Source organism: Lepidothrix coronata, unplaced genomic scaffold (assembly GCF_001604755.1).
Source record: "Lepidothrix coronata isolate B3197 unplaced genomic scaffold, Lepidothrix_coronata-1.0 Scaffold2, whole genome shotgun sequence".
NCBI classification, from domain to species: domain Eukaryota; kingdom Metazoa; phylum Chordata; class Aves; order Passeriformes; family Pipridae; genus Lepidothrix; species Lepidothrix coronata.
In genome coordinates this window covers 5,306,096-5,377,094 of record NW_016690182.1, presented here as the reverse complement: position 1 = coordinate 5,377,094, position 70,999 = coordinate 5,306,096, and the positions used below count along the sequence as shown (strand labels likewise).

The following is a 70,999-nucleotide window of genomic DNA, read 5'->3' as shown; positions in this document are numbered from 1 at the left end:
TTATTGGGTTTGGGGTTTTTTTTCTCAGAAGAAAAGTTTCTTTTCCTGGCATTAGTCTGGCAAGAATTTGTGTTTCATAGGGCATGAGGAGATGACCTTTGTACTGCTCTCTACCTGCTGAGCCTGTGAAGTGCCATAATATATCCAAACTACATCTCTGAGCTTCAGAAAGATCAGTGTCTTTTTTTCTGCCTTTTCCTGTTGAATTTCTTCTCTATGACTGCCTAAACCTTGTTTTATTTTTTTCCCGTAACTTTAAATGATTTAGGGTGTTAGAAATTTTTAGTTGCTCTAGTTCACTATTGTTTCTTTCCCTCATCTCCAGCAGGCTTTTGCTTTTGTATTAATTTTCTAAGCACGGAAATTTTATTCTAAATTTCTCTCTTTCAGGAATCTCATTTGTTTTACTACTTGTGTTCATTAAAGTAGATTCAGGACTTTCAGCAGAAATGTTTGTCACGACAATATTACAGCCCACCTCTGACTGCAACCATTCAATCTGAGATGGGGATAAGCTGTTTCTCTTGGCTGTCTTCTGAAGGTAAAAACTGTTTGAGCAAAAGGGCCATATGGAGTAAAGCCTGAGTCCTTGCTTCAGCCTAGATTTCCATCCTCTTCATTTCACATGAAAAAAGAAAAAACTTGTTCTCCTTATAGGCAGGATGCTGGACTAGAGGTACTTTCCAGCCTCAGTTGTTCTGTTATTGAGCCCATTGTCATACAAATGCTCAAGTTAAGTTGAAAGAAAAAAAAAGTCAATTACAAAAAAAATTAAAAGATATTTTGAAAAGAAAAGGTAAAAAATTATGTTACAGTATTATCCCCCTTTTTATATTTCTTCAGTGTCTGAGCTTTTTTGTTGAATTTGAGATGAGTTAGTCCTTTGGAAATCAGTCCTAATCAATATGCTATTTAACAAAGTCACCTCCAGTGACTTCCCTTTTAGATACTTTTCTCTTTATAAAACAGACTAATATTATCTAATCTTCTGCAAATACAGTTATGCTTGTTTTGTCTTCAGTGGGAAACTACCTTCAAACATTAACCAAAGAAAAGTCTTAATAAATAAATATAATAAACTGATAAAAACTTTAGAATTACTGGGTCTGCTCCATCACTCTGCTAGGATCAACAGCTTCTCAAATGACTGGAGAATGTGCCTCTTCTGTTTGGGTTTTCATGTAAACATGATGCTTAGGTTGTCTTCAAAGGTTGCATTCTTGTCCTCCCCACTCTTTGTCTCTGCCTGTGGTTACCCATGTTCAAAAAAGCTTACTCCTGGAAGAAGTGCAGAGAAGGGATGCCAGAATGACTAGAGGAACTGAAATGTGACTAAAGGAATTTGGTTTATTTACCTTGGAAATACCAAAGAGTGAGAGGAGATATAATGAATCTCAACAGAAAAGGGCAAAAGGAAAGATGGGAGGAAAGCGGGGAAGGGAGTGGAACTGCAAAGGAGGAAAAGAAAGCTAATTAAGCACAAATACAGTTGTTAAAAAAAGGTACATTTGATCTTCAGAGATGTCAGATTGCAGAAATGCTCTATCTGGTGTAGCAGGCAGAAAACCTTAACTGGTTAAATTGAGGATTGATTATTTTGAGAGGGGAATAGAATGACACTACTGTCCATAATACACTGGATTGCACAATCTAGATCTGCCCTTCCTGCAACTCACACTTTGTGCCTCCTGACACCACAGTAACCCTTCCTACTAAAGAAGCCAACTAGGATAAACCCTGGTAGATCATCCATTCTAACAGATCTTTATAGAAATATTTACTTTTATTTCCCTGACCCTGTAATAGGAATGCTTGATACCCTTTTTCAGTAAAGAAGAAGATCCAGGTGCCAAGTCAGCAAATATCCATACTATTTTGGAGCAAAGCTAGCAAGTTACCTATTTGCAGTCTGTTTTATCATTTCTGACCTTAGTGTGCCTGTGAATCCCCTGACCTTGTTTGAGTGCCACGTGGTGATTGTATTCTTGTGTTTGCAATCTTTATCTTTCTAAGTGAAAGGCCTAAAATAGATGCCCATGTCATTAAATATTGTGCTTGAAATATTCAGACTAGTGGAGATGTTATCTGGCCTTGATTTAGGCAAATAAGGAAGGACCTGACCTCGATCTTTATATAAACATCCAGCAGCATAGCAGTAAATCTGTTTGCCAGCGTGGCAGATGGAACGCTTCTCTAGGGTTCTGTTTCCTCTCCACCATCCACCCCCACTTCATCAGCCAAGGCATTCGCATAGAGAAAGCATATTCATTGTCAAGTGAGCCAGTGAACCCCAGAAAGCCTTAGGAAACAGTCAAGATAAACATACCAGGATTTCTGATTGAATTGGTATCACCAATACTCTTCTAGTCTTTGATGGGAAAATGTTTCTTTTACAGCACCATCAACACCCTTGTAATCTTGTTGAGGTTAACAAATGAAACATTTATTTATCTAGTGTCAGCCAATTAATTCACACGAACACAGAATAAGCCACGAGTGCATGTCATTTGAATACAAAGGAAAAAACGTGATTGTCTTTGCACCAGTTGAGCAGGCGGATAAACACAGCCCTCTTTGTTTGGCTTTACTTTCTACCACGATGTTTCCTCCCCCACTTAAACATTCACTTGGCTAGGAAGGACACTGGTAAAAGACATTTGGACACAAAATTGTGTAATTCAGCCTGTAATGCCACACTGTACATGGGCAAAAGCCAAGAAATGGGAAGCACTGAAACATCTGAAAGACAGACAGTATTAACCCCTTGCTGGAAGGATTCATGTCCATGTGTTCCTTCTACTACCAGTGCCTCAGTTAATGTCAATGTCATCTTAATGCTGCAGACAAACCTTCCTCAGTGTCCCAGTAAAAGAAGGCAGCCATGACTTACCACCCTGGAAGATTCAGGTAACATCTTGTTCGACTTCCGCGCACGTGTATCGAAATAGAGGTGACCAAGTTACATGCTGAACAATTCCTTCAAAATTCCAACATGAAAGTTCATTTTCCAGGGAGCAAATTAAAAAATAACAGCAGCAAAAGAACCTCTTATTCCAAAGCTAAAGGAATTTTTCATGTAACTAACAAAGATCTACCTCACAGGAGTGTTTCCTAACCACAGAATCTTGTATAAGCAAGACTGGCATGTCTTCCCAAAACTGAACTTGCTGGCACCACAAGCACCACTGGAAACAATGCTGTAAGGTTACCTTTTGGTTAATATCTACCACTAGAATGTCCTAAATGAAATGTTACCTTGAAACATCTGTTGAAGGAAGTGACGTGTTTAGTTAATGAAATTCTGCAAAGCAATGATCAATAAATGTACAATCTTACAGCTTGGACATGAATTATCAATTTTTAAATTAAAATTAAAGCTCAAAAATTATTGTTTTGAATGAATCTAATTTCTCCATGCTGCAGCAGCTCTGGAGTGTTTGTACTAAGTCTTAGAATATCAACTTGAATGTGCTTGGCATGGGATGGAATAATGGACGGAAGGTTCCTGGGATGTTTTCCAGATCTCCTGGTACTGCACTATGCAGTTGGGAAAATTTTCATGTTACATGATGTCAGTAGGACAGGATCTGCACTGATTATATCATCTAATCACATTACTTGATTAGATTCTTTAATCAAGGTGGGTCCTTTCCATTCAGTAGCCTGAAAATATAACATGTTTTAACTGCATGCCTCAGGCTGCTATAATAGGACAAATATTCCCACGTATGCTGATGTGGGAGGTATGGCTACAAAGTGTGTATCTGGACAGGCAAACAAATATAATCTCTGAGCACATTTCTTGGGTTTGAAGTAGCTGTTCTATGTAAACTCTGGGGCTTGTTATTATTTTTAACTTCCTACTGGCCACCATGACTCAGCAATAAGTTTGTAGAGCCTCTTTACGTGGTTTATTCTCTGTCCTGCGTGGAACAGTCCTGGAGAGTTCCCTATCAGAGGCAGAAAATCTGGTTCTCTCCTTCACCTTTTACAACTGCTTGTAAAAAAAAAAAACAAACAGAAAGAAGATGAGCCTTTGCGGGTAAGAAGATGAACATTGTAAAGACATCACAGCCAGACTGTCACTATAAACTGGAGCTTTCCTCACAGCTAGTCCTCTGTGGATCAGTATTTGCTGTGCATCACAATTTATATGGTAACTTTCCAAGGACTGCTCATTCCACTTTTTTTAGTAGTCACTGCTGCTGTGGCGTGTCCTGGTGTTCCCTGCCAGGTGCATAAACACAGGTTCTTGTGTCTTGCTTCATCTCTCGGAAAGGACGTCAGTGCAGTTCCTTACTTTGCCTTCCTGCATTCCTCTTCAAACTGTACTCCCTTGTTTGCCGGTCATGGAGAAGTTTGTAATGAAGAGTGCAGGAGATTATGGGATTGCCAGACCAAGATTATGCAAAGAAAAAAAGTTTGCGAAGCTTTACAATCCATAGGTGTCCGGATGAGTGCCAGAGGTTGGTGTGCCAGGTGATGTTGGTAATTGCCTCAGCTTGAAAGAAAAAACCTTGTCTTCATAACACTTTTTTCACTTGAACATTAAAACTAGATACAGAAAATACAAGTTCTTTGAGAATAAAAAAATAACAGTGTAAAACACATGTTATTCTTCAGCTTTGAGGAAAGTGGAGTGTATTTTTATTTTATCCCATGGAGTAAAACACTTGTAGAAGTGGGCATTCTTTGCACTGCTGAGCAGCTGCAACCTGGTGGAAGCAGGTTGTTTCCATTGGGCATACTAATACTTTCAGCAATTCAGCAGAGCAGAAAGTGACAGCATTCTTGTAAACTTTCCCAAAATTTGGGAAACATAGATGTACATTTTCCTGCTAATGTGGCAGAACTCTTTCAATCTCTTCTTATAGCTGCACTAAAAAAGAAAAAAACCCCAGCCTTCTCTGTTCATTGTGTATGACAGTTGCCATGGAGGGAGAAGAGATAAAACTGTTCTGTCTGGAGCCCTGATCCCACATATATCATGGACACTAAAACGCTGAAATGAGATGTAAATTAGTTGAGCTGCCAGGAAAGACAAATTTTTACTTCACATAACTAATAGAAAAGTATCCTGTGAGAAATTCCTTTCAGATGTACATCTGCATGGAAACATCTCATCAGGACTGTACTCGGTCCCTTAACTTTCTGTACTGAGATTCCTTGAAATCTGATAGAAACTTTGGCCCTTCCCCAAAAAAAATTACCACTGCAGAGTGGCAATTAGGTGGAACTGTAATCCAAAACTGTAATCCTAGAAGCCTCGTGCTAAGATGCTGCCTAACCCTGACATGTTCAAAAGCTGTGGACCCTGAGTTTAGGCACAGGAAATCAAGCAGCCAGGAGGATCCTGGGGTTCCTCAGTGTTGGCAATTCTAAATGGCTTGATTAAAATCAATGTTTCATTAGAAAAAGGCATCTCCTTGGCTGTTAGGCCAGGTGCTCTGAGAGTGTGCTAAGAGGATGCACCTCCAAGCAGGTGTTGCCAGTGTTGCCTTGCTAATGGCAGGGCCATGGGAAGCAGGGAGTTGCCTTCACACCCCTTCCACTCAGCCAAGGCTCTGGCCCTTTCACTGGGATTTTGGGGTCAGATATGGCTGTTCCTGAGACTGCAGTAGAAGAGGAAGGGCTGTGCTGTGAGGATGGGCTGCTCAGAAGAGCCTGAGCTAGAGGGAGAGAGCCTGGGGGCCTGGAAAGGAATGTCAGGGGAGTGACCAGGTTTGTGGCAAGCAGGGTGAGTGTTGTGGGTATTAAAATAACTCATGGTGTTTCTAGTTAAAGCTTTTTTCCAGTCAATTATGGATTATCTGGTGGTGGTCAGCTTTCTTCCCTGCTGAAGGGGAATACAAATGCTCTCCCTGATTTTAGAGGGGAGGTGGTCCTGTGGTGGGGATAAAGGAAATTATGGAGTTTGTTGCTCTTGTCCACTGCAGTTCACGTGTTTTCTACTGAGCAGGTGCTGTATAAAATACATGAGCAATCCTCCTTCTGCTATCCTCCTTGTAAAAAAGACCAATTTCTCTTAGAAGGGATTTCTAAGTCTAGTGATGGAAAGAATTGTAGAAAAACTAGATAGAAGGAATAATACTAATATCTCTAGCATTAAAATTCTTTTGAAGGCCTTTTATTTTTTTATTCTGAAGATGTTCAGCTAAATAATTGTTCTAGTGTCCCTGTAAATCTTGCTTTTTCGTTTTAAACTTAGAATTGTGTTATTACAACAGGTGATTTTATGATGTTACTACTTGTTATGAGGGTGTTTGTTTCTTACCTGAGAAGCCCCACTTACTGGGATGAGCCATTTCTGAGAGTAATTGCTAACCTGCAGGAACAGGTATCACACAAAGTAAAGTGTTGATGGAGGTATTTCCATTTCAAAGATATCAAGCACAGCTAACAACCTGGCTTTTGTCCTTTTGTGAAGGAGGACAATCACAAAGATAATTCTCTTGGTGATCACATATCAGGACTGCATGTTAATATGTAAAATTACCTCAAGGAAAGATGGACTGAGCTGAAAGGTCTACTTTTTGCTATGTGGTAGTCAATGCCTGTATTTCAAAGACTTACTGTTAGTCAAAAGCTTCTCAAGACTATGCATTTATGTTATCTTCTGTGAAAAGCTGTTTTTTTGTGTAACTAGCAAGAAGGTATAGAACTGGGAGGGCTGGGGAAGAAAACTGAAACCACCTGCCAGCATCTCCTAGCTTTGCTGAACTCCAGAAATATTGGTACTTGATACTGGGGAAGAATTTAAAAATTTAACTGTTAATGAGATTGATGAACTCAGTATAGCATATCTGAAAATAAGTATTATACTCACTCCTAGGCTTTATTTTGCTTAATTAAAAATGACTCCTTAGTTTCTACTGGCCCCACCTCTGAAATATTTCCCAATAGGCAAGTCATTATATTCTGACACCTGTGTTCTCCCCGATCATTAAGTTTTGATAATTGCACGCTCCCAGCTTTTTGTTTTCCCCTACTTTATCTCTTCCCTTATATTTGTTGTATCGGTTGTTACGTCTTCCATGATACAATACAGGATGGTTTTGCATTTACACAGTGTTGCAGTTGCTCAAAGACAAGTTGAACGTGTTTAGAGCATGCCTCTAGGACAGTCAGGGAAGAGGCAGGTGGAGTGAGACTTGGATATTTTTTTGGCACAAGGCTGCATGATTCAGGGAAAACTGAGATGCTCTGTATCACAAGCGGAAGCAAAACTGGGGGAACTGGGAGCCCTGGGCCACAAATGCAGTTGTTCTTTGCACTTTGGTAACTCCAATTCAAGGCAGTATTTCAGCTGAGATTTTCAGAGGGTTCTGCAGTTGATACAAACACCTAGCCTCTATGTAATCCTACTTGAACATCTTAGTCCCTTTCTGGTTTCTTTGTTCCTTATTCTAGAGGGAGCTCTGTGACTGAGAAGTGTCATATATTCCCATACAGCAACTTTAGTAATCTCTGACAGATTGATGAGCTCTCAGGGACTGGAGAGAGACAGTGTTACAAGAAAGGCCATGTTGTCCTGGGAAGAGTTTTGGTCTGAGAGAGTGAAGTGTTTGAGGAGCACATTCCATCTAACAATTCTTGAAGAGGCTTGAGTCTCCTCTCAGGTTCTTTTCAATTAAAACTTAAAAATAATAAAATCAACTAGAATGGAGATCAATGTACCATAGATACAAAACTGTCAATCTTGCCAAGAGTCTTGAAAACACCTTGGTAAGTTTTGTGGGTGGAGACTTGTGGCTTCCTCTTGAGTGGCTGGAACAGCAAAATCTTCTTCCAGGCTCAGTGTAGTAGAAGAGCAGTGCTGTAGAACTTTTAGTGTTACTGATATATTTGAGTGAGTTTATTTCTGCCTAATAATTTTTTCCCACATGCATATGTAAAAATTCCCCGTCACTAACTTGATTAGTGTGTATTATAGTAACAATTTTCAGGTTGCAACCTGTTAAAAATGCCTGAAGGCAAATTTGCTTTCCATGTAGTTTCAAGTCTCCACCCATCCTAGGAGCACGACTTTGAAGGCTTAAGCATTTTGCATTTATGGCACTTTTGCGACTGTTCTGTTTCAAGGGGATAAATGAGTGAGCAAGCTTTCAGCTACGTCTTTTGACTTATGATAACAGACTGTCCATAGAGGCAAGTAGGACTGACCTTGCTGCACTTCTCGCCTCTGAGACGGCTGCAGAGAAGAATCCAGAAGTCCTGAAGTAGGGGGAAAAATCTAATAAAGCACCGGTCCTTGAGATTAGGCCAATACAGGTCTTTAGTATGATTGCATAGTGCATAATAGAGTGTATTATTTAGTATTATGTTAGTGAACCAAACCTATCATGCATTACTGAAAACTTTCAATGTCGCCTTTCTAAGTTTCTGAATAAAACTTTTTTAGAATTTCCATTTAATAAAAATGAACTCGTGGGCTGAGATCCAAATTGAGTAAATGAGTGTGTCCTGATGGCCTGTTGAACAGCAGCAATGAACATCCTGGTTATGCAGAGAAGCACAAAACTGATAAAGAACTAAAACAGATCAAGGAAGGATATAAAATATCTCATCTCCTTTTCCCATGAGCAAAACTTCACCCCTTACCCTGAGGGGATCAGCAGGGTTGGAAGCACAATCTGCTTCATACCTCAGTTGTCAAAGTTGCACGAACTGTTGGATGGAGACCATTAGAACTAGGCAAGCCAGTCCTGGCATGAGGCCTCATCAGTAAGTAATTTCCACACTCTTTGTGTTTTGCTGTAAACCCTGACAGTGTGCTTCCACAAGTGCCTCTCTGGAGCCACAGATGGCCACTGCAGAAACCATTGCCTTTGTCTCTGTAATTTGTCTGTGTCCTTGACAATACCATCATTGCCTCTCATAGCAAGGAGGGCCACTTCTTGCTATGCCTTCCTTCTAGGTACACTTACACCTTGCTTACAGCTGGCTCACAGTGAAATAAGACATTTCTCACCAGATGGAGAATGATGCCTAGCTTTCAGGGTTTACTAGACCAATGATTGAATTTTTTTTACATTAGTGGCAAAGGTTTAGCCTAAATCACCTGTAGTTCAGTTCACCACCAAAGACATTGTCTCATTCATTATGACTTTGTCTTTAAATCAAGATTGATGCTTTCTTAAGCATAAAGTATTAATTTAAATGTTAACTGTAGGGCTTGATCCTGTTCACCGGTAGAGGAGAGGATAATTCCTGCAGCTGAAGGAGCCAACAGCTTAAATTTTCTGCCTTGCTTCATCTGTCCATTTATAACAGTCCTGTCTGGCTTTCTGAACCTCCCTCCTAAAGAGTGCAATGTTGCTGTGGAATTGTGGATGAGAGTAATTATATGCTATTGACAGATGGTTAGATGGTTAAAGTCATCTTCCTAAGATCCTGAAGACCAACATGGTATGATGATTTTGGCTTTTTTGGTTTGTTGGGTTTCTTTGGTTGGTTTTCTGGTGGGATTTTTTTTTTGTTATTGTTTGGTGGGGCTTTTTTGGTATTCAGGTTGTTTAGCGTTTTATTTACTCCTAGTTGCTGTGTTTACTGCCATTTGGTTACCTGATGTTTGTCTGTAGCAGTAGGGAAGCTGCTGTTCTGATGCTGGAATAAAATGCGAGGAGGTTGTTTCAGCAAATACAGTGTAGTCCCTCACTGCCATCTTTGGCTTTGAGGGAAGGTACCAACACCCTTGTCATGACCATCTAATGCACACTTGGCACATACCTTGTCATTCTGAGGTGTGGAGCAGGTAACACCGTGCTGGGTACCATGGAGCAGGTGTCATGGAGCTGCCCTCACAGGCATTCCACAATGGCAGATGTGGGCCATTTCATTCCTGTGGCAGGGATCTACACAGATTAAATGTAGTGATCAGCAGGCAGTCAAACCCAGCTTTGTCAGCTTTTCATGTAGCATCCTTGTGTGCTGCTGGTGGGTCTGACTGTTAGCCTTGCAGAACACCAGTAATTATTCCTGCACTTTGGCTTTTGCTTATTTTGGGGTCTCAGCTAGGGCAGGTGTTATTTTTAACTATATGGTTCTCTTCTGGTAGGTGGAAACTTCTACATGCAGCTGCCACTGTGGCTTGATCTTCTCTGGCTGAAAGAAAACCCGATTTGTTTGGAGATTCATTACTGTTTTCCGGGAGTTGTGCACATCAGAGATGACAAGGCTGCAGGCATCTCTTGTATTCATTCTTGCTCTTCTTTTGGATCGTTTTATCCTAGAGAGAGCTGCCTCTCTTGTAGACACACCAGCAACTTCCTTTTATCACTGATGCCAAGATTAGTGCCTTCTAAATCCATTGCTACTACTTGCAAAGTGGGTTTTCTGGTCTCCTGCCAGTCGGGAATGGTAGAGGTAAAGGAGCCCCAACTTTGTCGGCTGAATCAGTTTTGGATTTGTGGGCCAGGTGCCAATATTAGTATCACAGAAGTTATGGGTTAAGAACAGAATTTACTCATCGTATTCTTAAATAAGCACATCAAACACATCTACTGCATCACCAGAGCTGTTTGTGTTAGCTAATGGCAATACCCAACATCTGATAATAGCACTAGTGCAACCAAATGGAAAACACAGGTATCTCGCTGCTCCTAGGAAATATATCAAAATTGTTTGCTGTGTTGTCAGCTTGTTAAGATTATCATTAGTGGTAATTTTTCTCCTTTTTTTTATTTTTTTCCCCTCCCCATTAGATTAACAGAATTTTCAGTAATTGATAGTAATCCAGGACTGCTTTCCGAATGAAAAATATGACCTCAGTTAGGCTGTTGGTCAGGAGACAGGATATCTTGTCTACAGCAGAGCCAAGCTGGCTCTGGTTTGCTGGTTGATGTTTCTGTATTTCTAACTAAGACATTCCACGTGTACCTGGCTAGTGGGTTGCTTGGTCAGTGGATGGCTATGCCAGCTGTGAGGAGCTAGCCTTCAGGGATCAATCTGATGAACTCTGCCTCCAGTGAATGCAAAAGGAACTGCTGTGCTGTTCAGGCGCATAGGTAACAGAGGCAAAACACAACCCTGCTTCAGGCACAATCCTCTCCGCCATGATACTCATCTCTCTGCTGCTCATCCCCAGAATTATCACCATGCTATGATTTTTACTTTTTCCCATAGAGAAAATGAATTACAAATGAAACTTTCACATGGTCAGAAACGTATCAGAGAAGTGGTACCTCCAGTATAGTTTTACTTGTAGTCATCTTCAGTTCCACAGAGAGAATGACACAGCCAGTGACTATGCAGCATTACCACATTCACTTAATCCTAGTATGGAAGGAGAGGCTGTGGCTAACAGGTTGTTTTAAACGTCATTTCATTTCTAAACAAGATGATAACCAGTTCTGAATCATGAGTTTGGAAGAGAACCTGGAGCTCTTGTTAGGCCCAGCATTGTTTACAGGTAAGGTTTTTTTTTCCCCCCCTGGAGAGATAGTGACCCACAGATACTGGAGTTACACAGAACCTAACATAAAATCATGTTATTTTATTTCAAATTCTTAACTCTGATCAGGATTGTCAAAAAGGTGCCTTTGGTTTATATAGAGTTCAGACAGGGTTTGGAAGAATATGGACTGATTTCTCAGTGTATCCTTGGTCCAGGTGGGTTTTGTATCATTCCATGAAGAACTAGCCTGAAGGTCTCTATTTGATGTTGTGTCTTTGTCACTTGAATGCTGAATTCACAGGCAACCTGTAAAGGAGTGTTTGGTTTGATTTTTATATATTGTTTTCTCTCAAAGCCTGTGTCCTGTCAGGACGTTACACCTGTACATGCTTTTTTTTCCAAAGCCAAGATTATTCTGGTTTCTTTCCAGCATCTAAAATAGAAGTCTTCTAGAGAACCTGCTGCATAGGGTGATAAAATATCCCACCTTCAGATGATGTCCCACACACTTCTCACTCCTGGTATACCTTTTAGTTGTGGCTAGATTGAGAGATGTTGGGTAACACTTTGCTCAACAAAAAGCCCAAATAATTGAGGACAGAAAGTGTGTTTGTCACGGTGTGGATCTGAAAGAGCCATGGAAAAGACAATTTAGAAATAGGGGATTTCTTAATGGCAGTTAAGTGACCAGTCAATCGATGTCTTCTTGTGCCTGTACATGGAGTGTGCTTTGAGCAGTATCCTCCTGCGTGACCTTATGGAACGCTTGGGGAAGGTCACTGTGACATCCCTTCCCCTTAAGGGTGAGATGTCACAGTCACTTTGGTGGGTGAAGCAGGGGAGTTTGGAAAAGGTCCTTAAGTACTTTCTGCTCAAATTCCTCCAATGGAGATGGCTTTGCTTTTATGACCTGTCATGTGTACCTGAAAGGTGTGTTTAGAGGCTGAAATTTCTGTTTAACCCCCTTGTGCCCTGCATCTCCTGAGCCTGCACTCCAGCACGGAGCAGGCTAAGAAAGAATGAGAGAGAGGCAGGCGGGGTCTCTGGGTGAGTGACCGTAGGTGAGGCAGTGGCTCTGTGGGGAGGCGCAGGGAGGTACCGATGTCAGATGGGCACATGGTCCTCAGGAGGCGGTCAGTGCATGATGGGGAGCTGGCAGCCTGTAGGTAGAAGACAAGGGGGTGGGTGTGCAGGTAGAGGAGGGAGAAGGGCAAGGAGTAGGGGGCATGCTAGAAGGGAAGGTGAGTGACAGAGAGGCAAGCAGGAAGGCGTGCAAGGACGGCTGAAGAGCCCAGACTGGGGGAGCGAGCCCAGGCGGGTTCTCGGGCAGGGGAAGTGGGTAAGGCGAGGAGCGGAGGGTGTGTGGAGGGCAGGGGGTGTTTAGGAGGGGAAGTGGGCAGGTGGCCGGGCAGGGTTCGGCAGGTGAGTGTCCCGAGGAAGTGGGCGCGGGGCCGGAGGAGGGTCAGCGGGCGGGGTTCGGCGGGGAAGCGGGCACGGGGCTGGGCGTGAGGCGGGAGCCGAGGGGCTGCCCCGCGGCCCGGGCGGGGCCACCTCCCGCCCCCGGGGCAGCCCAGGGGCCGCGGTTCCCGGCTGGGCGGCGAGGGGCGGGCGGGAGCTGGCCCCGATAAAGGGCCGGGCGGCGCCCGGCGCAGGCAGAGCGGAGCGGCGGCGGCAGAGATGGGGATGCTCAGCCTGCCCGGCTTTCTGTCCTGCGGGAAGAAGAAGGTGAGAGGCGAGGGGTGGCTGGTAGGAGGCACCCAGGCAGGTGTGGGAGAATGCAGACAGGTGTGGGTGCACCTGAACAGGTGGAGTATGGAGGCTGCAGGTACGTGGGCAGCTATGGGAGCGCTGGCAGGTATGAAGTTGTCTGGGCAGGTGAGATCTAGATAGATGTGGGAATATAGGGGCACAGTGGTAGGTAATGTGAGATGAGCTAGGATGAGCACCTAGGAGTTTGTGAAATGTGCTAGGACAGGAGTTTTTTAAAGTGGATGTACAAGTATGTACTGTTGTGAATATCTGAACAGATATGTGGGCATCTGGCCCTGTGGTGGTGGAACAGAGTATTTTAACTCCCTGGAGGTGCTGCCCCTACGAGCATCCAGCAAGGAGTATTAAGGTAGGAGGACTAGGGCAAAACTCACCGTGAAGGTTTTTGGGCTCTCTGGTGGGACCCTCACTCACAGGTCTATGCTGACCTGCCAGGGATTGGCTGGACTGGCAGCCCACCTGGCTCTGCCCTCCCTGTCTAGCTGCCCTGCCCAGCGATGCCAAGGTGCTGCTCTGGACAGGGAAATGTGGATACAATTGTCCTGCTTGCCCGTGGGGTGATCACAAACCTTCCCTCTTCTCTTCCAAGGACTTCAGTTTGTCACATGGAAAAGATTCCCGCTCCAGTGATGGAAGTGATGGTGATGAGAACAAGGAGCGTGGCAACTGGTCAAGCAAAGGCGACTACCTGCTCTCCATGGTGGGCTATGCCGTGGGCCTGGGCAACGTCTGGCGCTTTCCCTACCTCACCTACCAGAACGGCGGAGGTACTTGTGCTGAATGGCAATGTCGGGTGGGCACACCTTGCTGTCCCCAGGGGAGAGGAGGACAAGCTCCAAGGGCCAGCCCTGAGGCTGGAAACGTTTCTCAAAGCTGGATGTGAGAATCACCCTGGGAACTGGGATAGTGTCTGCTATTGGAAAGGGAAAAGGAGCAAGAGACATCTATGTGTTTTTTGGGCACTAGCTGAGGAGAGAAATAGTATTTAGTTTTAAATGCTTGTTTCCACCAGAGAGTTCCAGAACTCTTCTGATTTACTCACAACCAATATGGACCTTTTTGTCAATGTGCCAATATCCTCTGCTTACCTAAATAGCTCTTCGCCCTCCCCAGTGCTTACCTCCCTGGTATGTTATAGAGAACAGTTGAATCCTTTCTGCACCTTTGTTTTGCCATGCAAACAAGCTAAACTGGAATTATTATCTAAGCTCAATAATTATCCCATTCAGAAGTATGAGACAGAGAGAGCCTCTATCTTACAAAATGAAATAGTGGCAAAACCAAATGGAGGCACTGGCTTCCCTGGCTGATATTCCAGAGCTTTATCTACTTGCTAGGCTACCACTGGTAATTAAAGAGAGCATAAATGCTAAGTAACTGCAGAGAACTTACTTGTGTGTACCTATTTGCTCTGTTTAACAGTTGCTGAAGTCAAATTCTGGACTGTAAACAGCACAGCCCATAGAGCTGTGCTTGTGGAACAAAAGGAGGCAGTCTTAGTACAGAAGTTTTATTGGAGTGAGCTTGTCCAGGTTGCATTTTGTTGAAGAAAATTGTGAAAACAAAATAAGTTGTGACATCAGCCTTGTACTAGATCTTTTTCCTTATCTGCTGCAGCAGAAAACTTTGCATTTAAAGCATATTTGTGCTGCTGCTTGCATCCTTCTCTGTGCTCCTTGCCTGTGATTGATAAAGACAACTATTACATCCTTGTTTTGAAACACAGGAGTAATCCAGTTAGTTCTGTGGGACGGTTTACTTCCCAAAATTACATCAGGTATTTGCAGTTCCTTGCAGAACTGGGTCCTTGGCTGCTTTAAATTCACTGAGAGTGAATTTTAAATTTTTTTTAAGTTCACTGAGAGTGACAGATTTCTGCAGGGATATCGGGTTTTGTTTATGCAACTTGTGCTCTCACTTTTCTCATCTTCTGTGAACACACAAAGAAGTGCCAGTCCCTTTCACAGAACAGGACGCTCAATGATATCAGGTTAACCTACACTTCAAAATGGACTTGAACAAGAGCCACACTGAGATGCTGTTTGACACAGGACTCGGCCAACCATAGAAAATAACTTTCATGCTTTGATCTCCAGTAGTGGCTCGAACAGGGCAGTTGCAAATCACAGCTAAGTACATAAAGGAATGGTTCTCTTCCTTTTTAAAAGCTGGAAGAGTAAATAGAAATAGAGAAGGCTGATAGTGCCTACAGCTGAGCAGTGTTCCTGTTTGTATAAGAGTGCTATGTCTTCAGTAGTTTTTGTAAAATTCTTTTATTTCTACAAGGGAAACCTTCCTTTTTAAATCATCAGTTCTCCTGACTATCTGTGTCTCTTCATTGCAGGTGGTACTTAGTCTTGTAGAAAATGCGATTTAGAAACAAATCTCTCTATCCTGAAAAAAAAAACCCTATAGTGGGATATTTGAGGAGGTGAAAAAGGGGGAGTATAAAATGTGATAAAACTGTGGTGAATACTGAAAAATTGTTTTCTCTGTGTGTGTGATTGTGGTTTTTCCCCCTTCTCTCCCCTCAGGTGCTTTTCTGATCCCCTACACCCTGATGTTGGCATTAGCTGGCTTGCCCCTATTTTTCATGGAATGTTCCCTTGGGCAGTTTGCCAGTCAAGGGCCCATTTACGTCTGGAGAATACTACCATTGTTTCAAGGTTGGTTTTGTTATGCTTCCTTAGCTAATTTTTATTCTAGTAATAAGATGATGTGAATTAATGATTTCCTCACAAAGTTACTAATTCTGAGATGCCGATTTTCCTGTAGCGACTATTCCCAGTGCTACAAGGTCAGTGTTATATTCCCAGGTACATAATTCCTTATTATTCAGTTGATAACCAGACGTTGATAAGGGATTTCCCTGAAAAGGTTGTAATTTGTGAGAGGTTTTGTCAATTATTCTCCTGGTGTTAAGCAGCACGTCACCCTCACTGCAGCCAGAAGAAGATGACCCTGTTTGCCATCTGAGGGAAAACCTCAGTAAAACAACTGGTACTGTGTGCAACAGATCGAAAATAATTTTTAGGAGTTGAATTTATCACTGGTTTTTTATGCTTCGTGTCCAGTGTAGCTTGCAAGGCAGTTCTGTGTTGGATGGACTCATTCTGTGTTTGGCTGCCAGTGTCGGCACAGGCACGTCAGCCTGGTCTGTATGCAATGCTGTGCACATAGTCATCCAGCAACTGCCTTGGGAGTCATCTGCTGGTGTGATTAAATAGCCTAGACTCTGGCTTTGTAAGGTGAGGTGCCCCTTGAGATAAGAGAAATCCTTGCAGTCTGTAGTGGTGGTTAGCCTGTCTCTGAGAGGGTTTGCATTTCACAGGGAAATTTGTTTGGAAACAACTAACCATGTGCTTTACTCACTCCTATCCATCCCAGTCCTGTACCACGGGTGTAAAGGACTATGCAACTGGTCTTGTTTATCCTCTTTGTCTACCAGATGAATTAGTGTAGGAACAAGGAAGTTTCTTTCTGATGCAATAAGATTTTTGCTTACTACCTTCCATAGAAACTGGTTGCCACAACGTTTATTCTTTTGGTCAGTCTGTGTTCTGCAGCACAAGCAACCTTTCATGAGAGCAGTGTGTTTAAGGCAAAAGTTTTTAAAGCAAGTCTTTTTTATGTCTGTAAAGATAAAAACTTAAATATAGTGTCTAAGATGATTGGAACAGTTTGTCAGGCTTTCCCAAACTAGCAGAACAAAACTCATTTTAGCAAAGGGAGAGAACAGTAGTATTAGCACAGATTTACTGTTCTGTGTTGCTGCTCATTCATTGTCAAAAGCCTTTATTACAGTGGAATCTTCAAAATGGCTTGAGTAGTCCCAGTACAGTTTCTTTTATTTTACTAAGCTTCTCTCTAAACTGAGAGAGAACAAAATACTGAATTTCTCCTTTAGACTTGGACTTAGAAACTAGTCCAATTTTTCTATGGGCTTGATTCAAAATCTCTGCCAAAGCCATTTTTGAGATGGTCAATTTGGATCCTATCCATCATTTTATGGCTTTACCCTTTCGCTGTTTCCTCTTAAAAATAATTTAAAAACCAAACAAAAAAATACCCTCAGCTTTTACCCAGGTAGCCTTTTAAAAGTCAAGTAAAGGCCATTTGATTTGGGGTTGTTAGTGTGATTTGGGGTTGTTAGTTTGGGTTTGTTTGTTTTTGTTATTTTAAACTGGGTTTGAGGTACTTAAGACATTAAGCTTTTCTCTTTCCTAGGAGTGGGCTTCACTATGGTCATCATCTCAGCATTTGTGTCAGTCTACTACAACGTTATCATTGCTTATGCAATCTACTACTTATTTGCCTCATTTCAAAAAGTGCTACCATGGTCAGAATGCTTTTCCTGGGCAGATGAATTCTGCAGCAAGACACAAATAGGTATTGTACTCAAGAGATAAAATTTAATATTACTGTTTTGGGAAATTGTACTGTTTTCTGGGAGAAATTATAGAAGCAAGACAGCTAACCATGGCTTGAAAAGTCCTTCCTGGATTTTGTCTCTCAACACACAGCAGTGATGCTTATCTTCTTCCCTGACACCAGTTCTGGGTACATGGGAAATCTACAGAGAACTGGGCTGAAACCACCTCGTTGGATCCTTTTTTCTCCTTTAAAACCTCAGTTTATTTCTAGTACATACTGCATTTCCATTTCATCAGGCTTTATGACAAACAAATACCCTCCTTCCATGAGACAAGTGTTACTACTGTAGTTTCTATCAGGTTTTTTCTCGTTGCCCCTTGCCTCCCCTGTGGCTATGGTAATCCTGAGCACCAGTGAGGCACTGGTTTCACACTTCATTAAGTCTTTAGAACTTATCTCCACACTATTGTTCTTGATGTTTGGCAGCAGATGTAGGGCTAAACACTTGTTATTTCACCAGTTTCTGTATCAGACCAGTTTAAGGCAAAAGGTGAAGTTGGTGAGGTAATTAGTAGTTAGCACCTGGAAATGTCTTGCCAGGTAACCTCTGAGATTATTAAAATAACAAGGACAGGATCAGGATAGTTTATATTGTTTACAGCATTTATGTATATGTAACTCAGCCATATATCTGAAAATCTCTTATAAGATTCGTAGGTTTCATAAAATGAAGTTGAGGTTCTTTATGTAACAAAAAGTTGATGCTTGCTTATGGGCAAAACAAAAAATATTTCAGTATAAAATTTGTGGTGGAGAAATATAAAATTGAATTGAAGAAGCTGTCCTGAAATAGAATTCAACAAGACTTTTCCAGTAAATGCTGATACGAATGCTGATAAAATGTTCATTAGTGTATGTGCTGGCAAAAAATTCCCAGAGCCAAACAGTGCCCATTCCTCTCACATCCTTCCAAGGAAAATAATTTAAGAACTCTAATAAGCCCTCTGTGGCAATAAGATGAAGTTGCTAGCAGATGATCTGTGTGTAATCTTGGTTTGGGACAAAGGTCTTCATAAAGTAACCAAGGCTACAGTCTTAACTATCCTCAGTTCTGATTTTTGCAAGTACTCTTGAGGATAAGTGAAACGTGGTGAGCATACCAGATTCTTGGTGTTTTTGATTTACAGTGAAGTAACAAAGTCACAGCAGCAAATGATAGTTCAGGTTTGTTTTTAAATGTGGTTAGTAGGCAAACTGAAGCTGTAACTTTAGAAAATGTATTTGTTATGATAGTCATCACAGTGTTAAGTGATTCCTTTTTCTTGCTTTCAGTAAATGACTGCAATACAACCTTACATGGAGAAATCATTCATGCAAACTACACGTTTGTCACAAGCAACAATCTCACTTGTATAAACGGCACCATAAACTACAAACCAGTGCAATTTCCTAGTGAGCAATACTGGAAGTAAGTAAATGTTTTAAAGAAATTGTTAAAAAAACTTTATTATGCATTGTGGCTTTGGATGTACCTTTTATTTTTGTCTTATTTTGGTGCCCAGAAAAAAATCTACTCAAGGGTTGTGGGCATGTAAATTGGTAGAGAGGAGATTTAAAACTTAATTGATAAATCTGGCCCTTATGAAAAAAAAAATATATGTAGAAAGAGAAGCGAGTCAAGCTGTTGCAAACTGAAAAATATTCCAGTTTAAAGAAGTCCTTTCCCCTGAAGTCCTGGTAGGGACTACTTAGCGTCTTTATATATAGTATATACTTTTTTTTCCTAGGAGTTACAGTGCAAAATATATTCACCTTATTCTGAATCTGGGCCTGTTGTGAAATTGCCATTTCTTTAGCCCCATGGTTTCAATTTGTCTCATGTTCCCTGGGTTCCTGGAAACTGATTCCTACGGGCTCTTCTTTTGCTGTCAGAAGAGCTGTTAACACAGAAGAGCTGAGGTGGGCCTTATGAGTGATGCATGGAGAGCTGAGAGCTGGTAAAGGGGAAGAACACAGTTAAATATTCAGTTTTTCAATGCCAATCATGCAGTTCTAGCTGCACGCTCCTGAAAAAGGATGCAGAGTCTTGTAACACCAGCAGACACCAGCACCAGCTCACCTTCTTCCAAGAAGTAGCTGAAAAGGAGGTGTGTGTGCTGCTGTCACCCTCTTCTCATGGGAGCACTCTGTGCTTTCAGTAAAGTGGCTCTTCAGCGCTCGAGTGGGCTGGATGAGACTGGCAACGTCGTGTGGTACCTGGCTCTCTGCCTCCTCCTGGCCTGGATGATTGTTGCAGCTGCCTTGTTTAAAGGAATAAAATCTTCTGGAAAGGTATGTTAGGAAGAGCAAGGAGCAGACTTTTTGCCTGATCCTGCCCTTCCAATGTCAGTTGGACTCAGGGAAGGTTAGCACAAGGCAGGATGCAGTCCTAACCCACCACCCTCTGCTGGACTCAGCTTTTCTCCTGCTCCTTGACTTCATAACTGTTACATAAAATATGAGCAAGGTACTGATTACACGGCCACTACTTAACACATGGGCCTCAACTCCGGCAGGGCTGTCCTGTATTTTGGGATGTCGCTGTCATGCCAGTGATTCCAGCTGAGTTTTGGCAGTCACCTGGGCTGTGTGAAGGATGTGTGCATGTGACGGCACACGCGGGCACACGCCCTGGGAACACCTGGTGATTATTTGCACCTCCGGTGTAGTTGAGATGTTTGGACAATACAGGTCAGGTCCTGCTAACACATGTGCATGTGCAGGTTCCTACCAGGTTGTGAAACGTTGTTTGTTCTCAAAAACTGAAGCTGTTTTTAGGGACCAGGTTCATTGATGTTTGTTTTCAGACTCTGGCTCTGCTGAGTTCCCATCCCCACATGCTGGAGCATGGCTGCCTGGTCTTTTCCTTGGGCTAGGTTTACTTCAGGCAGGCTGAATTTCATTCTTCCCTGCCTGAGGCCCTTTTCCTGGTTTACTTCCTTCCTTCCCACACATTTCTCTCACCTCCATGTTGCATCTCCCTCATCTACTTCTTCATTCTCAATTGACTTCATTCTTTCTTTCACCTTTTCTGCACTGACCTTTTTTCTGTTTTCTTCTGTCATTGTGCCTTTCCATGGTTCCTTGCTGCCTGCCTTTCTCTCCTCAGGCTGATGTTTCCTCCTGTCTTTATATTTGGAGCTTTCTACCCTCTGTCTCAGCACTTTGGGGTGGAGTATCTTTTGGCCACATGGCTCCTCTTAATCTCACACTCTTTGGGTGCCTAGTTGGCTATTCCTCTTGTCACTTCTCCTCTGGCACAAAAGTAAACCTCTCTGGGGAGCAAGCTAAGACTCAGAAGAATCTAGATGGGCAGGAGCAAGGCAAAGATGAAAAGCAGAAAGAATTGTCTGTTCTAGGCAAACATGAAGGAGTTCTTCAGAAATGGCAGACTCACCACATGATGGTGCAATGCTATAGCTTGGTGTAACCAGCAGTACCGGGTCAATTATCTATCTGCGTAACACTGAAACTAAGACCCAAGAAACAAGAGTATTGTTGAATGTAGCCTGTGTGACAATAGCCCTGCTGCTGGCCTGGATCCCATTGCTCTAGACAAACAACAGAATAGATCTGTGTCTGAAAGAACCTGAAAGTACTTTGTTCTCAGTAAAGAAAGCATCCAGAATGGTGCTTTTTTTTTTTTTTTTTTTTTTTTTTTTTTTTTTTTTTTTGGGCGAGGGNTTATTTTTATTTTTTTTTTTTTTTTTTTTTTTTTTTGGGCGAGGGAGAGACGGGGGAGTAGGTTTTAGTCTCATCAGGAGATAATTCCACACTGGTCACCTGATTTTAACTAGCTTTCAGTTTGCTCTTGCTGGAAGCATTACTTAGCAAGAGACCTCTGGGGTAGTTGAGTCCCGACTTTGCTACAGCAGTAAATCATGTCAGAAAAACACATTTCTGAAACTGGTTAAGTGCTATCTGAAAAGTGGATATGTGGCTTGGGCCTTCTGCTTCTGCTGGAATGCAGCTCAAGAACCGGCAAAGCCAGATGGTTTGGTGGTTGGCATGTGTTCACTTCCGTGGTTGCCTGTTTTTCTTTTGTACCAGCAGACCTTAGCTTAAAGCCTGTCCATTCCTCCTCCACAGAGGTCAATGCATCCCCTCATTCCTAAGGTGTGTCCCTGCCCATCTTTCTGCAGGTCGTCTACTTTACTGCACTCTTCCCATATGTCATCCTGCTCATCTTGCTGGTGAGAGGTGCCACTCTGGAAGGTGCTATGGATGGCATTCAGTACTACATTGGGAGACAGTCTAACTTCACCAAGCTGATGGAGGCAGAGGTGAGAGCTAGCGTCAGCCCCAGAAGTGTGACACATTTCCGTGGTTCTGTGGGCTTGCTGCTTGCAGAGCAACTTCTTTTCTATCCAGTCAGGTGCTTCTTTGTGTCCTGCCCTGTATTTTGTATAGGATAAGGAGTCCAAGCTCCTCTATTCTAGCTACTCTCAATTTAAAAAATAGTCACCCTCTGCCCCCTCCCTGCTGCACCAGACAGTTAAAACAACTGTGCTATTGCCTCTGATGAGCTCTTGGCAGTCATGCTGGAGTTTCATATCAGCAAGGCCTGCTGAGAAAGTCCTTGCTGATAATTTTAAGGGACTTTATCAGAAGGCTGAAGGGATCCCTGAGTTTGAAATTCAGGCTGTGCCTTGCCCAAGAAATTAGCTTGGGTAACTAGGTGCACCAGGAAGGGTACCTTGTGCAATGAAAGCCTGGACTTCTTTTGTTCTGGCTTATGCCAATATTTATTATTTCAGTTTTATCAAAAGCAGGCGCTAAGTGTGGTGTTTATTTGTGGTATTTATTTGTGGCTTGGCGCTAACTAAGGGGCTGCAGCAGAGGCAGAAGTGGTTTGTTTGGGTCACAGTGGAGGAACATGAGTGGGAGAGTACAGGGAAGTTCTCACTCCTGCAGGGCAGTCCTGGTTTTCCTTATTTGTTGGCACTGTGACAGGATTCATATCTCAACAACCCACAGATGTGAACAAATTGAATCTCTTCTTTAGCGTTAGCCAGCCCAATAAGATTTAAGTATTTGGCAACATACTTGGGATGTGACCTTTGGAGACAAGAGAAGGTATTGTTTGTGCTTGAGACTGCAAGGTCACCAGCATACTATATCCCACATACCCTAAAATTCATATGAAATAGAATTAGATATTCAGGCTAAATGAAAAAAAAAATACCCTTGAGCTTCAACAGAGGCCAGACTTAAATGTTTATGGTAAGTACACTTCACTATGGAATAATTCTCCTGTTCTTATTTTTGGTAGGTTTGGAAAGATGCAGCCACCCAGATATTTTACTCCCTGTCTGTGGCATGGGGCGGGCTTGTTGCATTGTCTTCGTACAATAGGTTCAACAACAACTGCTACTCGGATGCCATTACAGTTTGTGTAGTCAACTGCGTCACCAGCGTATTTGCTGGGTTTGCAGTGTTCTCCATCTTGGGACACATGGCATTCGTGTCTCAGAGACCCGTCTCCGAGGTCGTGAACTCAGGTAGGCTGACTGTCACACTGTTGGTATTGGGACTTGCACTGACCAAGGCATGGCAATAACATCCTTCTTTCCACTACTTTCCAGGATTTAATCTTGCATTTGTAGCCTACCCAGAGGCCCTCTCCAAGTTACCAGTTTCTCCTCTGTGGTCCTTCTTGTTTTTCTTCATGCTGCTGCTCTTGGGCCTTGACTCCCAGTTTGCCAGCATAGGTGAGTGGTGTTTTAAGTGACTCATGGCTTTTCAAATGACCATTGCCTTTGTTAATTATGCTGCTCAAACTCCCCACTTCTTCCTTTGCAGAAACACTTACAACCACCATTCAAGATTTTTTTCCCAGAGTGATGAAAAAATTAAGAATCCCTGTAACCATGGGCCTGTGCACAGTGCTCTTTCTTCTTGGGCTTATCTGTGTTACTGAGGTAAGACATTAAATTATTTTTTGGTAGTGAGTTTAGTTATGCTGCCAGTGATGAACTCAAATCAAAATACCCTTTCCAACTGTTCCTGCCTGCGTGGGTCAATCTTGGAGACTCAAATTCTGCCGGTGTGCCTGGGCGCACAAATAAGGAATTTCCAGAGGGAAGCTTGGAGAACCTAAGGTTTTCTGTGATTATTGAACTGAGACGTGCTTTTGAATAGAAGGCCTTTACAGAGCCCGTGAACCATCAGCCTGATTTATCGTTCCTCAGTTCAGGAGTTTGTGTAATCACGGGTATATGCACACAGCGTGTCTGCAGCACTGTGGGTACTGCTGATAAATGTCAATGGGATCTTTTTGTTCAGAACTGACTACCAACCAGGACAGAAATTGAGAAATAGCCTATTCGTGTCATAAAAACCCATTAGCTCACAAGCATCTGTAGATTGCATGGTTACTTCTCCTGCGTGTGTGTACATATATAAATACACATACGGAAAAAGAATTTTAAATATAGTGTGTAAAATTTCTTGAGGTAATTGCTTTTAAGGCTACAAGGGTTCACTGTAATTATTCCATCTAGAAATGCAGATTTATGTGTGTAATTAGACTGACAATGTGAAGAAGATAATTGTGGTAAATAGTCACTTGTATGGTCAAGCCAAGTATGTAAGTCATAGAACCTGGTGGCAGGGAAGCTTGCAAGGGACTTAGTACTCAAGAGTGTGAAATGACTTAAAGCTTGTTTCCTTTGCTGTGATCCTGTTATTGCACACTGGTGTTTAAAGCTGTGTTTAACCCACATGGAGAACTTGTGCATGTGGGAATATAGAAGCCCCTCAGAACTGATAATTGGTACAGCTATTGCTGTGGCTCAGTATTAAAACTTCAGCCCCAGCTTTATTACTGTAAGCTCCAAGTTTAAATCTTGCTTTCAGCTCTTTACATATACTCTGCATACATATATATGTCTTGGTTTTGGTATTGTGTCAGATGTGCTTTTCAACTTTACATAGAAGTATTCAAACAAAATAATATTCACAAATATATATTTAACCTGAAGTACTGGGAATTTAAAAAACTCAGAGTGGTGATCAGTTAAACTGCCTTGAACAAATACAACTTATTTTATTTGCACAAATGTGTTACTATTCAAATTTTAACCTCTAATGTTTGTTTTACAGGCAGGAATTTACTGGGTTAACCTAATAGATCATTTTTGTGCTGGATGGGGAATCCTTTTTTCAGCTGTCCTGGAGGTAGCAGGCGTCGTCTACATTTATGGTAAATTATTTGCATTGAAAATCCGTAATTTGTCTAAGCAATCCCAGGCACAGTGTATATCATAGAACCACAACATGGCTTGGGTTGGAAGGGACCTTAAAGATCATCTTGTTCCAATCCCCCTGCCACAGGCAGGTACACCTTCAACTAGACCAGGTTGCTCAAAGCTCCATCCAACTTGGCCTTGAACAGTGCCAGGAATAATAAATGGTAATTACTGCAATAAAGAATTTATAACTTAACTGTCAGAAAAGCTTTAATAATTACCACTAAAGTGGAGAAACTGTCCTTGATCATTGTCTTTTTTCCGTAAAGGGAGTCACCCGTTTTACAATGTGCCCTATGATTGTCTTTCAACAGGAGGAAACAGGTTCATTCAAGACATTGAAATGATGATTGGACACAAGAGCCGTTTATTTTGGCTCTGGTGGAGAATCTGCTGGTTTTTCGTTACTCCTGCGCTGTTAATGGTGAGTGCAGATGACTGGATTGTGTTAGTGTGACAGAACTTGGTAATTTGATATTGAAGAGGTTTCCATGTGAAGATTCAGGGCTGAATGCCCAGGCTCTGTGTATAAAGACGGGGTATGGCCGTGTCAGTGAAGGAAATACTGTCTCTGCTTTCTGATACATTCCCCCCTCCTCGGATCCTCTTAGGAGAGGCTGGAGGTTTAGATCAGTTGCTAGTGAGCTGGATCTACACTCCCAAGGACTAAGAGAGCAACCAGATCGTTTGTCTTGGCAGATAGATTATCTTCATTTTAGACTGAGAAAACGTTTTGAAAACTTGGATTTTTCCCTTTTGAGGGAAGTCCCATTTTTGGAATGGATTCCTGGCTTGGATCTTTGGATGTCCAGTTGTTCTCCTGTCTCACTGAGACCTGTTTATGTCCTGTCACATGTCTCAGTTTTTCATTACTGTTGTACTTCTAATTGTGGTGTAGATGGTGGATTATGTTAGTATGAGAGAATTTATTAATATCCCAAATCCAGGAAGAGTGGTAAGTTACTCTGGCCAGCACATTACCTTTAATATGTCCAGACAACAATTTAGAAAATGCTGCTTAAAAATATCTAATTTCTGCAGCAATATTTGCCAACTTCTAATCTTAGATTCTTTCCTGTATTCCCAGAAATAACTGAACATGGGAACACACAAAACATATAGAGAAAGGTACTGGGCTCATCCAACAGTAGATGTATTATCTAATGCAGGATTTCAAGAGAACCCAGAGATGAAGTTGTGTTTAAACACAGATGTACTTAGTGTTAGGGTGTACATCAGTATCATTGTTCAGTCCTGCCCTTTGCTCTTGCTATTTGGCTGTGACTGAACACCAAATCCTGCACAACCGTTCTCACGCTTGGAAAGCAAAATTGAACTGTGCAGAACTTGTAGACAGTACTTTTGTTAAATCAACTTAGATTCGAAGATTGCAAGTTCAAGGTTTCTGGAAATCTGCTTTTCTCTCTTATTCTTTTCATCCTTTTTTATAGGCTATTTTGCTCTGGTCTTTGGCCACATTTTCACCTCCTTCTTATGGCTCAGTGCAATATCCAACCTGGGGAAGTGCTGTTGGCTGGTGCATGATCATCTTCTGCGTCATCTGGATTCCCATTGTTGCTATTGTAAAAATAGTTAAAGCTGAAGGAACCCTTTTTGAGGTAAGGGCGCAAAAAAAGCTTTCATAGCCTCAAATCTTAATTTCTTTGGCATTATCAGGACTACCTGCACTTTTTTTCTCAAACACGTTTGATATGTCCGTTAATTGGATTTTTAGACCAAAACACATCTCTGGCAGTTGCATCAGAGGCAAATTTAAAGTGTTCTGATAAGAAGATAAAGTCTGATTTTCTGGGAGTGCACACACACGTTCAAGAGTGATTTTCATGGGCTCTGTGTTATTTCAGCTGCTTTAAATTCTTTGGAGAATTTTTATTGCTTTATATCCCTATATAATTCGCTGGAGTTTTACATCCCATTCCTCACAGAAACAAGCAAGTGCCAGATCTGAGGTATGCTGCACTTGCCAAGCTTTGCCAAACAGTCCTGTTGGTCACACTTTCTCTGTTTTTTCACTTCAGTATCCAGAATCCACTGACCCCGAAGATATTTGGAAGGATTCTAAACAACTTTAGTGATTTGCCATTTGTTGAGTTACAGCTTTGCTGAATTTCAATAGTAGCCTGGACTAAAGTTGTGCTTGGTTTTACTTTCCAGCGCATTGCGAGCTGCTGCCAGCCTGCAGCAAACTGGGGCCCCTACCTGGAACGCCACCGAGGAGAACGATACAGTCATATGGTAGATCCCAAAAAGGAAAAGGAACACGAGATTCCTACTGTGTTCGGCCTCATATACACGCAATAATGAGATAGCTGTTCGGATGACAATTTTTTAACAAATATGCGTGTTTTGTCTTTTAATATTAGAAAGGGACAATGCAAAGAAAAAAAGAATAAAAAAGAAAAAAAGCAAATCAACCCCCTGCCCTTCAAAATCCAATCCCCAAACGAAAGCTAGCCATATTATTTATTTTTAGAGCTTTAGTTGTTGGGGAAGAACAGATAAATTAGGCACTGAGATCTCACCAGATATCTAGGTTGAGAGGGCAGGATAATACATTGCAGGCTCCCCAGGCTGCTGGACTGGGCAGGCTTAACCCCACCCAACTGGTATCCAGCTGGACTGCAGATACGGGTGTGGAAGCAAGTAAAGACACATTCAGGTACTCCTCAGCTACAGGAATTTGAACCCAAAGGTGCTGTGCATGTGTGCCCTGATGTGCAGTTACTGCCTTCTGCTTTGCTCTGCCATCCACAGTGGTGTGTGGTCAGCAGAGGTGAACTGGTGTGCTGCTGCCTGGCACTGCAGCTCAGGGAACAGAAATAATTTTTCTCTAAGCCTTGCTCAGTGTGCTGTGGGGCTGCTCTGGATTTATGTTGAGTACTATGTGTGTCTGTGTGTGTGCGTGTGTGTATTGTCTAAAGAAATATAAATATTGAGCGGCAAAAAATTTCCACCACAGGAAATAAGACTTCAACGTAGTGAAAAGCAGGCTGCTTTCTGTCTCTCATTATTTCCCTTGGGATCCCCAAAGAGCCATCTTTTGTGTCATGCCCTGTGCTTAGCATTCATTTGTCTGTAAAAAAAAAAATCCCGTGTTTTCATATTCTGTCAGTAGGATCTGCAGAATGAAAGAGTAACCATTGAGTTCTGGTGTGTCTGCTCTCCTACTCTCACCAAAGCTTTACCTATCAGTTTGTTTTCTGCATCTTTCACTCAGATTTGGGGTTTCCCTTGCAAAGGAGACCCAAAGTGCTTTTTTAAAGATTCAAACAGTGTTATCAGTGTTGTGGTAGGGACAAAAGAAGCAGAACTTTACTTACAGTGAAGGTTATAACTGCATTGTAGTGCTATTACTCCAGAATTTGCTAAAATCATGAGATTAATAAAAAGTTATGAAGTTTCTAATGCAGTTAGGAAAGCAGACTTGGGCATCTACCTAGGCAGGAGGGTGCTGGGTTAAGAGAACCTGATTTCACTTGTAATACAAGTGAATTCCTGATAAAGGGAAAAAAACCCCTACAGATAGACTAAATACATTTGGTGTGCTGAGGAACATCTCTTACTGTGATAATGGTTCCTTGGGAACAATGCAGCAGGGTATGTAGCTGTCACTTCCTCTCAGGGCTTTGTCACTTTTTCTGGACATGAAGGAGTGTGAATAGTGGCTTGTTGCCCAAGCTGCATTACCTTGGTGCACGTTTTATACTGGTACTTTTTGTGATAAATCAACACTTTATGGCAAATAAAATGTGATTTCCTGTTTTTAATCATTTTGGAGCTGGCAAATAAAATGTGATTTTCTGTTTTTAATGAGTTTGGACCCGGATACTTCTAGCATTTTGTGTGGAGTTGGTGGGGAGCCATTGGGAAGAAGGGAACTGCCATGAGTGCTTTTGTGATCCTAAGCCTTTGAGAGCTTGAACTGGAAAGATTCAATCTTCTTTTCTTATAGAATTCAAGATTCTTTTCTTATAGAAGTGCAGTAGTCCTGTTTTGGAGTGGGCTAAGAAAATACGGAAGATAATTGAGTGGGAATTTTTAAAAAGGACTGTGGTATTAGTGCCATGGGAGTAGAAGCTGGTGAAGAGGACCCTTTTCCTGCACTCCAGCTGCTCTAGGATCATGGTTTAGCCACAAACCAGTAGAAAAGGGTGTTGTCACTAGCCTGGAGAGGCTGGGAGTAGGAGGGAGGCTGCAAAGCTGTAGTACTCATCCTCCAATGCACCATCCACTGGTGCTGATGCAGTGAGAACAGCTCATACCTGGGAAGGGACAGACTCAGGGAAGGAGAGGGAAGTTAGTTAAATAATGAGTGAGAGCACTGAGGTGGTGGGGAAGCAGACTGAATAAATCATCTTGAGAAAGAATTCAGGAAAAGTTTTGCAAAAGAGATGCTGAAAGCTAATACCAGCCATCTACTGCCCTGCAAGAAGCCCCTGTTGCTACACGCAGGGCTCCCATGAGGCTGCTTCTGCTCTGGACTTGTCTCGTGGGCTTCTGGGAGCTGTTTTCCTGATGCTGCCCTACCAAAACCTCCCAGAGGAGAGACAGATGGCAATTTCTCAAAGGCCAGAGCTCCCGTTTTGGTGCTTCCTCCTTCCTCCAAGGTAAGAAAATACCCCAGTTCTGAAGGCAAGGTTCACTCTCCTGGCGGAGCTGGGATCCTTCTCTGTGTGTGCATATCTGACATGTTCCTGATTATATCCAGCTTCTGTTGCTCTCTTTGTGTGAGCTGATTCACTCCTTATGTTGCTGATTGCTGACATCTGCTGAAGAGTCTCAGAGAGTATTTCAGTCCTGGCATTAGTGTTCTTCACCCATCATGGCTCTGGCCCAGCACCTAGGGTTGTTCAGTAGCCCCTGATGGTTACAGAAGTGGCGTCCCTCGGTGCTTCTGTGAACCCAGCAGACCTGGCTATTCCTCACCCACCCAGACTGGTGGTACTCAATGCTCTGGTGTTTGTTGGATTGAAACATCAGCAGTGTCACCCAGTGCAGCATTCCTGCTAAGGGAGGGTTTTCTGTGCTGAGCAGGTGATTGAAATGCCTGGAATTTGTTTTTTATTACTTTGAGAGGAAAAAAGCAAATGGTTCCACTTTGGATCCAACTAAGCAGGAATGAAAGGAAAACTCATGGAAAGAGAATAGTAGAAGTGCGGGAGTAGTACATCTGCTTTGGATTGACTCAAAATGCAAGTCTGTTTTCAGTCAGGAATGAGCACACACACGTTTGTAGTTAAAATAAGGCACATCTATAGCATGGAAGTATCTAAGAACAGATATTTCAACTGGAGTTTTTATAAGTACGTAAAGCGATTAGTTAGGGGCCAGGATTGAGAAAGCAAATTGAAAACCCCGGAGTTGTTCCCCTTGCAGAGAGCGTTTATAGGCATGAAGTGAAATGGGGGGGGAAAAAAAAAAAAAGGTATTTAATTTCCCGTGTCCCCCGTCGCCTCGGTGCCGCGGGCGGGTTCCCAGCCGGGGCTGCGCGGCGGGCGCTGCCCAGCAGAGAGCAGCGTGTGCCCGTGGCTGCGGCTCCGCTCCCGGCGCGGCGGCTGCGAGCGGCCGGGAGACCCCCGCCCCTCTCCTCGCTGCTCCGTGGCTGCACTGTAAAGCAGCGGGGTCGCTGGCGTTCGATCCTGCCCTGCTGGCAGCTGTTGAACGGTGTGAGCTCTAAGTCAGACTGGCCGCATGGGAAGGTCCCGGTTATGCGGTTCCAAATGCGTGATGAAGAAAGCTGGAGCACCCGTTGGAGGTCTGCGGGGCTCCAAGCCAAGCGTTCAGGTACGAATAGAGCTGCCCTGTTAAAGCCATTCTGGCCTCTGGAGCCTGGAAGTGACCATAGGTTATCTTGGCAGGCCAGTTGTCCCAGCAGGTGGACTTTTCCAGCCTCAATCATAGTTTTGTGACAATTTGTACACCTCCACTCCCAAGTCCCCAGAGTTCAGCTGAGACTCAACTCACTTTGTGACTTTGCTCTGGACTCGTTCCATCAGGTCCAGGTCCTTCTTGTGTTGGTGACCCCAGAGCTGAATGCAGAACTCCATGTGGGGTCCCATCAGAGTAGAGCAGAGAGACAGACTCCCCTGCTGGTCACACTTCCTTTGATGCAGCCCGGGATACATTTGGCATTCTGGGCTGTGAGTGCATATTGCTGGCTCATGTCCAGCTTTTCATACACCAGCACTCCCAGGTCCTTCTCCTCAGGGCTGCTCTCAATTCAATCTCTACCACGCTCTGTAGGCTTCCTTTTCGTGTTTGAGTTTGTCCAGGAGCCCCTTGTTCATCCACAAAGGCCTCCTGGTGTTAATGTTAGTAACATACTACTAGCACGAAGACAGGTAGAATTTCCCTAGGAGTTATGTGACCAGAACGATTAAACTCAAGCAAATGACCACCAGGAATTTTGGTCTTTAGTTTTACTTTGCTTAATATTGTTCAATCACTTCGAAAACAAAGGAGGAAACTCCAAGTAAGAGCCAAAAGGACCAAACACTGGTCATATGCACAGGACAGATTGGGAAGGCAGACAGCAATGTGGGAAGGAGTAATATAGTGGTGTTACTGATGTAGCTGATCAGATAAAGGAGAATGCTTAGGGGGAAATCTAGAAATATGTAGATTACTGTGAATTAATAACAGTCATTTGACAAATACTAAAATAATGAGAGAAATTTGCCATATTCCACCTGTTCAGATAGAGCTACTGGGCTGTGAAATGACAGATCATATTAAAGCGCCAGGCAAAAAGGCTTAATGAGGGATTTTGATTGCTGAGACATGAGCCAAACTCTGGAGTTGGTGACCTGGTTGAAGCTAGTGGGAGGGTGAGTCGCTGGAGGGATCCTGGGTTCAGCTGGAGGGTCTGAGGCTGGACAGTCCTGAGTGCACTGCTTCTTTTGTGATCTTAGAAAGGATGACTTGGGATTGATGTTTCCAATGAAATCAGTTTGGAAGGATCGTTTTGAAAAATTTCATCTAGGAAACTAGGTAGCAATTAGACATGGAATTAATTTCAGGTTTTCAGGTTTTTTTCAACAAAACCATTAAAAATATTCCAATAAGCATTTCTGTGTAGGCCAAAAATGTTTCTGACAAGTCCCCCTTAGGTGGGGACACAAGAGTCTGGGTTTATAGTGTGGAGCTCATGGGCCAGGCAACATCTAGCCTTGTTTCCATCACCTCCTTTCCAGGCTGGACAGAGCTTGTGGCTGTGCGGTGCCTGTGGCCAGCATCAGGCTTTGGCTGGGTGAGAGCTGACCATGCTGCTGTGGGAGAATAGAAATCATGCAGCTGATATCCAAACCCTGTGGTTGATTGTAGACCCCTGCCCCAAGTTGCCAGAGAGTCAGTTTGTTGTCACCAGATGAGACCCATCTGCTTGTGCTGGGATGATGCTCCAGCCATTGAGGTGTCGGAAAACTGTACATTCAACTTTGGAGGTGCAGACTGATTAAATCCAGGATTTACAAAATAAAATCAAAAGTAATGAAAGTTAAGAGGGAAAGACAATCAAGGAGAAATGTCAGTAATCTGGGAACTAGCAGAACTAAAAGACACAGCCCTTGGTAAAGAAGCATCTCCATCTGAGAGCTGTACTGCTCTGGAGCTCTACAAGTGCTAACAGGTAAGTGCTGGGATCTGCACTTTCACCAGCCACAGTACTTTCTGAAGACCTGGGCTGGCCAGCAGCATTGTCTCACAGGAGGTTTGATAGATGCTTTTCTGCACCCCAAACCCATACAGAACTGGCTACTGCTATACTTTATCTACTACATGTATTTTTCCAACTTCAAAGCTTCTACTTTTATGAAATATGAATGCATGTTCATTTTCTCCTTCATTTCACCTTCCTGAGGGCCACTGATAGTGCTTAAAATGTGCCTCCCCTCTGACTGTATCTGTGTGTTTATGAGAGATAGATGGATTTTTACCAGTGTGGATGAAAGAGGCACACCAGCCTTGTTCTCTGTGCTTTCTCTATCAGGCTGGGCTGCAGGCATCAGATCCCCAAATCCCTGCCCGGTGCACTAGTGTGCAAATTACTGCAGCAGCAGGGTTTGCTCTGCTCTTGCTGACTTCCAGTTCTGACACAGTATTTCCGCTCTCCTGGCATTAGAAATTATTTTTTTTTCTTTGTTAGGTTTTAGTTTTTTAAAGAATCTATTAGCCATTTTCTTCTTTTTTTGCCAAGACACCATCTTCAATGTAGAGAATGAGAAATGTCTACATTTAAACTCTGTTGCAGCAACATGGTTATACTGACTCCAGTTACCAGCAGCAGCATCGCTTAATGGCTCCAGTCCACACACAGACATTGAATCTGGTTGCAACACTAGAGTCACCTTTTCATTCTGGAAGTGATGAATGCTTTAGGCATAGTAGGTAGGAAAATAGAACCTGTCACCAGAAGACAGATGAGGGCAGCATTTCCCTGTAATGTCAGGACACGTGTGTTCCTCTCTAAATAGGTTTTCATCTTATGTTAGCTCTTACTGTCTAAGCTCCTTCCAGAACAGCCTTGCCAAATGTTCTGGTTCTTCATATAAAATTCATATAAAATTTGTGAGCCATGTTGCTTGTGACACATGCAGAAAGTATAGAAAAAGCAGAGGTTGTCTTCACAACTCTGGAACTTGTTTATGTTCAAGAGGTTTGATCCCCATTTCTGATGGTTTCTTTAGCATTGCTTTTTGTTTGTTTGTGTATTGGGTTTTTTGTTTTGTGGTGTGTTTTTTTAAAATAATTTTCTATACTGAGTGGTATATTTCCTGTTTCCCTAACTTTCAAAGGAAAGAATAGCTACAGTAGGCAACATTGATGAAACAATAGTGCCACAGAAGTGGGCAAAGGTCCTGCTACTGTGTTTTTACGTGTTGATGCTGTTGCCTTTTTCTCTGTTGATATCTTCCTTGTGTCATGACCAGGCTGAGGATGATATTTAACTGTCAGGACTGGGAAGTCTCCAGCTGATCCTGTTGGTCCTGAAAGGCTTTTCTTAAAGAACTGACTCTGGTCAGCTCACAGACCCTATTATCCTTGGGATGTTTAGAGTTCAATTTGCTCTTCCAGGCCAAATAGAAGCCACGGCATTCCCACAGCCAAGGTGACTCTGTAAGACCAAGCCAACCATGGTTAAAACCCCTCTCTCTTCTCACTGCAGTGCTGCAATGGATAAGTTCATATTTTATTTTTTGGGCTTTCAGCTGACAGTTGGATCCTCCAGTCCTGCTTAGCATGCGGCAGCACCGAGCCGGCACTCCTCCCGCTCGTCCGAGTGCGAAGATTCATTAGCCTGCATTTATCAGCTCTTGCCAGGGAAATGGTGAATAATGAGGGCTGGTTCAGGTAATGAAATGATCTCCCTCTCACATCTGATTACATTGCTGCTTATTATTTCCTCGGTGTGTAATTTTGCTTCCCTGGAAACTTGTTTTGTAAACATTAATGACTGTGCAGCTCTGGCCCGAAGTTAAACCAGCCCAGCAGTGCTGCAGGAGCCTGGAGACCTGTGTGGCCTTGCTATTGGTGTTACTCCCTGTGCTTCGTTAGCTAATAGGAGGGTGGAGACAGCCTCTGCTCCAGTGCTGGAAGGTACAAGGCACAGCACCAGAAAAGGTGCAGCGCTTTGCATCCTCAGAAGCAGCTTATACCTTTTGTACAGGTATCAGTGCTGTGATTTAGCCTAACTGCCCTTCTTCTCTGTCCTTGAGTTTCTCAGAGAGATATGTATCATGATGTCTCTCCATTTGTAATTTGTTAGCCAAGAAAAAGACATATTCCTCTCATTTCTTCCTTTATTTCTTTTCTTCTTGATTAACTTTCTTAAACAGCACTGCAGGCTATTCCAGATGTTTTATATGAGAATACTAAAATTGTTTTCTCTCTACTGGAATGACTTTTCTTGTACATTTTGGAATTGCATCTGCTTTTTCCATGTCAACATCCATTTGGCAGCATGGGGTCATGCTAAATTAACCAAATGCAGCCAGAAATCCTCATCCTTAGCCTCAAAGAATTGACCTTGCACTGTGTGCTCTTTATCCCATTTATATAACATAAGCCCTTATCATCCAGTTTTTCTAGACAGTCTTCTCACTGACCTCTGTGTGACCTCAGTGACACCATCCCCACTTTAGCTACTTCCTTCTCCAAATTATCTTTTTTTGAAGAATCCCCAGTTCTCCAAGGATGGCATTTGTACCTGTGAGAGATGTTTTACTGAAGACTAAGCAAATGAGAGCTGCCCACCTAATGTGGTTAGCACTCTGGAAACATCTCCTGTATCTATGATAAGCTCTATTCTTGAACAAATTCCTCCTTCAGTAACACAACTCATTGCAGTGGCTTTTTGTACTTGTTTCCATGACATACATAGTCCAGAAAATCCAGGACAGCTTTGTGTTACTGTTGAAGTTCTGTGTATGTAAGATGTAATTTATTTTTACGAGCTCCTGGGCCCCCTGTAATTATTATATATCTTCTCAAGATGAGTCTCTCATTTCTGTTCTCCTCATTATTGCTTTACCATGCTGCATTGGAGCGCCAGTGGCTGCCTGGGACTCCCTTGTGTAAGGCACTGCACAAGCAGGGAGCAGAGGAGTCACCAGCCCAAGCTGGACAGCAGCACATGTGAGCCAGTCCCTAAGAGTGCCGGCCAGTAGCCAGTGGTTTGAACAAGGTAACAACACTGTTTCACCAACCCTCCTACACAGAGACTTCTCTGACAAATTTTCACTCTCCTGCCCTCTCCACGCTGCACTTGGGGGGCTATGCAGCTCTGAGGAAATGTGTTTTCCTGTGGTCCCTTTGGACACGTGAAAGCTGCTGAAAGTGAATCTCATCCTATGGGTTGGTTGTGTTTCACCCAGGGGTGTTTGGAAGAGTTTTATGGTCTCTTTAAAGGGATTGTCAAGACACAGATCATAAATCTGAGGAGGCACCTGGCTCTGTTACGGTTACTGTGGTGTGCATTGCTGGGCCAAAGTATGCCCAGGGTAGTGCCTCCCCCCGTGTTACCCAGGATACATTTGCTCCTGTGTTGATTACATACACATTCAGCCGGTCACTAAAAGCAAAATTTGACCCCACAGTGTGGGGGGTCCTAGTGAAATCAGCCAGTTTATTGGCCTAATCAGTGGTATATGACTTCTCTGCAGGAGCTGAAAAAAAATCTAAGTCATCTTCATATTAAAACAAGTGTGGGGAAAAGACATTTCCACGAAGAATGCTTCAATCTTTTAAAATTAGGTTTCTTTTTTCCCTAAACTATTGACTAATGGACCGAAAATTTTCTAAGCGTGTCTTTTTTTGAAGACAATGCCATTTTTCTCAGGAAAGAAAATCATTAAGTGACAAGTGAACAACGAGTCTCTCCTTGTCAGTGTGTTTCTCTGGCTCAGCTGGGGAAACAGGTGTGGAAAACGTTTAAATTAAATGGTTCTCCAAAGTCTGAGTCAAAACGTAAATTGTTAGGATTCTGATGGCTTTGTTTTCTTCAGGGTTTCACACATTTTTGCTCTAGAGTCCAATTGTGTGTTATTCCAGAAATCAGTGACCTGGTGCTAAGCTCTTCCATGCATTTATTTCCCTGCAATTTCATCACAACAGCCTGAACATTTTGGACAATTTCCCATGGGTCCTGGGGTTTTTGCTGCTCACATCTGACTGCTCCCCCATGGTGAAGCTGCACTTGAGCAGCCTCTCCATGTTTCAGCCCATCTATAGGCAGATGCTACCTGTGCCAAATCACCCCATGCTGGAGTTGACGTGCCACCTCATCACCTCTGTATGATCATCCCAAACCCTGGGAAAGGTCAAACTGGAGCTTTGCCAGAGCAATGACTAACTTTTGTTTTGCTGCCATGAGCTTTGCCCTTCTGACACAAGCTGTTATAAACCCTGCACTTTGTACCCAGGGCACATCAGACCAATCCCAAGTCCCTTTTAAGTATTTGCTTGAAGAGATTGGTGACTCCAGGTGCAGCTCACAAGCTCCACTGAATTTGGCTCCTAAGACAATTCATAAGTGCATTCCCGTGTCCAACAAATATTCTATTGCATCTTATCTAAAACCACAGAACTGATGGAAGGGAGCAAAGCAAGTGTGGCTTATGGATCCTCCTAGCTACAGCAGTGTCCCTTGTTTGTAGGCGTTTCCATCCGGAGAGGTAGGAGTGGGTTCTCCTGCTGTTCCAGAGTTGAACATACTTTAAGCAGCCAAAAAACCAGGCTGTTAATTGGTGTTTAAATTTCTTACAGATAAATGTGTTTAGTGGCAGAGAAGATGAATCTACTCAGATAAGGATAATTTGGAGATCCTGATCCTTGTAACCTTGGGCACTGCTACTCAGAGCCAACACACTCAGGGCCAAATCCTTCTCATTTTTGAATTAGTGGCAGACATAGAAAACAGTTCAGATCTTTTTCACTTGGGAGAATTGAATGCTCCTGTTGTAGAAAATACCAAGTGTGTTACATCAATTACCTTTCCCTCTTAAAAGACTGATGCCAAAAGGTTCATATGGTCCAAATTAGGCAAGATTTACCAGAGACAGTGGAGTTGTGGGTGTGGTTTTGTTTGGTTGATGGCTTTTTTATTTTTAATAGTGTGGCTTAGTGTCTTATGTATGGTTTCTAAGTAAGATTTTTCAAATTACTATCAAATTTGGAGGAATAGGGACAATACTGCCATGAAGTGCAGGATCTTTCAGTACCTGGATAGAGGAATATTGATTTCATTTCTTTAAAAAAGCAAAGCTGAAGTTTAGCACAGAAAGAGAGGAAGGACTCCTTCATTTTGTTTTATTGACAACACTCAAGATTATAAAAAATATTAATCCTAGTGTTCTGAATTACTTAAAGCCTCATGCTGGTGCTTGTGTTCAGAACTCTTTACAAACCCTCTGAGTTTTGTTATAAGATACTGTAACTGTTCCCTTGATTTTACTTGGTTGTCATGAGAAATAGTGAGAAACAGTTAAGGAGCTTTTAGTTTCTTGAGATTTGCATTTGACTTTCCTTAGGGTAGACTGTTTTTGATATGGGGAGGATGTGTCTCACCTTCTGGAGAGAACTGAAGCCCTGAGAGTGCTGCTCCCTGGGGACCCTGGAGAGGAGGGACAGCTCTGGGCCTGGGAGTCCGCAGGTAAGTAAGATATTTCGAAGAAATTCATTGCTCTTGCTGTGTTAAATTGTGCTGCTGGAGAACACACAGTTGCCTGGAAAAATATTTCCTGACTCACTTAGAATTTCATGAGACACAAGCCCATCCAGGATTGCTGTTTATCTTGTCTAGGAACCAAGACAGAGCTCTGCTGCATATTTAATTAGGTAGGGGCAAGGCAAAGAATTTTAAGATAAGATTATCTTATGTTCCTCATCACAGACCTCATGTAAAAAGTTTTCATGGTATGCAAAACAGAGTCTGATGGTAAGACGTCTGTTTTTGAGGCCAGTGAAAACAGCTTTGCAGAGTAATACTTTTTTTTGTTGAATACTCCTATGACTTCTTTTCTATGTATGAGTATAAAAATTTATTGTGCATTATTATGAAAATGAACCAGGAGTTGTAAAGATATGAGTGGGAATATGGGGCTTCTGGAACAATAAACACTTTCATTCCTGTTGCTGCTGAAAGCAGAAAAAGAAGAACAAGTGAAGAGAACCTGCGCTTCTCATTGCTGCAATAAGCTGACAATAATCAGAATTAAGGGACTGGGAATAACAGTATAAAGTCAGTCAGAAGCCGGAGCAATGGAGTTTTACAGCAAACAATTGAGTTTATATTGCAGCCTCTCAGTTCCAGTTCTGCAAAGGTTTTCAAGTGCAATTAGGAACTGGTTGCTAGTCTTGCTCTGGAGTCAGCTGCAAGAGTTCGTGGTGGCAGAAGGGGTGTGAAGAGGATGCAGAACCGGGATAGAGTCCTGTGTGGTTTTCTGTTTAGTTTTAAATCTTCAGTGTTGGCACCAGTGTGCAACAAGCATTGCAGCTACATATCACTCGCACACAGAAAACAGAAATGTCACAAATCTGCACCACCACCACAGCAGCAGACCATCCTCTGCTCTGTCTGAGCTACTCTGTGCCTGTGTAACTCAAACCCCTTCAGATCTGTGCTCTCCCCTTGTAGGAAGGGTCAGAGGATGTCTGTACAACTAGTCAGTGTTGTCTATACTGTCCAGGGCTTGCTGAGGAGCTGGACAGCCCTGCTCTCCTCCTGGCAGAAGGATATGGAAGGCAGAGGAGATGGTGCTTTAAACCCAGTTTTGCTAACTCTGCATCTTTGAACAAGTTGTTACTGCTATTCAACAAACTCCCTATCTGTGAGCTTAATGGTTATGAAATGCTGGTATTGCACTCTGGTCATGAATCACTGATGGCTATCAAGAGATGGCTTGGTGTGGGGAGTGACTGGAAGAGCCTCCTGGGGATGTTTTGTAACCTAGACAGGGGGGATGTGCATGCGCTGGGCTAAGCACAAAACTTCTCTAAAGAGGACTAAGTCCATCAGGCTGCACACAAGGCTACCTTGGTCCAAGAGAATTCTGCATCTCTGTGCTATTTAGGAGGAGATTTAAGGTGCTCTGGGCCAGAGAGAGATCCACTTTCTAGATGGGAAAGGAATTCCTAACTTGGAGGTGTCTGTAGCTTTCATACACTGCAGTAAAACTCACCCTGGCAATAAGCATTCAGGGTGCCAGAAAAACAGGTAAAATTCAGGAACAAGTAACTGCCTTTGTGGTTTCATGAGGATCTCTGTGTCTTTGCACTTCCAAATGCTGGCATAATAAATCCTGAAGTGCCTTTTTGCTCACAGCAGACATGATTAATACAGCTGTTAGCTGATGTGTCTGCAAGAAGAAACAATTGGCAACCCCTGGGTGAATAAGCACCAGAGGCCTGAAAAACCCACAATTCTCTCCACTTTTGAGAAACTAAGACATAAAAAAAAGATGCTCTTATTTTCCTCTTCAAATCCATAATCAGACATGACGTAAAGACAGTCACTTCTGCAATAAGTAAGTATTTTGGAGAGTGCCTGTTAAAGTGAAAATGCTCTAATGTTCTGCACAGCTGGAGCCCCTGTGGGGTGCAACATAAGCATCATGGCAGCATGTCCCATCCTCTGCCCTACAGTCCCTTCTGCCCGCTCATCTTGGGGACTGAGGGATGTCCAGATGTACAATATCCCTTTTCCACTTAGTAGCTCTTCTGCTAGGCGAGAAGGGGGGCTGTGGGGATGCTCAGGGGTGCTGAGCCCTATAAACTTCAGGCTATAAATGCATCTTTCCCTTCCTCGCATCCATTTTCCCCCAGGAAAACCCTGAGCAGGACACAAATATCCTCCATGATTTCACCAGTTTTCCCTTCTGCTTCTTCCAGCATAATCACATCCACTGATTTCTGCTTGTTTACAGGTTTTGTTTGCAGCTGGAAGCTCAAACCACTATTTATTTTCTGTATGGGTTCCTAATCTGGAAATGGATCTAATTTGCTTTACCAAATTACAAGTGAATTAAGCTAAACAAAATGTGTTATATCTGGATACATTGTGGAGCTTTCATAACAGAGGAAAAAACATGTTTTTCATTGCTATGAGTTTCTTCTTTCCTCAGCATCAATAAGTTTGTGTTCTCAAAAAATATAAAATGTCTCTATAAATGGTAGAGTTTTTCCTTGGGGCCAGGAGCTGAGGAGCTGGAACTGCATCTGTTAGACACACTTTGATTATCTGCAATATTGCATTTGATAGTATTACTAAATAGTTCTTAAAAATTTACCTTTTGGCAACTACTTCTTCCCTTTCAAATGGATTTTTTTTCCCTACCTGTAAATCAGCTTTAGAGCATTGTATATCTAATGAGAGCAAATACCCCACTGCTCTGAGCGAGACAAATATTTTGCATTTCCATTTCCTGACCCATCAGCGAGAATTTTGTGCAAAATGCAGTAGAAATGTCAGAGTGATAAAATAGCATTGGTTTTGGTTCATTCTCAGGTTAGAACACTTGATGTTGTGGAAAACATCCAGTGCTATCCAGACCTTGTGGAGGGCAAATACTTTATAGGTACTGCTACATTTCAATGACGATTTCACATTTCAATGACTGACAAGTACTACAACACCTGAGGTTTTAGTTACAATTTCTTAGTTTACTCTTTTAAACCTGAAATGTATCTGAAATATATTTCTTTGCTAGGAGTTTGCAGTCTGGATGCTAGATGGGCTCCCCATAATGCATTTATGGACAAAAACATCAGGTTTAGTTTCCTGCCACTAAACCACATTTGTTCTGAGATGGGGTAAACACTGTTCCTCTTCAGAAAGTCTGTTTAAAGCAACTGATTTGCAAGATTATTTTTTTAGCTGAGAACAATTAAGAACTCTAAAAGCTTAACCAGCTGTGATAATTAACAGTCACTAAGCTCATCTTTGGGGAAATACAGCACGCTGTCCTATTTTAGTTGTTCCATAGTGAGGACTGAGAAAATAATGTAAATGAGCGTTGCTTTCCTGAGCAGCTCCTTGGGATGCAGAGCCTGGGGCAGAGTCTGGGCTGGGCGTGAGCTGCCACAGAGGTGATTTCTGCTCCCCTATCTCTGAGGGTGTGTCATTTTGGTAAACACAGGTGATAAATTCAACTTTGTCATCGTGATGTAAGCAAAGCCTGTTGTCAGTCAGGGTGGAAGTGCACGCTACCCCCTTCTTTCAAGAGGGAATAGTTTTGTGTTAATAACTCCTAGAGGCAGCCTCCTGGGCTCCTGCTGGGCCCCCTGCATGGCCAGGCTGCTGGGGCCGTGGTGGTCCAGTGCTGCCCGGGGCAGGATGCTGGGGAGGCCGGTGGGGCACAGCCCTGGGCTGTGGCATCGGGTGGCTCGGCCGGTCCTGTGCCCCACCAGGGCTGTCGGCAACAAAGCGAGGGACGCTCAGCACGTGGCTTTGCGGGCGGCTGATCCAGGTAGGTAAAAAGCCTTTGGTCACTGTTTCGTGCTGCAGCATGGAGGGAGAGGGTATTTGCAGGAAAGGGTTTGAAAATGATCCTTATTCTCGACTGTGGCTGAACTACCGCAGGGCTGCATCTCCTGGGGTTACAGGCGCTCCCGGGACATTGAGCGCGCTCAGAGCTCTGACCAGCACAGTGCACAGGGATAAATTTTTTGCGTTAAATAGTCCTTCTCCTATGGTGGCAAATACAAACTGACGCTTCATGTCAGGGAACATGTTAGTTAAAACAGATAAACAAATATTCGTCCTCTTACCCAGCTGCCCGGTTTCCAGAGGAGGACCAGTGCAAGTCCCTGGGTGTGCAGGGCTGGTGCAAGTGGCAGACTTGCACCCTTCAGCTCCCCTCCACGATCCCTGCTGAGTTGTAGCCACACCTGTGTGTGCTTGTGCCAGACAGTGCCCTGGATTATGTGGCAGAGAGCAGACATTGGCCGCTCCCGGATGGACAAGCTTCCTGGTATAGAGATGGTTTCTCTTTTTAACCTGTACCACCACGTCCTTGGCTGTGCCTTTGTAGACCTCTCACCCTGTCAAGGCTGGGCTGCATGGGGCTGTCTGTGCTCCCATGGGATGGCTGAGGGTCTCCTGCATGGGGCATTACCCTTGTCTTCCTTGTGATGAAGCCTGTCCTTTTAGCAATCCAACATACTGCTTGCTGCAGATCTGACTCTGGCACTTGCTGGTCTCACCGGCACTCTGTAAGACAAATAGGAGAAGTAGGAGATTAAATTTACCCGGAGGTCTGGGAGCCAAAATTTACAACTGGGATTTTCCAGCCATTCACAAAGTCCTGGCATCCATGAGCAGGTCTGGGGCCAAGGCACTTTATGTAATTTCACCATCTCAACAAAGGCAGGAAGAGATGCTCCCCATGCCCTGTTCTGTAGCGATAGTGATTTTCTTTCAGCCAATCCAGCAACAAGCAGGGAGTGCAGAACACTGAAATCAGGGACATCTTCATGTCCATCCTTTCTGCATGCTCTGAGCATTTCTCAACCCAAGTCCCACATTTGCAAGCACAGGGCACTGTAGCATAGCATCTTGGGTGCACCTACCCGGGTGTAGGTACTGGGTGAGCAGTCTCAGCTACCTTGTAAAGACCACTTGTGCAAGTGTACAATGCAAAAGGCAGGATTTGAGATAGCCATTGCTATTTTTGCAGGGTCTCCCTGCTGCTGTCCTTGTTGTGGCCTGTCATTGGGCTTGTTTCCATCAAGAGAAGCCAGAGTCCTTTTCTCATTGTGCTGTGGGTGACAACATGCTAATGGCATCACCGTGGTAGCCTGATGGGGTGTAATGTATCATCATTAGAGTACAGTAATGTGTTACCCAGCTTGCATGAGAATGACTGCCAGCCTCCCACCAGGCTGCATTTTAGCAGACTTCATCTCTCCATCGGTGATTTTAGGAGGAGAAGCTGTTTTGGAGTTACTTGTGCTGCTGACAGTTTGCTCAACTCACTAGTTGGGCCATTTAAAAGCAAGATGCTAGCAGAGTGAGAGGATGCTGCAGGCTTAGGGAACCTCAGCCCTGCATCCTTTACCCTCTCAATCAGGAAGTTTAGGAGAGATTTTTACTTTAAGACCTACCAAAACTAAAGAAAAAAAAAAGGCCAAATGAAATAAGCTGCAAATGTAACAAAGCTCACACCATCTGCCGAGTCTTTTTGACTTTAGAAAGTGCATTTGGCTCTCAGAGAATAGAAAAGTGTAATTTTGAACCTTCAGTCCTTTTCCCCATGTAACAACAGCTTTTTCCCTCTTCCCTTCTTGAAGCTTGACTTGTTTTCTTTTATAAAATTTTTTATAGGTAAAGAAGCTTTCAGAAATGACAGAAGGCCTACAAATTTTGATAAAAAGGTGTTGGTATGGGCAGGACGCTTTAAAAAGGAGGAGGACATTCCCAAGCACATATCGTAAGTGGACCAGTCAGAATGATACTTTTGTCTGTGAACACACAGATTGACACCCCAGTCTGCACTACCCAGAGTTGTGCTCACATGGTGAGAGTTAGTGCTCCCCATGCTGATGGGGATTGCTGTTACTGGTGTCCAAATTGTACCCCCAATTGTAATTCTTGGGAATGGGAGCTTTTTGCCATTATAGGTGAAGTAAATTGGATTCATTTGTTTTAGATATCATACATTTCAGACTAAGTTGTAGTGTCTTTTACAAGACAAGTGGGTTTGTAACTCATGAGTCACTATGGTAAGATATCATCCCCTTTGGATTTTGCATGCTTTGCTAGGTTTTATTGATTAGCAATATTGCTACATAAATTTTAATAATAAATTTGGGCTACACACAGCTTTGGTGACAGGCATCTACAATGAGTTCGTCATGTCTGCCCTGTGGTTTCACCTTCTTGTTGAGGTATTTTGTTAAAGAATTGTCACTCAGTTTTGGAGTCCTAAGCTTCTGACTAGTGACATCCCGGGGGCTCTTCCACCCATCCTTCCCCTCTCAGGTGTAAGCACTCTCATATGCAATAAAAGAAGACAGGAGAGCAGGATTTGTTATTCCTGTTCTTACGGATGGCTACTGAAAGCAGCAATACCCCACCTGTGTGGGAGGGTGGCTAAACCTTTTCCCCATAGGCTAATTTTTTCAGTCCTCCTCTAAGCAGCTGCAGAAAGAGAAGGCAGAAACCCATTGCACATTGACAGGCAGTTGCTGTAAGACTTGAGGATTCATTACTCAGCTCCCCATGATCTCATTTCACACACGCTGCTGCAGGATGGAAACTCTGCTCTGTCCTCGGCAGGTCTGATGTCCTCGACGCAGCAAGGAACGTTGTCAGGATAAAGGTTTGCTACATCATGATTGCACTGACTGTGCTGGGCTGTTTGACCATGGTCATCACAGGCAAAGAAGTGAGTATTGTTTCTGGGTGAACTGATTTGCTCAATGTATAGTCTATGTACGCTTTTTGTAAATAAGCCCCTGGGTGACAGATTATAAGTACACATAAGCAATATTTGCACAGGACCTGTGTCTCTCCTTCTCTAGGGGAGAGATTGCCATGGGGAAGCACAATTTGCTGATTAACATGTTCCTTCTGACCCACTTTGTCATAAACCTGTTCAGTGCAACACTCTGTGTTACAGTATCTCAGCAAGAGGCCAGTCCAAAGGTGATGGAGTAGTTCAGACAGTGCCAATGGTGCCTGGTCCTGCCCTGCATCCATCGACCATGAGGCTCTTGTGGTCCTGCCTGCCAAGCCTGCATGTCACCATGACCACCAAGAGCTGTGACACTTCTTTCCATCCCACTTCTGGGGAAGGAGGGTCTCCAGTTTGATTTGCATGTCCCAGTGCACCCATAAACAATTTACAGTGTAACTCTCCTGCTAATCAGAGCTGCAAATGCTGAAAATGTGGTATGACAAGGAAACACATTAACTTCTGTTACTGCAAAATATCAAAAAGGACAGTGGGGTGTCAAGGGAAGTGGTGCAAATGTGGGGAAATGTAGTGGTGGCAACTATGTGCATGCAATGATTTTCACCAATTCTTTTCAAGGCTGCAAAAAAGGATCAGACGCTGCTGAGGGTGAACATAGAAAAGAAGGCCAAATGGAGGGCTGAAGCAGAGAAAGATCAGGAGGCAGCTGTTGGGAAGCCACAATGATTTGGAACAGATTTATTTTAACAGCAGGAGATAAGTGATTTGCACATGTGGCATATGGACCTGTCTTCATTTAACTCTTTAGAGCTTTTTCACTGAAACTCTCTCAAGGCGAAGACTTTACTTCCTAAAAGCTGCTCCATATGAACTGGGAAACCTCTATGGAAACTCCAACAGCTGCTTTTTGTGGTCTCTGGTCTTTGGCACAAGGTTCAGCTGAAATATAAAACTGTCTTCTGAGCTGGAAAGTGTGGGAAGGACAAATTCAGGACTCCCCATCTCTGGATCAACTTTTCATGGTGCTGCTGGTGCTCAGCATTGCTGTGGGGTCATCTCCTTGAGGTCAGGAAGGATGTGGCCCTACATCAGGGAGCATCCTGTTCTGTGCAACGCCTCCAGGGCAAACAGCCTTGGCCAGAGAGAACCAGGGCAGGGGGAAAAGCAGTCTGAAATACGTTTTGCAACCTCAGAGAGGTCAATTATCTCTATCTCTCAATTACCTTTGAGCCTGCTGCCATCACTGTCCCCTTTCCCTTCTGCCAGCCCCTCATGGGATGCCATGGTCAGAGGACAGGGATGACATGGGCATGAAGAGGGGCTGGGAATATGGAAGAGTGTGAACAGATCCTGATGACTGATTTGGACCAAAAGGGGCTTTGGTGGTGTGGAGTGGTTGCTGTGGGGCAGCCCAAGGAACCCATGCCTCATGCAGGGAGCCTGGTCTGGAGGCCCCTCTTGTCCTGTAGCACCTCACTGGTTTTCCTTTTTTGTCTTCTGCTTTTAGTCATTGTCATGAAAGTTGTCTAGCACTTGCTCAGCTGTGATTTTAGTCCGGAGTAATTGTTAATACATGGTTTGCTAAAATTGGATTCTTTTTAATCATCATAGTTCATTAACTCATAATAAAACAGCTGTCCAATTACATCTAAAACAAAAGCATCCCTTCACAGCTTCATTAAGAGCGTCACCAAACTCTCTGGAATGATGTTTAACAGATGGGAGAAATCCTAATGAAATAGTGAAAGTTTACATATTCACAAAGTGACTTAACTTCAAGACAGGCCCCAGTTCACACCTGTGGGTGCTGATGTTCTGAGCCCCCTCATGACATTCATAACCCCTCGAGACCTGTAACGCTGGCTGGTAGAGCTGGTTGCGCTGCATGGGGTCCCAAGGGACACAGCGTGACAAAACCCAGCCACTGCACCCTGGCTGCAAGAGGAGATGCTGTAACCACAGCTCAGCCTTTGTGCAGTGTCCTGAGCATCACGCTGAACCCTGGCCTTCCCAAGGTTTATTACTTGGACCAGTCGCACTTGCGCTCCAGGGGGAGCTTGGAAGCTCCTGCTCAGGTCTCTGAAGTTTATTGTGTCAAAAATCATGTCCACTTATTGCTGGAGTGCCACTGCATGAACAACCTGCTGGCAAAGATGGGCTGGGGCGCCGGCAGGAGGGCAGCAGTTGTTGGGCTCTGGGACTCCGTCTGCTGTGCCTGTGGTCATTGTGCAGCTTTTTCCCTCTGATGCCTCTTAGGAGCATTTCTCTCCATGCTGCACACCCATTTAGGGTGAGGGGGATGTTAGCTCTGTCACACACACAGCTCCATGTTTGCAGTCCTTGTTTCCAACTCACAGCCCCATGCAGTACAGTTCACCAAGAGTGATGTCTGTCCCTGTAGTATTCCTCATGAAGCACATCTCAGGGAAGTGAAAATAATGGTCTAGGACAAGCACAGAGTGAAAAAGTCTCTGCTGAGAAGGCATTTTTGCTTCACAGGTAATATGGGCTCTTTCATTTTACATGACCTGGTTTTCTTGGCTAGTGCAATAAACCGCATGAATTACCTCAAAGTTAGTGTTCATTTGGGGATAACCTAAAAGAGCTCTGCTCAGTCTCTTAGATGATTGTTTTTTTCATTCTTAAATGGCTTTTCTGTGCCCTTTTTCAGAAGGCATGTGTGGCACTTATAGGAACCATTTTGATGCTTGTAAACAAATCCACATCCATGTTCTGAGTTGCCCTGACTTAAGTGGGAAAGAAGATGATCATAGCCATATCTAAAGAACAAGAAAATTAATTGTGACTTGTTCCTCTCTCTGCTCTGCACTCCCCTCTGTCTAGGAATAAACCCTGCTTCAGGTGTGAGCTATTATCAAATCCTCTTAAACAGCCGCAGTCTCTGTCGACAGTGCATAAAGCTGCTGCATTACACATCATCATTAAGAAAAAGGGAAAATCAATTCTTCCTCCCTGAGCCACTGGTAATGCACCACTTATGAGCCATCAGATGACCCAGGTGCTTCTGGACTCTCACAAAGAGCTATGACTATTATGTAGCGAAAAAATCTTTATCAGTCCTGGCTACATGATTATTCATGTTAATATCATAATATTCCCCAGAAAATCAATTGGACTGATTGCTGGCTTGTACTCAGTCAGTGGTGGGGGCTGCTGGTTTAGCACATCCTCAGCTGGAGTCATCCCCTTTATGAAGTGGAGATACCTCTCCAGCACTGGGACTTATCACTGCTTGTTAAAATCTGTTTCCATCTGTGTCTGTGAAGTCCTTTGACTCTTCTCTTGAAAAGCCTCTAATTAACACAGACTCCTGAAGGTATAATTGGCTGATCCTCATCACCTTACAGTTGTGAGTTTCTTTATTTCTCCTCCCATCTATATTGCTTCAGTGTCACACCTGATCCCCCAGGCTTTAAAAAGGGGATGGGAGTGGTTGTTGGGTAGGAGTTATCCTTCCCTTTTTAATAACATGCTTTGCATTTTCCCAACCTGGCCCTGAGGACAGTGTGAGGTGCTGGCTCCTTCCTAAGGCAGGGGATGGAGTAGAGAGTGTGCCAGTTTGCTGTGGTGCTCAGAGAGACCAAGGGTGAGTCCTTTCTACTCTCCCCTCCTCATTTGCTTCTCTGTACTGGGAGAAAAGGATGCTTTCTCCCTTGCAGGATTTTTGCCTTTTTAGTGAACTCTTGTATGGCAATGGTTAACAATGTGCTAGTGGTTGATGCCATAGAGATTTGTGTTACAATTACAGTTATTGGGGAAGTTTTTCCCTAGTAGCTGGAGTTGATCTAATTCTGCTTCCATTAAAATTGGTGCTGAAGTTCCTCCCGGCTGTGGATTAAAGTTATCATCGACTGTTTTTTGAAGTGTCAGTGATTTCCAGAGACTCAGCTTCCCCAGGGAGCCCCACTGCTGCAGGACAGAGCTGAGTGCACTGAGCTTTCTCCTCCAATGTGATGAGATTAAGCTTATACGGGAGGCTCTTAATCATGAGCATCCCAGTGTGCCAGAGAAAAGGTGTGAGATGGGAAAGTTTGAGCTCAGGAGATCTCAGTCTCTTCCTTATTCATTTTCCCTCTCTTTTTGACCTGCTCAGGGGATTTCTAGTGACACTTGATTTCTTTCTGTCTATCTACTATGCACAGCTCTTCTCCTGGGATGCAGCAAGACTGATGTGTTGCTGCACTTGTGAAGGATTTTTTCCCTGGACAGAGATGAAATCTTGTCATTCATAAGGACCTGATTTTAAAGACTTCCTGTTCTTTCAGTGTTAGTCTCCCACGAAGCTGAGAAACTGCTGCTTATTTTAAGTCTGAATGCACCCAGCTTCAGCTTCCAGGCATTGAACATTGTCTTCAATATGGAATATAAAATATCCCATCTCAACTCTTTCCTGTCTGTAGCTAGTCACCCCTCAGCTGTTTGCAGTTGGATTGCTGCTATGTTCAAAAGACCTGTAGTTTCTAACCATTGCTTGGTGAGTTTCACTGCCTTACTGGCCAGTTTTTAGTGCTTTTATTCCTGTATCAAGTGATTTACTACATTAGTAGCCTCTTCATAAACAATCCAAATAGATTTTTTGTTTGTTTGTTTTAGCACAGAATCGATAATCTAGTACTCTTGCAGAAAGAAAGGATGTAAAAGCTTTCCAGACTTTACTGGCTGCCCTGGAAAATGAAAAAGCACAATGGCTATGCATCAGAAATGATTTTTCCTCTGTCTGTGCCCAAGGCACCAGTACCTGCAACATGGCCAGCTAGTGCCTGTAAATCTGCTTTTTTTCCTGGGACTGCCAAGGGTCCGATCAAAAGAGTTTCAAGGCTGAAGATCTCTGGGTGAGATGCAATGATGGTTTAGATCTGCAAAAGGGCCTGCTGCCTCTTACCACAAAGATATTTCCACCTCAGAGCAGCATCGTGCTTTCTCCCTTGCTCAGCATCGTTGCAGCAAGTGCTGGCTGCTGCTGGTCCACAGGGACTGGAGTCCTCATGACCATCATGATTTCAGAGATGGCTTAAACACCACTATCCTGTTTGGATTTGGCATGAAGTCATCTTAGCCTAGCAGGAAAGCAAGGCCAATGTTCAATAATTTAAATTAATGAATGGATCATTTATTAATACATTGAGGTAACATTAGAGTAATTTTCCACAGTTAAGTAGTTTGATGGTCGTTAGTGCTGTATGATGCAAAACCTCTGTGACAGTCACATGATGAGTAAGTAGCTCCTGAAATACTCTGAAAGGACCTGAGTATTTAATTTCTCTGCTCTGTGAAGGATCTGAACCCAAACTTCAACACTGCATTAGTCTAGCTGGCTCCACACCTTCTCTGGGCACGTGACAGTTTTCTGTGTGGAAATCTAAACCTGGCACCTGACTCCTCCTCTGCAGCACTGTGTTCCTCAGTGAAGGGACCAAAACCTTGAACTATTTGGGCAGAGACTGCTGTTTGCTGGGTGTGAGAGGGCTTACCACAGGGAGGAAATCAGTCTGGAACAGGGCTTCATAGGAAAGAGTTGGGCTCACCTATGTCTTATGTATGTTCTGCAGCATGAGCGGAGTTATCAGAAACCACTGGTGAAACTAGAACAGCAAATGGAGGAATTTTCATGCTGGTCTGTAATAACCATCTCACAGAGGACATACCATCCTGAGAAGTTTCTAAATGAAATGGGAACCAAAATAGCCCAATGAATTACAGTTATTCCTAATGATTCGTTTTTTCTCTTTAGGCAGAATATGTGAATGCAAACATAGCTCACATGGAGCACTATGAATTGCACCCCCTTACAGTGAACTCCTCGTTCCTCACAAGCAATTTTATCATTGTCTAAGCATTGTCCCGCAACAAATTTCTACCAGCAGGGCTATAATCTGTACCAAGGACATCCATTAGGGCTGTAAAGACTTCATTAAAGCAATGCTGCTTCAGGGGGAGTGGAACAATCTCCACAATGGTTTCAGATTGTACTAAGGGGCTAGAGAAAACCTTGAAAGGCAGGCAGTTAAATATCCCAGCATCTCAGTGCTCTAAGCCCCAGGAGAGGGCAATTTTACTTGACAAGCAAACATTAATGCAAAGTAACAATACAACTATTGCCTGTTGCTCTCTCCCACTCATTTCTTTTTTCTTCTCCTGGGAGCCCTCGTGCGGGTGGCACAGGGGTTGCTGTGAGCTGGGGTCTCTTGGGCACTCATTGCTCTGGCACGAGCCCGTGCACGGGCAGTGGGATGTTGTGGGGCTGCCAAGTGCACAGTGAAACTGCAGAAATGGGCAAGGAGCTGCCTGTGCAGCTGCAACATCCAGTGTGTCAACTTCTACAGCCTCTCTGTAGCCATTCCTGTTTAGAGTTGGAGGGCTTTTTATTCTAGTTGCCTCTCGTTGCCTTTGCTGAATGCACCATGAGGGATTTTGAGTTTATTTCAGGTGAAGCCTGGGTGTCTGTGCTCTTCCAGGGGTGACAGCTGGATGTTCCTCCTGCTGCTGGGAGGACACAGGTGTCCTGCCAAGGTGGGCTCTGGGAACCACTGAGGAAACTGCACAGGGTGAGGAGCAGAGCCAGCTGCTGTTCAGATGGCACTTTGCATACAGCTCCCCAAAGGCAGCTGATTCCCTTCCAGTGTCCTTTGTTCCGGGCCAAACTCTGACCTGGCTCCTGGGTACTCTGCAGCAGATGGTGCCATCCTCCCAAAAGCCAGGCTGTGAGAGCCCAGCTGCTCTGGGGGTCCCAGGGCAGCGTCAGCTCAGCCTGTACAGGTGAGATCTGCAGTCCCATGACCTGGGGCTTTCATCTGCCCATGGAGTGACAGGGCTGGGAACAGAGGGCCTGGCTATGGGGATAGTGGAGTGGTACCTCTGCTCTGCTGTCACATCCTTCCTCTGCTCAACCCACCAGCAGAGGCAGTCTCTGTGGTTCATCACCCTCCAGACTTCCCACAACACATGGGGTGTGCAATGTTCATCAGGTGGGACACTGGCCTTCTTAAAAGAAGTTCTTAATGTATAGGAACTACCTAGGGCTGCTCTTCTTTGGGAAAAACTAGGACAGAGCAACTTGAGCCCAAATATCTTGTTTTACTTCAATTAGCCAGAGAAATAATAATAATAATTAAAAACAACAACAACAAAGAAAACCTGGCAAAAGTGTGGCTGCACATGATCCTGAGTCACCCATCTCCAGATCCACTTTCTGTGTGCAAAGCTGTGCACCGACCTGGAAAATGATTTGCAATATCCCTCAAGGTTTTTTTCCTTTACACATATATTTACATAAAGGAAAGTAAAATCTCTGCAGCCTACCTTTATCTCAAAAGTAGGTTTCCCTTGAGACAGAGTGAAATAGTGTGGCTGTCTCATCCAAAGGGGGAATGATGCAAATTTTGCTTTCAGCCCTGTGGAAAAAAGCTGTAAGTTTTGCACTGGGAAGAGGCAGCATAGACTACTTTCTTATTGCCGCAGGGGGATCTAACCCCTGTCTTCCTCAGCAGCTCCCAAGGCACACCACAAAGGCCATCAGTGCCACCCCATACCTTTTAGAGGTGGGAAAATCTGCAACTCTGGGAGCAGGGCTTGCCTGAGAGGGGGCAAGGGGGCTGGCATAAGCATCACCCCTTTATATGCTTATGCTTTAGAGCTGAGGACTTAGGATGAATAAGGTTTAAGGGCTGAGGTTTGGAATGCTGGGAAGGGGCTGCCCATCACCCAGGCACCTGGAGATGCTGCTGAACTCTGCTGCAGTGGCCAGTCCCTGTAGAGCTCCCTGGGAGTGTACCAGAAAGGGTATCACTAATGAGTGGTGATAATTACTGTAGAAAGCAGCTGAGTGCAGAAATATTCACACACCTGGAAGGGAGATGGGATAAACAGCTCAAGGGTGGCACAGAGAAGGGAGGGCTTTGCACCCCTTCATCTGACTCCCTCTTCCCTGTTCAGAATGTTTTCACCAACAAGGAAATATGTTTTGTGTTGCTTTTATACATCAGCCAGGGATCTGAGATTTAAGGCCCCCATACGCACTTATCAGTCCTCTTGTGGAGGCTTGGTTGGGGTGTGGATTCTCCACATAGCAGCTGGTGCAAGCCCAGTGCTTCCCTGCTCATGTGCTCCCTTGCTACTCGTGATGCAGCCATACTTCTATTAACAGCAATAAAACCATGTACTTAACCAATAAAACAGGGATAGGAGCTCTGACACTCAGACATCAGAGCTGAGGTAACAGCTCTCTTGGAATCTAACCCTCTGTGTAGGCTGAGCCATTATGATTTCTAACTCCACAGCTATTATCCTCATTTATCCCACCCACCATCTCACTGCCCTCATAGTGTGTGCTGTGTCATACAGCATCTTCCAGGCTGTGATTAGTGTCCCTGAGTCCCCAGCACCAATCCCCCTGCATGCTGCATGGCTGGGGCAATGTGGGTGCTCGCTGGCTCGTGGTGTTTGGCTGAACGTTGCTGCCTTTCCCTCAGGTTTTCCTGAGCATGAGATGAGCTGGGTTTGCAGCCAGGCAAACCCTGTTCCTGCAAGGAAGGGCTCAGCACCGTGTGCACTGCTCATCACACACGTTGTGCATCCCGACTAACAATGTACTTACACCTTTTACCGACCAGGGTGTGTTACTGGCTGGGAAGGCAACTTGCTGACAGAGAAATCTGTCTGCCTGCTGTAAAATGGTGTGTCCCTGCCCATGGCAGGGGGGAAGGGACTAGACAGTGTTTAGGGTCCCTTCCAATCCAAATAATTCTGTGATTCTCTGATCACTCTATGGGTTTGTTTTGTTGGTTTTTTTTTAAAAAAAATATAGGCAGGGAGTGAAGCGTTTGGAGACCACTGGACTGGGCAGTTTGGTGCTGTATTGGAGAACTCTGTTCCCAAGGCTCTACCTGGTGCTGGAGGGCAGGACATAGCAGTGCTGGGAGCACTCGTGTGTGTTTAGTGCTACCAAGCACTTTACAAATTTGCTGCTGTAAAAACCAGTGACCTTTCCCTGTCCTCCCAGTGGGGGTGGCATCGCCGGTGCTTGTGGGGAGGAGAAACAGCACTGCTCTCTGGGCCATGCCAGGGCTGAGCTGAGCACTGTGCAGCCTGATGCAGGGCTGGCAGCACCTCCAGAGCCTCTCCTGAGGCTGAGAGTGTGAAAAAGCCTTGTGAGCCTCTGGACAGAGGGTTACCAAAGGTTTTGTGGCTGAAGCACTCCTGCTTCACCATACCTGCCAGCTGTGCCTGTGCTCTGGTTTTGGGTGCTACTCTGAGCTAGTGCCCTGCCAGGAATCGTGTCCCAAGGTTGTGTCTGGTCGTAGCTCTGACACATCTCAGTCCACCAACGTCAATGTCTCAAATGCTCTGCTCTTAGCCAGGTGGCATCCACGCAGTCCTTATTCTGGGTGGCATTTTCTGGTGGACCTTGCTGGGGTGGCTGCAGTGGTCAGCTCAGAGTAAGCTGGTCACCTGAACCATGTGCGTGTCCCCCAGATCTCTTGTGAGAGAGGTATGGGGCTCCTAGCTACATTTTAAAATGCAAAATCACAGTCTGACATCTATGGAAAGTTAAGTTTGGTGCTATAACTACTTTAGAGACTCTGATTTTAATTGACTGGAGAATAGCTTTTAACATAGGTTGAATCTAGAGGCAGATTTCCATAACAATTGATCTAAAAGCTCCACTAGCTCCCACAAAGGGAACAAAGAAACATATTTCTGCTCGGTTATGTTTTAAGTGCTTCTAACAATGCAGCAATTCAGTGTTTCAGTACAATTTGCAGGTTTTACAATAGGTTACCCAGAGAAAATTTCCTCCTGTCTCAAGTTCTGCTGAGAGGCTTGAGTGCATTTTAGTAAAACTTTCTCCTCTCTTTGACTTTCCATATTCAGTTGTTTGTTTAAGACTTAAGTAGTTCCCGAATATACTGGTTTTAATTTTTTTTCTTCTTGTGGCAGGAAAACAAACCCCATTAAGCTCAGATTTGACTTCATGCACATGAACAAAATAGCTTTTATTAATGCCTTTAGCTGTGATGAGTGAGAACTCCAAGCTGTCAGCTCTAACTGCAGGAGGAGTCCCAATGCTGTGCTCAGGTTTTATATTAAAAAAGAATGAGAAACCGCATGTCAGTGTGTCAGTGAAAAGCATGTGTGAGAACACACAATGCATTGTTTATTAATGTTATGGTTCAGTCAAAATGTGAAAGCTGCCAAATGGGAAGGAGAAAGTGGGGCCTGAATTTCTATCCAGTCAGGCTTTGCAGTCCCTGTTTGACCATTTTCTTTCCGTCTTCCATGTTTCCTATAGGAAGCTCAGGGTCCAGCCAAACAGCTGTTTATCAGCCTCCAGACACCAGCAGATAATCAGTGCCTCTCCCTGCTCAGATTGCCTCCACCACTGAGCAAATCTCTGCAGGCTCTTCTGTGATTAACAGGCAACCTCCTCCATCAGGTCACAAAATTCAGTTTCTGGGTGTGGAAAAGGAGTTGTTGAGAAGGGCAAAGAAATACAAGTCTCCTTTTTTCCTATCCAGAGGCTCCATCTCAGCAGAGCATGCGGTGTGATGGTTTGTGGGTTGTTGCTGTCAGGTGCAGTGCTGAGCGTAGTGCTGAGCAGCTGGGCTGCAGCCACGCAGCCTGGACCAGGCATATCCCCTCCCTGCAGTCCCTGCCCAGGGTGTCAGTCACCAACCACAGCACCCAACTCCCACCAAAGCAGCAGAGACAAAACCTGTCCTGCAGAGTAGGGCTGGAAGAGGGAAATGGCAGCAGTGGGTTATCCATCCTTAGTGGGGACAAATGTGACATGGAGATGCCCTTCTTCCAGTGATTCACCTTGCAGTGGCTGCTGTTAGCCAGCTGGGATTTCTGCTTACATAATCCCATGTGTTTCTTCTCCTGCTTCATCCTGCAGCCTTGTCATTATGAGACTGCACTATGCAGCTGGACAGAGGCTGAACCTGGCCCAAATTTGACCAGGGATACAGGAAGGCAGCACACTCACACCTTGCAGAAGCTGCTATATCCTCTGCCAGAAAGGCAGCATTTCTTTATTTTTAAAGTAAGTCCCTGGTTGCCATGGTTTCAGGGAAGCCCAGGTCTCACATTGCCATGTGGCTCGAGCAACAGCACAAGAGGTGACAGGCTCCCCAGCCCTGTCACAGGGCCGATTTGGCCACTGGTTACCAGGCCAGCATTGTCAAGTGAGCCACCTCCAGCTGCAGGGATGCAGGGTCCTCTGGCCCAGACCTTACAGGACTTTCTTGGCTATAGGGATCTTTCCAAAATCACACCCACCTCATGTGGTTGCAACACATGGGTATAGACCGGGTCATTTACACCTTCAGAGAAATACGATAATTTGATTTAAGGAAGCCTTCTGTGCCAACACTCTGCCCACAAGTTTCAGCAGGGTGTGTAAAATCTCTCCTTAGACCCCAAAGAGTTTCCCACTGCTGTGGGTTTAGTGTTATAATCTCCTTTTTTTTTCAGCCTGTTTGGCATCCAGGCTCTCAATCAATACATCTTGTCTCAAATAAAGGAGTTTGACCTTGGTTTATTTTACACCTGCAGATGAAATCTTGTAGCCATTAGAGGCAGTTTGACTTTTACATACCCAAGGAACAGGCAGGTATTATTAGAAGCACTGTCACCTTTGGATATCTGTGAGGATTGTGAGAAGCAGCTGTGTATCTAGGTGGGTTTCAGAGGAGGCTGTCACTTAGGAAATGCCCTGAGAACTGCTCCTGCCTTTGCTGCTGGCCAGCATTGTACTGATTAATCACTTTTAAAGTTCAGTGAATCCATAATCTTGCTGGAAAATGTTGAGAAAGCAAATTTGCTCTGAAGAGAAGGCAGTGAGTGGGCTCTAAGGGTAGGACTTGCTCCCATATTAAATAAGTGTTTACTGGTGCAAAACTGAGTTCACATAGAATCCAGTAAGTGTCTCTATTTTTCCTTCCCTTGGCCTTTTTCCCTTTGAGGGAAGAAAATTTCTTCAGTTCCTCATTGCTCTTACCTTTCAGTGAGAGTTTTGTAAATGAGGGATGGTTTCCTTCTCTTTCCAGCAGGGATGTGCATAAAGTGAAGGCAAGAAGAAGATTTTAGGAGGACAAGAGGGCTCTGCTCCTCCTCTCCTGCCTGCCTTGCCTAATCCATAGTGGCCACAGGTATCGGCTTTACAAGGGAATGCCTGCCCTTCAACTGGTACAATGTTTTAAGTGTAGGAGTGACATAAACCAGAGCTGCGATGAACAAGAGATAAAAAAGGGAAAAATTTGCCCCTTTGCAATTTTTTCTATGAGTAAATGGCAACACTCCAGACCCAGCACTGCTAAACTATTCAGGAAGAATGGGAGCTCACAAAAGAAATCAATTTCTGCTTCTGTGAGGACCAGAGTCACCAAAATGACTCTGTAGCATCGGCTCCTCCATCACCAGCAGAGTGAGTCCAAGAGGAAAAAATAGCCAGGGAGGAAAAAAATAATCCACCTCTATTTTTTTCTTACCAAATTAAATGACCTGCACTGGGGAGTTTCTAACACTTCTAAATGGTTGACTGAAGCTCCAATTTATTTCCTGTCAGACTCACACATGCTCCAGTGTGATGAGGACTGCCCTGTGAGTGCTGAGCAGCCTCTCCTTGCTCGGGGTCTGTGTCCCTGGTACACACACGTGCTCTGCCCATGTGAGCTGCTCTGGACCACGAGTCCCTAACCTGCATCTAAAAGTCCTGCTCACCAAACATGCTGCTTGCCCTCACCCCCTGGGACATTTATGCAGCTTTTGACCTTGCAACTGCTCAGGCAGTGGGTGCAGTCTTTGGTTTGTTTTGTTGCTGTTGGTTTTAAATGACTGGTGTGTTTGCAGAGGAAGGTTTGGACGTGCATAGAGGTGGCTTCCATTGTGCCAGGGTGAGGCTCCTTGCAGCTTGCACTGTAGCTCTGGCCAAAGGGAAGGCAGCCAGAATGCAGCTGTATTACTGACAAAAGCCATTTCTGAAGCACTTAGTGATTTTAATAGCTTTCAGTTAATGCAAGCAGATGAGGCTAAGCCAGGAAGAGCAGTCAAAATGTGAAGCTTGGGAAAGCAGCCTAGTGCCAGGCTCCAAGGGGCAACTGAGGTGCTGCAAACCAGCCACACTTGGCCAAATGCAGTGCTGAGGGACCATGCTGGGTGGTGAAGACAGGTGTTTGGGGCAGAAACAGCTGATGTGTGTGAGGAGAGAACCAACTCCCAGGGAGCCCAGTCACTCAGACCTGTTGCTGCTCCGTGGCTGACTCAGATGAGCGAGAGGTGACTGTCCCAGAGTCTGGCAGGATGCCTTTGCCTACCCATGCCTCACAGAGCTTTGTGGGTGTTTCAAAAGCTCCAGGGTGCGGCTGAATAATCCCACTTGTCCTGGACCTGCCACGCAAAGTCTGGATAAAGCTTGTAGAAATGATAGGACTGGATAGACCTTGTTCTTGCAGCTTTCATCCAAAACTTCTGTACTTCATGGCAGGAGCAAGAGAATGAGCCTGAACATTTCCATAACCATTTCAAATGTGTCTGAGCCCTGAAATCTGAAAGTTTGCCAATACAAGACTCTCCAAAGAACTGTGTAAAAGCTGAAGAGCATATATTGGTAAAAACAGCATCCCTCTCCTGCACTGCACAGGGCCCCAGTGCTGAGAGCAGAACAGCACTTCATGGCATGCATAAAATTAGTGACATTGTGTTTTTGTTTCCTCTTTGATTAGCAAAGCTTGTTGCAAGTGGTGTGTTTAAACAGATATTATGCAGGATGGCGATAACCAGTTTTAAGTCATTATACAAGCAGTTTAATTTGATGTTGCTCTATAAATAATCTAAGTCTATTTGCATGCATATTTTGTTGACAGGAAGATAAAAACCATAATTCCTACAAACAACATAACGATGTTATATCAGTGGCAAAAATAGAGGAAAAATCTGCCTTTTGAAATGCAGTGGTTGAATCATTAAAAAGTAGAACTTCATCACATCCAATCACATTAAAAAAGAAAATTGGTACAGCTCCATCTGTAACCTCCATGGAAGTAGAGAAAAGGCTCAACCATGAAAGTTGGAGATGGTATGTTTTGCTTCATAGCTGAAAATACTGGCTGATGTCAGTGTTCTCTGGATCTCATCACTGTGTTGTCATCAAGGATGGTATGTCCCAGTGCATCACTTAGATACCCAAAGTACATTTTATAGGTTTTGACTATCCTTTGTAAGACTATCACATGCTTACAAAAGAAGAAAAGAAACACTTTCATAGTTTGGTCGAGTGACTCTAAAAATACTTCTCTCTGTTGTGAGTCCAAATGCAAATCTCCCAGTCCTCTGCTCTGCCTCATGAAGCTCAGAGGTTGTGTTGCCCCAGCACAGCTGCCAGAGCTGGCAGAGACCTACTGCCAGAGCATGCCCTGCTAGTGCAGGAGGTGGGGTGAAGCTCATGGGGAGTGGAAATAAGAGTCCAGCTTTTACAGATGACAAAGAAAATATTTTATTTGGAAGTTTTTCAATACCTGGTTTGAAACATCTACATCATACAGCCACTAAAAATTTCATCCCTCTTGCTGCTGTTCTGTGAGTAAAGCTTGGCAGATATAAATTTGTGCCTGATAGGGTGAAATTAAGCTCTTCTGGGAGTCCTTTAAGTGTTAAGAGCTGACAAACATGCAGATCTTCGATACTGTTGCCTTGTGGCCTTGTGCAGGAGGCGTTGTGTGCAAGACACATGCAACCTTCCTGGACAGCAGAGTGCAGATAAGAGCATCCATTTCTTTCCAGGCCAAACAAGGGGAAAAAAAATTACTTTTCCTGAAAATTTTCACCACATTTCACACAACTGACTGCTCTGGATGTTCATCCCGCTAGCAGTTGCAGAGAGACCTGGGCACAGCCTCAAATCTCTTCCTGTGCATAAAGATTAGTTTTTCAAGCTCACACCGTGTTTGCTGCCTTGCAGTGAAGTTTTCTCATCAAATTCCCCCACTGAAGTCTCTCACTTGGTGCTGATTGCAGGATCCTCAGTACAGGACATCCTGGCCTTGAGGGGTGGCTTGAAACGCTCATTAACCATGTTTTGTGTGAAGGCGTTTTCAAGCATGGAAGGAAACCTGGGGTGAGGTTTAGCTGTGCCCAGCCATGCTCACCTCAGGGCCACATAACCTGGCCAACACTGCAGTGATGAATTCAGTAGAAAACAGCAAATTCATCCTGCAGATCTCCCTGCCAGTACTCAAAAACTTCATAAAGAAATGACAGCAAACAAGGTTATTTTTTCTCATCAGTGGTGAGACAGACATGATGTCGGCAATCTTTTAACGTGCTTCTAACTTTTACTTATTAAGAGTTAAGTGTTGTTTGAAAAGAGGGAAGAGTGCAGCCTTCTTTCATATTTTTGCTAGCTCAGTTTCTTCTGAATGAAGTTTGCAGCTGGTGCTGACAGTTTGGAAGAAGGACTCTGCTCTTAGTGTTGGTCCATTAGGTCTGTTTGTTCACTGTTTATTACTCCTTAAGACTTTGCTTTAATTTAATGAACAATTTCATCTGTCTGCAATAAATAAATAAAATATAATATTTCTTTTTCAAAGCCTCATTTGCCAAGTTAGGGATGTATTACCATTTTGTTGAGGCACAGCACTGGTAAAGAAAGTAATTGTATCTTTGGAGAACACACTTCATTCATTTCACAGTGGGTGGTTCTTGATTATCCAAGCTGAGTTTCCTAATAAAAGATGCCTGTTGTTGGAAATAAGCTATAGTTTAGAAAATAGTCTTAGCACAGAAGTTAATAACCTGACCATTTTAGAGGCAGCACTTTTCAGATTTTAAATGTTACTTTTAGGGCATTCAGAAAGTGAGGGGTCTCTCATCAACTCCTAAAAGACAAACCTAGAAGTTATCTTTTTGACTTGGACGGAATCTGACTTGATTTGGTGTCGTCTTGAAGAGACAAAGGTTTTCCCAGTCTCATATAACTTCAGCTTTTTGTTGTTTTTAAAAAAAGAAATATCAAAGCAGAATAGGTTCCTAATAAATAACAAAAGGAATTGAAAATGAACAGCACAGACGCTCAACCCAGCTTCAGGGAGTTGCCCAAGCAAGTAAGTCAGCAGGAACACCGGGAGGTGAATTCTTAGTCTGCTTCTAGCTCTTGCAAGGAAAGGAACGATCTTAGAAATGTGAAACTACTAAGAGTTAATCCACCTGAGAGTTTGTATTTCAGTCAATTTATTGCTAGTCTTCCATAAGGAAAAAACTATCTGCCCATTTTACTGGTACCTGGTACCTCTGTTTGTGCAGCCCTCAGTGTGAGGAGTCAGGTGGGACTGGGTGGTGGCACCGTGGCCCATGTGGGAGACTCTGCCTAATATTCATTAAACTGGATTTTACCAAAGAGCAGCACACACAGAGCTGGCAGCAGATCTGTGTAGGTTTTATGCCTTCCTAGATCAAGGACATTTTCCCAGACTGGTAAACAATGACACTCTCTCTGTGCTTTGCTGAACACATCTGGGTGTCGAGCTGTTAAGCAAATGCCCTTTGATTCAGGATGGGGAATGGTAAGTAGCTCTCTCTGCGTTTACCAAACAGCATGCTATGTAAGACCACTAATAAATAATCAGCAGAGAGTATGCATTTATTTCATAGCAGGACTTCAATTAAATTGGTCTCCAATCTGAAAGAAAATATGAAAAGCAAACAGATGAGAATAAAAACAGTTCTAGCATGAGTCTCCTGCTCCCACAGGCACAAAGATGGGAGATATGAAGAAAAATTCATTGCTACTGCCATCCACTTGGGAATGTTTCACTCATCCAGAGAACCCAGGAGGTGTCTAATTGACTCTACTTTTTTAGCAAATGGATAATTGATGAGTTGTNTATAAATGACATTCTCATGGTTGGTTGGAATGTCAGTGAAGTCGGTCTGAAGTGATGGCTGGAGGAACTGGAGGGCTCTGGTCCCCTCACAGAGGAGCTGTGGTAGATAGAGCAGAAATGCATGTGGCCTCCTTAGGGGTGCCTGGGCAGACACGTTATGAGGGGTGGCTTCTTGGGCCAGTTTCACTGTTCTGGCAGGAACAGTTTTTTTCACAGCCAGAACAGAAATCTGCTGAGCATAGACCAGCCAGCTCCTGTGTGCTGACCTGCCTGCCCTGTGGCATCCCCTGCCTGGCTCTGTTGCACTCTCTCACTTCCATCACCAGCATTTTTCACTTCCTTTTCTGCTTTTCTAGCTGCTTATAATTTGTCCTTTTTCAGAGCATTGCTTTTTTTATTGCCATTTCCTTTCTGTGCTGCACAAAATTCCCCCATATTGTTTGTGTTTGCCTTTCTATCTGCAGCCTTATTTTGCCTGAAAGGACTGTTGTGAAATCCAGCAGTTTTCATTAATTAAATGAATCAATGGGAAAGCAAACTGATCCAGGCATCTCAGAGCAATTGCCTGGCTTGCAGCATCACTTGGGCTTTTCAGTTCACTATGTGCTGGACATTGAGAGAGTCAAGCTCCCTAGGAGATGGTGCTGGGTTTGGGGACTTGCTGTCCTTGCAGGAGATTCTAACAGGCACATAGGACCTTTCTCCCTTCCAGTCTTTTCCTTGGCTGCTGAATTGGGTGGTTCCTTCCTGGTGCTCTCTGCTCAGCCAAGGGGCTCACAACATGGAGAACAGAAATCAATTTGGCTGGGGAATGGGCGCAAAAGAGACTTTCCAAAGGAAGCAGAAATGCACATGCAGACTCATATTTGCCAGTCCAGGCCTCCAGCAAACAGAACTGTGTCATGTAGAGAACATGTAGGGTTGTTTTCACCAGCAGCTCTGAAAGGCCTCACTTGCCAAGGGTGCACAGATGTCTGTGCCATGCTGGATTAGCAATATTGCTGTCTGAGTTCTATAACTCATCTATCAAACCCATTTATATGAATCGAACTCCAGCCATGGCACAGTGGAATTAAAGAAAGCAAAACCCACACCTCACCCTTACTTTTGGGCAAGTCATGTAGGATAAAGTAAGTGTGAAAGGCTGAAGGGTATGGATGTCAAGATCTCAGGAAGCAGCCAAAACATACAAAGGCAAAGGGAGAGATAAAATTTAGGGAACTGAGGTGATGTAGAGTGTCTCTGCACAAACACAATGTGGGAAGGATTTATCCTACCTTTGAAAATGGAAAAGAGTGAAATGCATGGATATTGCCTCTGTACAGCACTCTTCACCTGAAACTACAGTCCAGAGAGGCTTTTATGTGATTTATTCTGTCCCAAGAATTTCTCATGATTCTAATAGCTGGTCCACATGGTAACTTCCTGAAAACCTCAGATTATCAGTGGAAAAGAAGTTGGCTCAAGTTGTTCATGTCAGATGTAGAATTTTTTGATCAGAAAGTAGAATTTCATGTCAGAGAGAACTGTAGCTTCAAATCTGGCATGCAAGTGACTGCTTTGCTGAAGGGCTAGATCCTGTGAAATAATATTCATCTGCTTTAATCGTCATGCAGCTGGGTTAAGCATTGCCTCATTATGTTACCATTAGGTGCATTAATATTTTTTGACAAAACTACATTAAACTGTAGATTGATCTTGATGTGCTGCGGAGACCATGCTGGCTTTCTTGAGTGCCTGAAAATGTTTTGTGTTTTGACGTGAAAGAAGATTAAAGGAGTGAAAGTCTATTAGACAGATATCCTGTGTGGTGCTGTGACATCTGGTATATCATGTTTTCAGAGAAGGATTTGACATGAAGCATGGTGTGATGGAAAGAATCCATAGTCAGAATAACTCAGGAGACAGTAACAATAAGACAAAAGATACATAAATGAAAAGATGCAGGTTCAAGTGACTAAAATTGTTTAATGGAGGATCTTTGATTTGTTGAAAACCCAATTTCAGCAGCTGTCTGTTTTCCTGCATGCATACATCTAACATTGAGACGGAAGATCTGTTTCTCTGCAATAATTATGCATACCAGAAATGTTCCCTGTGTTGTAATTTTTGTATGTTGGGATGCCCTTATCAGCTGGATTTTAGCAAACAGAACAGAACAATAAGCTTTTCCTAGGACAGAGCAGCCTGGTTACAGGGTAGGCCTGGAAATCAGGGAAAGCTCAGCCTTGCAGAAAGTTCAGCTCTGCCTCATAGTTACGGAGATAAATAGCTGAAGTCATATGCAGGAAAGAATTATTATTTTTAAAAGTGTTGATTTGAAGAGAGAGTGCAGATTAGTTGTGAAGATTTTTATATATCTTTCAGTTAGAAAAAGGTGAGCTTGAGATCAGCCTGATTACCACCATGGGGGATTTGTGACAGGCTGCCTGAATTCTTGACTCTGAGATGTTTTGTTCCTGGCTCTGCTGTACAAACAGCAGTGACTGAACTTTAAGAGCACTTGCAAATGGGTTTTAGCTCTCTTGACTTAGCCAAGGGAAGCCAACAAAGACTCAGCCTGCATTTTAATCACCATTTAATGAAAGGTGTGTAGCAGCAACTGGGTGGTTTCACAGGAGATGAGGCTGGTATTCCACAGGAATCCATGGTTAGTTCCTCGCTGTCCTGTGCAGAGCAGCTCTCCCCTTTCATGCCAAGGACATCAGTTGTACCCTCACTTCATCTCTGGTTTAACTAATTATCTAGAAGTATTTTGTTGGCTGTTGTTTAGGGATGTAACTAAATATGGATCCAGCCTCTCTCCTTCATGCAGTGACTGTAACAGTGTCCTTTAAAGTTCAATTTCTGCTTGTCTGGTGAAGTCCTTGTCCTCTGTACCACCTCAGAGCATCGTTTGGGTTTCCTCCTATTATGATTGTGAACCCCAGTTCAGCTGCCTTCAGCATATTATTTACAACATCACTGAGCACTCTGTTCAGCCTGCAGGGAGGGAAATACAAAAGTCTCTTCCCATCCTAACATAATTTTTGCTCTATTCCATCTCATAAAAATTTACCCAACCAGCTGGGATCAAGGCTAGAATATTTCCAACATCTCTTTCTCCTATCAAGCAAAATCAAAGCTGCTGATCTCTTCAGGGCTGGCTGCTGATTGAAGTGCAATCACTCCTCATCACTGCAACCTGTGGGCGATTCACTTGTGAGGTTTCTCAAATCTGACGGCCAAAGCTGACCACAGGGCAGGGTGGAACAGACCCATGGAGATGAGCACCAGGTGGCTTTGTCCCTCTGGCTCAGGCAGATTAGTGGGAAAACACAAGGAGCAGCTGATGAACTAAGGAAAGAGCTGTGAGGAATTAATATGAGCCTCAGGCAAAGACAGAAATGATGGTTGATGCTGGCGGGCAAGAGATGGAGCATGAAGGAGGGTACTACGGGTGGAAAGGTAAGTGAGAAACAAGGGTGAAAAGAGAGGGGTGTAACAGGAGCCTCCTTCCTGGGGAGGTGAAGGGATCCAGCTCTTTGTAATGTTATTTGCTGTGTATGAATCAGCAGCTACCTGGGGTGCTGCTGGGTTTGCTCCATACCTTTATTTTCATGTTGGGCTTGAAGCACTCTTGTTTTAGGCAGAAGGACCTTTTCTTGTGAGGCAATAGTTGAACCAAAATTCCCCAGCTCCAAAAGCATGGCCTTTCCCTTTGCTGCCTTCTGGGGTTACCTCAGGACATGGAGGCAAACCTTTTCAGGGGTTTGCTGCACTTGAACTCCAGAACCCTCGGATTTCAGGGGTGAGCAGGGACCTGAAGCCTCTTTCAGAAAGGCAGTGTCCAGTCTTGTGCCAATACAGACCATGTGATGAAATGGGTGGATTTGGTACAGCACTGGGGGCTGGCAGGGTGCAAGGGGGACGCTACCCAGCTGGCGCTGGAGGGCAGCCTCCTCTGCAGGAGAATTAGCTCCTATTAGAACTAAGCTCCAGCTTAATTATTTTAGCTACACTGGGATAATTTCAATTAGCTCTTCACATCTGATGCTATCTCTCCTGTTCTACTTAGGCAGCATTTGCCCTGAATTTTTTTGCTCTTGTCCTGGAGCTTGCCAGGATTAAAGCCTCGCCCGCTCTCTAGGTGTTTTGTATTTATGCTGTGCATCTCATTGTTTATCAGATTGTTCAGGATATGAAACAACGTACTGGAAGCAGTTTCTTTTTGATAAAATTTCATCTGTGGTGTGGAGGTTGGGCTCGTTTCTTTGCCTCTCTTATCTCACCAGCATCAACTCTCTACTGGGTACATCCCGTCAGATTATTACAAACTTTCTTCGAGTCCTGTTGCCCCCTTCCCCCTTGGTACTCCTTTGTCAGCTGCATACCTGCCATGTCATGTGTGGTGGAGCTAATGTGTGGCAATATATCTTTGTTTGGGAGGAAAAGTGTGCTTTGAAAAGGAAGAAGGTTAAGTAAAGAAAATTTGTTCTGTGAGCTTTGGTGGAAGTGACTTGTTTCCCTGGGGTAAGACATATTTTAAAACTTCACACAGAAATATTTGTTTTGACTCAGGGATGTCTTGTGCAAGTGATGGACAAAGTAGCTTCCCCTTGAGGAGATCACAGATCCAGAAGGGCCTTGTGGGTGTGTTCTCTATTTAGGAAAGGGGCTGCTGACTCTCCATACACAGGTTTGTGCTAAGGTTAAAATAAAAAAAAACAAACCCACTATATTTTGTTTCCTTTTTCCACACCATTTATAAATCTGTGATTACTGTATCCTCTCTCTTTATCTTCTTTCTTCACTTCCTTTATTTATTGATTTCAGCTTCTAGGGTGATGCATAATGCTCTTATTTTTCTTTTTTGTTTGTTTGTTTGTTTGTTTAGTCATTTTTAATACACATTAACTTTATACCTAGAGGATTTAAGCAGCTCTGCCATTCCTGTCCTGCTCCAAGGGCACAGTTGTTACACAGATGGCTGTGACTTTTTTACCCCACAGAAGGGTGTTCTGCAGCAGTGTCTGTTTGGATTTCATCAGGGACAGGAGCTCTGCCCCTGTCAGGCTGGGGACCTCTGCTCACTTGTAGTTATCTTCTGTTGGTTTTAGCCTAACTAATCTCCCAGGAGATTGGAAATGTCAGAGAGATGTGAGAGTGTGATCTGGAGGATTGTCTCTGTTCAATATCAAAGCAAACTTGTGGTTGTCTTGTAATAATTAAAACCAGCTCAGCTAATCGATATGTCTCAGTTTATCTAACTCTTGCTCAAGTTCAGACTTTCTCTTTAATTAAACTTGCTTCAGTGACCTTTTATTCCTTTGCTTGCATCAATAATGCTATCCGCTTGCATATATTAATGCAATAAGAAGGATGGACTCAAGCCAGATGTATGGAAATCTTGATTAAACAATTTTATGAGGAAAAGACTGATTTGACAGGAAGCTTCATGATGCATTTGCAAGAGAAAGACAGACTCAGCTAGGAGAAACTAGTTTAATTCCTTCACAGGAACTAGAATGTTGTTGGCAGTGTCCTGGTACTGTGGACCTTCTGGTGAACTTCCTTGGGGTCTCTACTGGTTTGCTCCACAGCCAGATGCTCCTTTGTTGTGGAGTCAGCAGGGATCCCCATCACTGTAAATCATGTTCTAGCTATGCAGAACCCAAGATCTGATATGACTATAGTGAATCACATAGTAGTTTCAGAACTATATGGAAGGTGATCTGTCAGATCATCAGTCTGCTCTGACATGTTCCTTTTCTTCTGTTGCTTCTGGGAATTGCCCAGATTTACAGACTGGGAATTTAGCATTTTTTAGTTCTTTGCCCTGTGTGAAACCGGATTGATCAGGAAACCCTTTGCTCTGACTATAGAAAAATTACATGTTAAATGCTTGCATTTTAAGAGGCTGAGTAATACAGTTGACATTTTATCTGGCTGTGGATTTGCAGCCTCTGTTGGTTCATGTCATCTGAGATCTCTTGGCATCACGCAGAGACATCCATTTGTCTGTCTCATTTGTTCTCCCTAGTAAACACAGGTTAATCTTTCTCTAATGCACAGATGGAGAATTTCTAATGGAAATAAGTCTGTGCTGTGGGAGCCAGCACAAAAATCCCATTTCTGCATCCTGACCCAGGTCAGAAAATCTTAATAAAGCTGATGGGGTTTTGGGCAGGGCTTAGAGCCAGCCCAGTGCTGGATTGTGCCCTTCTCTGGTAGGCAAGTTCATCACCTTGTGATTTATCCCAAAATGGGGAAAACAGTTGAACTTTTAAACAACAAGAGAGTGGGCAGCTTTGAATTGTTTAAAATCACTGTTGCATAGACAGCATGTGAAGCACAGTTAATTAGTAAGCAATTAGTTAATTGCCCCTTATAAACAGCAGGGACTCTGGCATTGACCACCGACCCATTAGCATTCCTGTCTTTCCCAGAGCATCCCCACCTCCCAAAAGCAAAAGCATTTCCCTTTTTGTAGAGTTCAGCAAAATGCTCCTCTGTAAGAGTTTAGCAATGTTTCTGATATATTTGACAGAATAAGAGACCTCGACGTTCCCACCAATAGAAAATCATTTCCAGGTAATGCTGGCAGATATAAATAGGACACAGAGCAGTTCCCAGGGGATCTCATGCCACAACTAAATATTTTTGAGCCTTAAAGAATCTTCATTCAGCCAGAAAGAGCACTGCATGCTCTCAAGGTAGCATCTGTTTCCCCTGAGACAGCACAGGCTGTGATCATCCCTGTTCCTCATCGGAGCAGCCTCCTTCACACTGCTGTGCCAAGGGTTCACCTCGCACCCAGGCTCTGTGTCAGCAAATAAACCTGTGGGTGCAGGTTTGCTCATTCCCTGCCAGGCTGAGCTGGCACAGGGGGGGGTCATCACATGCAGCAAGGGTGTGAGCAGATCTTGGAGCAGCAGAGGCTCTGGTCATCTGGGGTTGTGGTTTGACAGCAGCAAAGTCATCCTCTGTTTGCAGCTCTGCACCAACCAATGTCTTGTGCCATTGAGGCGAGATGAAATTCAGGGCTGCTCTGTTCTGCTTTCAGCTCTTTGAAATGAAGCCTGAAGGGTGAAAGCCAAATGAAGAAAAGGCAAACAAAATATTTTGTGTCAATATTTTGGTAAGCTCTTTGGAGGCTCGGAGCAGCATCTCCCATATCCCTAGATGATGGGGCCCTGAGCGATTACAGTGTGGGCACAAGCTGAAAACTGCACTGGGTTAGCTCAGCTGAAATATAAAAAAAGGAAAGATGGGTATGGCTACTCTGAAAGCAAAAAGGAGGTTTAATTTTGCATCAGTTTGGGCTGAGCTGCTACTCCCTGCTGATGTTATCTTGCCTGCATAAATATCAACATTAAGAAGCTGGTGTTTGGGGGAAAAGCTGTGAACCTTTTCTTGAGACTCCCCTGTGATGGCAGTAGGGGAAGCAAAAATATAATCTGCTGGAGTGATTCTGCTTGATCTTGTATGTCTCCTGAATTTTTGCTCATGTAGGTCTGTAACTGTAGATACAGAGCACAGAGGATGCCTGCACAGCTTGGAGCAAAAGCCCTTTTACTGCCAAAGGGAGCAGACTGGGGATCACAGTTATTTGGCTGTGTGTGGGAGCAGATGAAATGAAAAAACAATGGTATGTGGAAAGGCAGGTAATGGCCCTGTGGAATGAGCTGGATATCGACTGTTGGAAGGAAATAATTACTGGGCTTCTCATTTGCATGAAATATCTTCTTTTTTTTATGTCTACCAGTTGGGGGTTGGTAAAGCCACGGATTGTATTTAGCAAAATTTTATGCTCCTTCTCTGGGTCTCTTTTCATTCTCTACCTCCCCTTTTTGACACTAAAATTATAGCAGAGTAGGATCTTTTATGTTATTGAATAGGAAAGCTGTAATTACTGGTCCATCATGATTACTTTTTATACCTGAGATCATTATAGGTAAGGCAAAGTCACAGCTGCTCTTATGATATGCTGCCATGTTATTGAGTGCATAGATACATTCTGAACATTTCCCTATGAGAGTGCCAGTTTAACTGAAAGTTCCTGCAGCCATAGGCTGCCTTCTAAGCAAGAACCTTCTATGCATGCAGATAGATAGATATAGATATATAACCCAAATTCTGCAAGACTACATCACTAGTTTGGTATTATAGGTTTTTTTTGTTTTTGTTTTGGATCAATACCTGTTCACTCTGGATCATCACGAAAATTTTTTGGTGCAGTATCATTTCTGCTAGTTACAGACTTAAAAAAATAAAATTCATTTGTGTTACTACAGAGTTAAGTGCCCTCTGGTTAGAAGAGAGTCTTGACATTTCTGTTCAGTAAAGGCTGTTAGGATTTATTAAGTCGTGCAAAACAAACAAGCAAGAATAAATGGAGTAAATGAAAGAAAAAGTCAAAAAAACCTGTCCACTCCTACAAGAAGCAGGAGAACTGATAGAGTTTGTAGTTAATTTTAGAAGATGGCAGTTCTGTGATCTTTATTATGATCCCTGGAGCTCTTGTGTATTTGTTTTTCAGCTGCTCCCTTAAAAAAATAATGAAAAAAGAGCCTACCTCCCAAGAGCACCAGTTTCTCTCTTTGGCTCAGGGCTATATTTCACCAGATTTTGGTGTGGGCAGGCACCAGACGTAGACATTCCCATCCTGCTCTCCTCATCCCCTCCTTGCTTGTAGGGATCAGAGGAAAAATTGTAAGGAAACATCTGTAGTTGGATGACATCTGGTCAGAAAATGTGCAGCAGAATTCTGTTAGAAAATGCCTAAATATCCAGCCATGGCTGGACACAGTGGGCTCTTACTGAACATCGAGTTGACATGGCTGTTTCCTTTGAGGCTCTGGATATGTGAGAGGGGGCGAGGCAGGACAGAACTGTGCAAATAGTGGAAGAAGACCAGAAAAATAATTTGCTTGCATGAAGTGACCCCTCTTACAGCTCTCTGGGGCTGATGGCCCTGTGTGGCTGCCCCAGGTCTTGCACATCAAAGAGCAGTTTGTAGCCTGCATGCAATTTTTGCCTTTCTCCCTGCTCAGTGTTTCAGTTACACTGGTGTGAGGAAGGACATCTTAAAGGAGAAACAGAGAGGGTTTTTCTGCAGGGAAGGAAGGGAAGTGGCTGCCCTGCATATTTGATAAACTCAAGGATGCAGCAGGTTGGATGTCTGCGTGTGTTTGCAGGGCAGCAGGGACAGGATCAGCAAGGGTTCAGCAGTGCACCAGGATGGGCACCACCAAGTTTCTCAGACGGCATTTGCTGGTATTGGCCATTAAATGTTAACTAGGTCATAAAAATGTCTGTGGGTTGGCCATAATTAGTCTCCTGATGAGCTGCTATTTTAGT

General features: G+C 43.7%; 2 protein-coding genes across 5 annotated transcripts; both read left to right on the top strand.

Moving 5' to 3' along the window:
- The first annotated feature begins 12,191 nt into the window (after positions 1 to 12,191).
- On the top strand, positions 12,192 to 27,185 carry SLC6A14 (solute carrier family 6 member 14). Of its 4 annotated transcripts, none has more exons than XM_017819682.1 (15): positions 12,192 to 12,325; positions 13,423 to 13,514; positions 13,755 to 13,932; positions 15,700 to 15,831; positions 17,393 to 17,554; positions 18,872 to 19,007; positions 19,738 to 19,870; positions 21,721 to 21,861; positions 22,851 to 23,079; positions 23,164 to 23,289; positions 23,381 to 23,499; positions 24,683 to 24,782; positions 25,143 to 25,252; positions 26,280 to 26,447; positions 27,004 to 27,185. In XM_017819682.1, exons 1-15 carry the CDS (start codon positions 12,301 to 12,303, stop codon positions 27,148 to 27,150), a joined length of 1,998 nt encoding a protein of 665 aa, XP_017675171.1. In that variant the 5' UTR covers positions 12,192 to 12,300; the 3' UTR covers positions 27,151 to 27,185. The 4 variants fall into 4 exon arrangements, with proteins under 4 accessions (XP_017675171.1, XP_017675161.1, XP_017675151.1 ...); XM_017819672.1 differs by lacking the exon at positions 12,192 to 12,325 and adding an exon at positions 12,332 to 12,442; XM_017819662.1 differs by lacking the exon at positions 12,192 to 12,325 and adding an exon at positions 12,449 to 12,557.
- A 10,705-nt stretch (positions 27,186 to 37,890) lies between these two features.
- LOC108496943 (protein FAM162B-like) lies at positions 37,891 to 45,583 on the top strand (the record flags this gene model as incomplete). The annotated part of the gene is made up of 4 exons (XM_017814147.1): positions 37,891 to 37,996; positions 43,667 to 43,772; positions 44,621 to 44,729; positions 45,378 to 45,583. Coding segments are annotated over 4 exons (429 nt in total), but the record flags the coding sequence as incomplete, so codon positions are not given.
- Between the last annotated feature and the right edge of the window lie 25,416 nt (positions 45,584 to 70,999).

Bases quoted from the DNA above. Each gene is read 5' to 3' on its own strand.
- SLC6A14 (XM_017819662.1), top strand. From the start codon at position 12,497: ATGTCAGATGGGCACATGGTCCTCAGGAGGCGGTCAGTGCATGATGGG. The intron at 13,515-13,754 runs GTAGGAGGACTA...TTCTCTTCCAAG, and splicing joins ATCCAGCAAGGAGTATTAAG to GACTTCAGTTTGTCACATGG. The intron at 23,290-23,380 runs GTGAGTGGTGTT...CTTCCTTTGCAG, and splicing joins CTCCCAGTTTGCCAGCATAG to AAACACTTACAACCACCATT.